The 70,172-nt window shown below is 50.6% G+C and overlaps 2 protein-coding genes across 2 annotated transcripts; one reads left to right on the top strand and one right to left on the bottom strand.

Annotated features, from left to right (window-relative positions):
- The first annotated feature begins 29,915 nt into the window (after positions 1–29,915).
- On the top strand, positions 29,916–36,071 carry Myl2 (myosin light chain 2). The gene is made up of 7 exons (XM_051161563.1): positions 29,916–30,068; positions 31,066–31,155; positions 32,322–32,397; positions 33,503–33,607; positions 34,626–34,704; positions 34,787–34,835; positions 35,851–36,071. Exons 1-7 carry the CDS (start codon positions 30,066–30,068, stop codon positions 35,947–35,949), a joined length of 501 nt encoding a protein of 166 aa, XP_051017520.1. The 5' UTR covers positions 29,916–30,065; the 3' UTR covers positions 35,950–36,071.
- Positions 36,072–37,255: 1,184 nt separating this feature from the next.
- On the bottom strand, positions 37,256–57,395 carry Ccdc63 (coiled-coil domain containing 63). The gene is made up of 10 exons (XM_051162150.1): positions 57,322–57,395; positions 53,778–53,967; positions 51,121–51,240; positions 49,063–49,244; positions 47,633–47,814; positions 46,697–46,917; positions 43,962–44,036; positions 41,265–41,457; positions 38,702–38,905; positions 37,256–37,395 (listed from the first exon to the last, which is right to left on the bottom strand). Exons 1-10 carry the CDS (start codon positions 57,378–57,380, stop codon positions 37,256–37,258), a joined length of 1,566 nt encoding a protein of 521 aa, XP_051018107.1. The 5' UTR covers positions 57,381–57,395.
- Positions 57,396–70,172: the final 12,777 nt, after the last annotated feature.

Here is a 70,172-nt window from a genome sequence, read left to right as displayed (position 1 = left end):
CCCCAGTGCCAGGCCCACAGGAGCGCACCACTTGGGCTCTGAGTTGTAGGTAAGTTTTGTTTTTGTTTTTGTTTTGTTTGTTTTTTGTTTTTTGAGACAGGGCTTCTCTGTTATCTTGGCTTACCTAGACTAGGCTGGCCTCGAACTCACAGTGATCCACCTGCCTCTGCCTCCCGAAAGTTTTGGTTTTGGTTTTTGGGGTTTTTTGTTTGTTTGTTTGTTTTGGTTTTTGTTTTTTTTGTTTTTTTGGTTTTTCGAGACAGTGTTTCTCTGTGTAGCCTTGGCTGTCCTGGACTCGCTCTGTAGACCAGGCTGGCCTCGAACTCACAGGGATCCACCTGCCTCTGCCTCCCAAGTGCTGGGATTAAAGGCGTGCGCCACCATCACCCGGCTGTAGATAAGTGTTATGACAGGTGGTGATCCTTGCTCAACCCTCAGCTCCTTCTATAGCTGATTCATAAGCTACACACTGTCAGGAATATGTGCATACGATTGGGGCCATCACCATTTTGGGTCTACTAGGGGATCCTGGACGCTGTGCCCTGCAGATAGGAATCACAGTTCTATCTATCTATCTATCTATCTATCTATCTATCTACTCACCGATCTATCTATGCTTCAACTTCCTCCCCCACAGACCCCTAGGCTTTTCCACTCCACTCCTATCTTCACCTGGTTTTACTACAGTGTCATTCAAGCCCCTCATTCAAGGGTCACTCCCGCCTCAGGATCCTTCCCTGACTGTAAGACAGGCTCAGAGGCCCTCTCCTGTGTAACCGCAGTCCCTAAGGCTAACAAAACAGCTAGACCCAACCGTCTGCTTCTACAGGTGCTTGCTCGAAGAATCAACAGTAGCGATCTTGTCCAGCTACCTCAATGGCCCCCAATCCCAGGATACCCGCTCACACGGCACTTCTCAGGGCCTCAGACTCCCTCCCGCAAATGGACCAAAGAAGGTTCTAGGCCTTGGTTATCTCAAGTGTGGCCCGGTTTCTGGTTCCAGCTGCCTGGCAGCCTGCCTTCCCTTTTGTCGGATCCAGCCCACAGCCTGAAGTAGGGAGTCCTGAGGCAATGCACTTTGTCTGCCCAGACGTTCTCGCTTCTGCCCTCAACCACTGGATGGACACATCGGCTCTGCGGGCTAAAAATACCCCTGACATTTGTGAAGCTCTGTGAGGGCCAACCTGGCTCCTTGTGAAGGAGTTTCTCTATGACAGTCATAGGCACACGCTCACCTCTGGCTCCCCACCACAGCTGTACAGACCCTCCTTCCTGAAGGCCTAGAGGTGGTGTCCTGAGTCATGTTCCCCAAGTGCTATGCAGCACCCCATGTGACTGACTGCATACCAGTCCCTTAAGGACGGAATTAAGGTTACAAAAAGAGACAGGGCAGGCAGCATTAGAAGACCCAGGCCTCCTCTTTCTGTACATGCACCCAGCGGCCACGTCCTTCAGAAGGGAGGTCAGATCACAGCACAACAGCAGGCCCTGCCTTGACCTTGCAGCCAGCAGAACTGGAAGAAAATACATTCTACTCCTCCCCACTCAGACAGAGGCAGGTGACCATGGCAACCCATTACTGTTACCGCCATAGTTCAAGGTGCTGTCCACATCCCCACACAACTTGGTACCTAACAGGTGCTCAATAAATGCTGCAGAATGCTGCCTGACTCTTAGGAACAGGGATTCTGCAGACAGACAGATGAGATGGGATTCTAGGTTGGTCCCTGCCTGGGGGGAACCTCCTGTGCCTCCATTTTTCTATCCGTGAAATGTGGCGGCCACGGGCGGAGGGGGGCAGTCTTCTGGAGCAGGCTTTGACCATGGAACGTACAGCCCATGGGTCAGCCATTGTTAGACGGTGGCTGTCTTGTTCCTCATCAGGAATCCACCTTTCCTCATCAAGTAGACTCTCCCTCACGGTGGCAATATGGCTGCCAGGATCTCAGGTTTCTATCTCAGCCCTCACCCTGGCTATGAGTCCTGACTTCTCTTTACCCATCTGAGGTCAATTGCTGATCTCAGAACCAATCGTGGTAGCCAGAACGATGGCGAGCTCTGATTGGCTGGGCCTGAGACACGTGAGTATGGAGAACCAATCCTTGTGTGGAAAAGGGATAAAATGTTCTGAAGATGCTCTGATTGGCTGGGCCTGAGTCTCATGGCGCCAAGGGTCATGACATTGTCACCCAAGGTCTTAGGCTGTAGAGATGCAGGGTGGAGGGTGCTGTTCCCTGACCTGGGGATATGGGGAGGGCAGGTGTCCCCGGAGCAAACTGCTCAAGTTTTTCCCTTACTGTGGCTTTTACTGGGCATCTCACTGTGTGTATGTGTGTGTGTGTGTGGGGGGGGGTGTGTGTGTGTGTTGTGTGTCTGTCTGGTGTTGTGTGTGGTGTGTATGTGTGTCTGTGTCTGGTGTGTTGTGTGTAGTGTGTGTGTGTTTGTGCCCCTACACATCGTTTAAGAACATGTGAGTCTCTGGTCCCCACAGGCTGCCCTGTCTCAAGGCCACACCTCTCAGCCCAGCCTCACAACCTGAGCCACAGCGCCTCCAACTCCCCTCCCCACTGGAGTCCTCTTCCGGCTGACCTTTCCACCCCCACCCAGGAAAGCCACCCTCGTGGCGGAGTTCACTGCTCACTGCGGCTTTGTCCCCAGCAGAAAACATCAGATCGCCTTCAACTGAGAAGAGGGTACCAAACTGGAAACTCAAGAAAAAACAAACTGAGACCAGAGCCTGTCTTCTGCAACTAGGATTGACGTCTCAAAGCTCACCCCCCACAGGCACCAAATGCAACCTCAGACTGGCCGGGGCTGGAGGGGGAGGCTCCCCTAGGCCCCTCATAAATACATACTCAGATGATGCCTAGAATTAATGGGACTCACATCCTAATAAATATCATCGGTTAGTGAGGTGTCCCGGGACTGCTGGTGGGAGATATATTTTGGTAAAATACAGCTTTTGTATAGATGGAAGCCTGGGGTGGGGGTGGATGGCACATAAATCTGCCCTGAGAAGTATCTTTTATGATTCTTCAATTCTTACGAAGCACTAAAAGCCTAGATAGATTCGTATTTACCATTCCTGGAAGCACCCGGGTTTATGTTGGGTCTTTGCCTGTGGAGCTCACATTCTAGAATGTTCTATGGACTGAGTTAGTGTCAGGGGCACTGAAGCCTGCAGGGCAAGAAACAGCCCTGGTGAGGAGGGTCAGGAATAGGAGGGTTCCAGTTGGATCCTGTGCACAAGGAATGTGAGTCTAGCCTGGGACCGGAAGGAAAGAGTGGGGCTCTGGCCAGAAGTGGACTGAGAGCCTGAGCCCAGGGATCATAATTTGGGTGGGGTAGAGATAGGCTGTGAACCCAATATTTTCCTGTTAAGGGCAATTTTGCAGAGATTGGGGGAATCGGGTGCTGTGTGGAGTAAACACACCAGCTCTCCAGCTACAACACAGCTGACGCCCCAGAACATTCTTTGATAGTGTCAGCAGGACGAATTAAAACACAAGACGCTGGCAAGTGAAAATCTGAGCCTGCAGGGTTTGTTTGGGGTTTTTTGGGTTTTCTTTTTCTTTTCTTTTTATTTCCTAGTTGCTGAGACTAATAACATCTCATTATGTTAACCAGAAAAGATCATTTTTAAAAAATCACTGTAGTATTTGTACTAACCGTTTCTTTCTGTGACTTTCACTTGCCCTTAAGGCAAAGTAGAGACTGTTCAAGGGCAAGTTGAAAGTCCTCAAGTGACTACCAAAGCCCTTGTAACTGCGGGTCCTGCCCAGGGACCCCCTGCCGCCCTCCCAGGAGAAGCCACGCCTACTTTGCCTCTGAGGCTTTCCGCCTTGTTGTTGCTCCCTCTGCCCGGAACACTTTTCCCACCGCTGAGAGCTGGCACAGTTCACAGACAGAACAGTAGGAAAGCTGGCTCCACACGCATCCTCAGCACTCTGAATGTTCACTTTCCTCTAGCAACCTCTTGAACGTGAAGAGAACGCTCAGTGAGCCTCGCCTCTTCTCCTTAGTCACTTCTGCGGTGCTAGTAAGGTTCCGGGAAGCCTCCTCTGCACTGGGTCTAAGGCCAGTGTAACTCCGGAAGCAGTGGGAGCGAGAAGGAGAGAAGGGAGGGGAGAACCTCTGGTGGGAGTGGGGCAGAGTTTCGAGACAGGGTTTCTCTGTGTAGCCCTGGCTGTTCTGAATCCTCTTTGTAGACCAGGCTGGCCTCGAACTCGTAGCGACCCGCCTGCCTCAGCCTCCCTAAGTGCTGGGATTAAAGGTGTGTGCCACTACGCCCCAGCTCAGGTTCTGCAGTTTTTGATGCAGCAGACATCGTTGTTCAACAGCTCATACAAGAAAGGAAGCCAGGGGTGTTTTACCATACCACAGACTCGAGGAGAAATTTGAGCCAGCCTCCGAGATTGCACCCAGTCTCTCCCCGGCCCCTCCAGGCACAGCAAGGACACCAAACACCTTCAGTGTGAAGTCTTTGTGTGCGGGCACCCAGAGGGCTCACACGGGTCTTCACAATGCGTGGCAGGCAAAGCAGCTTCAGGCTGGTCACCAGTCCGCACCCAGAACATGACGGCAGGCTGCTGCCTGGCTCTGACGCCACTCTCCTGGGTCAGTCTCAGCTTCACTTTCTCCAGATTCCTCACACAGAGACCAGGTGACTGTGGTTGCCTAAGCTTGAGGAACTAGGTCCTTGGAGCCTTGAGCGCCTGGGTCTGACCATGGCCACCAGGCAGGGCTAGTGAGCTGATAAGCCTTGCCGGGCCACGTTTCTAGGTCGCTTTTCTATAGTTGTGGTAAACACTGAGACCAAGAGGCAGGAGCTGGAAGTTAAACAATGCTTGCTGCCTTGCTCCCTGGTGTGTTCAGATACCTTCTTTACAGAGCCCAGGCCCACCTGCCTAGGGATGGCTCCACCCACAGTGGGCTAGCCTCCGCTACATCCTTTAATAATTAAGGAAATGCCCCCACATTACCAATCCAATGGAGACACTATCTCAACTAAGGTCCCCTCTTCCCAAGTGTGTCACGTTGACAGCTGAAGCCAATGTGACGTTCCATGCCGTGTCAACTTTGACACGAAACTACATCACTTTAAGCTATACCCCTTCCTTTCTTATTTTTTCCCCAAATCATCTTAATAGTAACACTGCAACACAAAACACAGGACAGCTTTGTTGTTGTTGTTGTTGTTGTTGTTGTTGTTGTTGTTGTTGTTGTTGTTTTGTTTCTGGTTTTTGGTTTTTTGAGGCAGGGTTTCTCTTGGGTAGCCTTGGCTGTCCTGGACTCGCTTTGTAGACCAGGCTGGCCTCGAACTCACAGCGATCGGCCTGCCTCTGCCTCCCTGAGTGCTGGGATTAAAGGCGTGCGCCACCACGCCCAGCTCACGTGGGCGACTCTCAAAAACAATATTTACCAAGTTCAACTACCAGCTTGAAGTGCAGCCTCAGGCCCGCTGGACCATAGCTTCTGTGTGCTGACGCCGATAAAATGCCTCCCAGATCTACCTCAATGATATTGCTGCCTTGTGAACCCCAGCTGATTTTTGACCCAGCATCAGTTGCCCCAATAGAGCGCAGGTTTAAGCTCCACAGACACCTAGCACATGCACAGCCTTATAGAATCGCTGCTTCCCTCTGAAACGTCACGAGCCTCCGTCGTCTGCGTCATCTCCCAAGCTCCTACCGGAACAGCCCAGAACTGTTTGAAGGACACTCAATGGCTTTTCCAGCCCCAAAGCTCCACAATTCTCCCCCCAAAACAACAACAACCCTGTTCTCTGGTGCCCATTCCTGGTCCTACCTTCCTTTTCTGTGGCTGTGACAAGAGACAGACCAAAAGCAACTCGGTGACGAAGAGGTTATCTCATGTTACTCTTCCAAGTCCATCAGCAAAGGCTAAAGCCGGAACTGAGGCAGAGACCATGGAGGAGCGCTGCACGTTGCCTTACTCAGCTGCCTTCCATTATAACCCGAGCCCGCCTGCCCAGGGAAGGGCACTGCCCGTGGTAGGCTGGGCCCTCCTACATCAATTAACAAATTAGCAAATGCCTCATGGACATGGCTGCAGGCCAGTCTGGTGGCGGTAGTTTGAGGTTCATCCAGGTGTGTCAAGTTAACAACTGAAGTTAATCGTGACAGGCCACGTGGGTCTTCAAGATAAAAACGTGGTGAACACCTTTAATCCCAGCAATTATGAGGTCAGAGTCCAAGGCCAGCCTGGTGTACATAGTGAGTTCCAGGATAGCCAGGGCTACACACAGAGACCCTAGGGGAGTGGGACAGGAGTGAAATAAAATAAATAAATAAACAAACAAATAGGAAAACACACCTCTAGTCCCTGAACTTGTGCTCAAGAGTTCAAGGCCAACCTCAGCTACATAGCTATTTGGAGGCCAGCCTGGTCTACATGAGACCTTTAAAAAAAAAAAAAACCAACTAATTGAAGAAACAATAGCCTTCTTCCTGTCCCGTGGTGGGTCTTGGGTCTCACAGTCAGGAGTGTTGGTTGTGATGTTAGAAAACTCAGTTAAAACTGCCCTTGTTGGGGGCTGGAGAGACAGCTCAGAGATTAAGAGCATAGACTGCTGTTCCAGAGGTCCTGAGTTCAATTCCCAGTGACTACATGGTGGCGGCTCATAACCATCTATAATGAAATCTGGTGCCCTCTTCTGGTGTGCAGGCACACATGCAGGCAGAGCACTATATACATAATAAATCTTTTTTTTTTTTTTTTTTTTTTTGAGACAGGGTTTCTTTGTGTAGCCTTGGCCATCCTGGACTCACTTTGTAGACTAGGCTGGCCTTGAACTCACAGCGATCCGCCTGCCTCTGCCTCTCGAGTGCTGGGATTAAAGGTGTGCACCACCACGCCCAGCCTCACATAATAAATCTTTTAAAAAAACAAAAAACAAAAACAAAAAACTGCCCTTATCCTAGAGGACAAGGCACAGAATCCAAACTGGCCTGGCTGGTGGGAGTCCTTGGTCCCTTTCATCCCCTCATGGTGTCATCACACGCACCTCACCTTCATAGCCAGGACCCCAGGGCTCAAGTGCATCCGGCTACTGTCTGGATCCATCACAAGCAAGGGACTGTGCCACGAGGCCAGCGCTAGGTAGGAGAGGGATGACTCCCACAAAGCTCCAAGAGGACTTGTGCCAGCGGGAGGAATGGAGGGCAGGCAGACAGGCTGAGTGTGGCAAGGGAAACACACATGGCGAGAATTCCTAGGGGACACCGCCAGGGAGGCTCAGCCCAGGGACAATGAGGTTGTGCCTTTGCATAATCTCTCCAGTAATGTCATAGTGAGACAGAGTGCATGTGGCACAACAGTCAGATGTGAGGCCACTCAGTGTGTGCAGGCCACTCAGTGTGTCTCAGGGCTGGGGATAAAGGCCTGGGGGACATGCTCCACGTAATCAGAGCATTTCAGCCTTGGTTTATTTCTCTCTCTCTCTCTCTTTTTTTTTTTTTTTTTTTTTTTTTCAGTAGAAGGTTAGGGGGTCACAAGAACCTTTCAGATCTGTTCTTAGACTGTGACACTTGTGTGTGTGTGTGTGTGTGTGTGTGTGTGTGTGTGTGTGTGTGTGTGTTTCAAGACAGGGTTTCTCTGTGTAGCCCTGGCTGTCCTGAACTCACTTTGTAGACCAGGCTGGCCTCGAAATCACAGAGATCCTCCTGCTTCTGCCTCCCAAGCGCCGGGACTAAAGGCGTGCGCCATCATCACCAGATGATCTATGACAATTTTAATCCCAGCATTTAGGAGGCAGAGGAAGGCAGATCTCTGTGAGTTCCAGGTCAGAGCTACACAGTGAGACACCATCTAATAAAAACAAAGACAAACAAACAAACAAACCAAAAAACAAACCCATAAGCCAATTTGTTCTTAATTCCTCCCCAATGGCTAATAGGTGTTGTGAGCTCTTTAAAAAGAAACAACTCCCTGGTAGACCTTTCTGGAAAGATGGAGAGGCCCCCAGCCACAGCCCTGCTCCTGACGCTTGTGAATGTGGCTAATGATACAGAAAGGCCGTATTTTCCTTTCGTTCATTTATATTAAAATAGCCACAGTGGGGGCTGGAGAGACACCAGTAGCAGACATGAGTACTTGCTTTGCCTGTGTGAAGATATGAGTTCAAATGCCAGGCGACAAACCAAGGCAGAGACACACCTGTCACCCCAGTGCTGTGAGAGGCAAAGACAGGAAGATGGCTGACCACCAGCCCAGCTCTGGGTCCAAGGAGAGACCCTGTCTCAGGGGAATAAAGTGAGGAGTGACGGAGCAGGGCCTCCTCCTCTGGGGCACACACATTGTAGTGGTAGTTTTATGTCAACTTGACGCCAGTTAGAGTCATCAGAGAGGAAGGAGCCTCAGTTGAGAAAATGTCTCTCTGAGATCCAGCTGTAGGCAAGTCTGTAGGGAATTCTCTTAATTAATGACTGATGGAGGAGGGCCTAGCCCATTATGGGTGGGGCCACCCCTGGGCTGGTGGTCCTGGGTTCTATAAGAAAGCAGGCTGAGCAAGCCATGGGGAGCAAGCCTGTAAACATCACCCCTCCATGGCCTCTGCACCAGCTCCTGCCTCCAGGTTCCTGCCCTGTTTGAATTCCTATCCTGACATCCTTCAGTGATTTATTACAGTGTGGACGTGTAAGCCAAATAAAACCTTTCCTCAAGCCAGGCATAGTAGCACATGCCTATAATCCCAGCACTCAGGAGGTAGAGGCAGGTGGATTGCTGTGAGTTCGGGGCCAGTCTGGTCTACAAAGCAAGTCCAGGACATCCAGGGCTACACACAGAAACCCTGTCTCGAAAAACCAAAACAAACAACCCTCACTGCCACACACCCCCCAAAAAAAAAAACCCCTTTCCTCCCCAACTTTTTGGTCATGGTGTTTTATCACAGCAATAGTGACCCTAACAAAGACACACATGCACATTAAAAATATAAACTAGGAGCTGAAAAGCTGGCTCCATGGATAGGAGTACTGGTTGCTCGCCTAGACTCTCTAGGTTCGATTCTCAGAACCCACAGGGTGGTTTACAACCATCAGCAGCTCCAGTTTCAGGAGATCTGGGCGCCCTCTTCTGGTCCCTGCAGGCATTGCACACACCCGGAGCACAGATAATACACGCATATTAAAATCATACATATAAAAATCACAAACTATTTACAAAAATAAGAGTCCTCATTCACAGTGACTCTGTAGGACACCCCAGAATGAAAGCTTGTGTGGCTGTCACATCCTGCAGACACTCCCGTAGAAGATGCGTTCTGGTCCTTGTCTGGCAGCGGGGACGGTTCCTGAGAGCAGGGGGTAGTATCGGGAGCATTGGCGGCTCTTGTAACATCGCCCAGGAACTTCAGAGTCAGGGGTCTTCCCCGCTTATCTCCGAAGTGCTTGTGTTTAACATGAAAAAGCGTTTCTAATTAGTAGGTCGGCCCCTCTTGAGTTTGATAAAAGCGGAGGAGAAAAGGATTTGATTAACCCAAGATCTTTTCAATTTGGCGGGTTCCACATGACTGAGGCCTGCCGCAGCCACCTAGCTGAGCCGCTGCATCTCGGAACAGTCGTTGCTTTGTGTCCCAGTGGGTGCTGCTGAGGCTGGGGGGGTGGGAGGACTAGGGCTCAGAGGCACCCCAGACAGCCACCACAGTAATCTAGATGCTTGACACACCCGGTCCTCCCAGGAAGGGAAAATGACAGAGGCTCCCACCGTCTTTAAATAAAATCTTGTCTTCAGCTTGAGGTGGAGGCAGAAGGTTCTGGCTGAGCAGGGAGAGAGTTATAGGGGACAGGCTATCATCTTCATTGTTTAATATGTGTGACGGCCTCGTGTCTGCTGGCTGCCTGGGCTCTACATGTGTGTGAGGGTGTGTGTGCATGCATGTAGAGGCCAGAGCTCAATCTTGGGCAGTGCTTCTCAAAAACCACCAAGCATGTATTTTTTTGGTTGGTTGGTTTCGTTTTCTTCTTTTATTTATTTATTTGGTTTGTTTGTTTGTTTGTTTGTTTGTTTTTGGAGACAGGGTTTCTCTGTGCAATCCTGGCTGTCCTGGACTCACTTTGTAGACCAGGCTGGCCTTGAACTCACAGAGATCTGCCTGCCTCTGTCTCCCAAGTGCTGGGATTAAAGGCATGCACCACCACCGCCCAGCCTGGTTTGTTTTTTCGAGACAGGGTTTCTCTATGTAACCCTGGCTGTCCTGGAACTCACTTTGTAGACCAGGGCTGGCCTCAAACTCACAGCAATCTGTCTGCTTCTGCCTCCCAAGTAGTAGCATTAAAGGTGTGCGCCAGCTCCGCTCAGGCTGCATCTGGCTTTTATGTGGGCTCCAGGGCGCTGAACTCAGCTCTTCTTCCTTTAGGAGGCGCTGTGTTGGAACACTGTCCAAGACCAGAGTCACGTGAGGGGAATTCTACACTCCAAGAAAACAAGAGCCTTGTGACTCCAGTGCCTTGGACACACACACCTGCTCTTGGATTATTTATTTATTTGTTCATTTATTTATTTTTGTTCCCCACCCCCATGGTAGTGGACAGGAGTGAGTGTGTTTCAGATTACTCATTATTGCTTGCTGATGTTGATTAAATGCTTAAGCTATCCTTTAAATGCCTCTATGGGAAAACATGTTTTTGCCACATGTGGCTTGTCCTTGTGATTGTGCACGGCCTGAAGCCATGAGAACTCTACTCAGGTGACGGCTCTTCACACTCAGGGTGTAAACTGCCTGAGGTGCCGCAGGGGGCTTTAGTCGGCTCCGCTCTCCCAGGTCCCACCTCAAGCTGTAATGGCGCTGAAGCGCACTGCATAAAGCTTTCAATGCCCTGCACTGAAGCTTTGTAAATGTCTCAACAAGGTGACTAAAGCCCCTGTCACATAGAGATCAAAGGCCAGCCCTTGGGAGCTGGGGACATGGCCTGTGGGGTAGAGTCCTCCTTGACCCTGCCCTATACCCTGGGTTCCATTCCTAGAAGCGTGTAAACTGGACATGGCGGGGCACGCCAGTAATCCCAGAGCTCAGGAGGTAGAGGCAGGAGGATCAGAAGTTCAAGGTCGTCCTTGACTAGGCAGCAACTTGATGATTCGCCACTCCCGTGTCCACACCAGCTCCTGCCTGATTGTCCACACTGTGTCACCTCACCTAGAAGCCGGGCTTCTTCATCCTCTAAGATGTCTGATTCATTTGTCTCCTAAAAAGAAATTAGGCAGGGCAGTGGTGGCACACATCTTTAATCCCAGCACTTGGGAGGCAGAGAAAGGCGGATCTCCGTGAGTTTGAGGCCAGCCTGGACTACAGAGGGAGTTCCAGGGCAGCCAGGGCTGTTACACAGAAAAAAACCCTGTCTCGAAAAAAAAAACAAAAAAACAAAAACAAGAAAGAAAGAAAGTTTACCACCTGCTCACAGGATGAGGAAGTAAGAATCAAAAACGAATAGTGGTCCCACACCAAGTGGCCCTGGGCCCAGAGTCAGACAGGGCCCAGCTCTGATGGCAAGAAAAGCATAACATGAACATGCCTCGAAAATGGATGGAAAATGTCTGAGCCCCCAAATCATGATTTTGAGCAGTGACAGCAAGAACAGAAAAACGCTCGAGAAGGGAAGGGCCCGAGACACGGCATGAAGAGCCCTTGATTATTTGGCATAATTGTTTACTCGTGGCTTTATTTTTTAGTGATTTTATTTTCACGTGTGTGTTTGCCGGCATGTATATCTGTGTACCATGTGTATGCAGTTCCCACCTCGGCCAGAAGAGAACACTGGATCCCTGAAACTGGCGTTACAGACAGTTAGGAACTGCCATGTGGGTGCTAAAAACCAAACCCAGGTCCCCTAGAAGAGCACTGAGTGCTCTCCCATCTCTCCAGGGCCCGATGACTTGCTTTCCTTCTTTTTTTTTTTTTTTTTTAAGCCCAGGCTGGCCTCAGCCGGGCATGGTCATGGGGGCACACGTCTTTAATCCCAGCACTTGGGAGGCAGAGGCAGGTGGATCGCTGTGAGTTCGAGGTCAGCCTGGTCTACAAAGTGAGTCCAGGACAGCCCTGTCTCAAAAAAACAAAAGAAAAAAGAAAAAAAGAAAAGAAAAGAAAACAGGCTGGCCTCAAATTCATAGCGATCTGCCAGCCTCTGGCTCCCGAGTGCTGGGATTAAAGGTGTGCGCCACCACCAACCGGCCCCGATGGCTTTGTTTTCGCTTTACTGAGACTGGAACTCCAGGCCTTCTACACATTGGGCAAGTGCTCCGCCCCTGAGCTTCACACAGCCTCAGCCCACTGGTCACTCTTTTGCTTTAAGAGAGGCGCTAAGTTGCTGAGGTCGAAAGGTCACTGGTGCCTGGGCCTGTCTCACAGCAAGGCACACCGGCTGCACCCAGGTCCCCAGCCTGGCAGAGAATGCCACGTCTCAGCAGGGGCCAGCCATGCCATCAATCCCTTACCTAGTACACAGGGGCCAAAGAACACTCTAGAAGGAAGAGCTGGAAAAATCTCACTTCTTTTTGTTATCTGTGCAGGTGCACATGGGAGAGAGGAGCCGTGCGTGTGCAGAGGGGAGGGGTCAACGTCAGGAGCCATTGCCTGGTTTTTGAGACAGGGCCTCTCATTGCAGCCTAAGGCTCGCCCACTGCCCACTAGATGACATCTATGGGCATCCGCTTGTCTCTACCTCCCCAACACTGGAATTACAAATGTGTGCCACAATGCCCAGCTTTTGTTTTCTTTTCATAAAACTCTTCAGCTTTCTAAAATCTCTCTCTCTCTCTCTCTCTCTCTCTCTCTCTCTCTCTCTCTCTCTCAGGTGTAGGAGGGTGTGCAAGTGAGTGCAGCGCCTGTGGAGGCCAGAAAAGAGCGGGAGTTACAGATGGTTGTGAATGGTCTGAACTGGGAATCGAACTCAGGTCCTCTGCAAGAGCTACAAACCCCCCTTCACCACTGAGGCTTCTCTCCAGCTTATGCCCATCTTTTTCACATTGGTGTTGTGAGAGGACTCAGGTGTCCATACCTACGTGACAAACACTTTTCCAGCTAAGCCGTTTGCAGCCTCAATTCTTACCTCTCTAGCCACAGTGCAGGCGAGTGCAGCATTCCCTCCTGCTGCGGGTGACTCCTGGTGCAAGCGACAGTGACTATGGGCTCAGCACAAGGCTCATCAGGGGAATCCTCAGATGCCCAAGAAGAGCTTAGAGTAGAGATCCAAACACTGACCTTCCAGAAGCTTCTGAAGGAGCTGGTTTGGCCTGGACTCTTGTGGTGGGATCCCTGGTTCTCCAGGATCCCCTGTGGTCTCCCAGGCAGCAGCGTGAGCTCGGAGGCCGGGACTGTCAGTCTGTAAGCTGAAGGCTGAGCAGCGAGGCAGACACGGCATCACAGACGCGTGAATTATACATGGCCATCTGGGGAGGGTGGCTGGGAGCCAGCCCAGCCCATGGACATATGGAGTCATATGTTCTTAGTAGCAGAGCCCAATGCTGGCACCTGTGCTAGGCAACTCCCATCCCTGTGAGGGTGGCTGGAGCTTGGAGCTGGGATGCTTGGCTCTGTGGCTCGGGCATCTTGGGGGTCAGTGTCTGGGTTGTTTTTCCAAGTTTTTATGTCCATCAATAACCCCTTTCCCTAACCTGGGTGTGGTAACTCAACACCTGTGGTCTTGGCACTCGGGAAGCTGAGGTAGAAGGATGGCCATGAGTAACTAGGTTACACAGCTGCTATGTAGCTATCCTGGGCTGCATAGCAAGACTGCCCTTAAGAAGAATAAAAGTCAATAAAAGTCTCTTTTCTACCCTTCAGAGGGCCTCCCTCACACCTAGCAGAATTTAAATCGAGAAGGAGGAAACTTCAGGTAGGGACGGACTTAAAGAACTCTCTCAGGCCAGGCCAGAGCACTGCTCGAGCTCCTTTCCCTGTCACAGCCTAGCTCGTGTGTGTGTGTGTGTGTGTGTGTGTGTGTGTGTGTGTGTGTGTGTGCGCGTGCGTGCGCGTGCGTGCATTTCCCCACAGGCAGGATGTGGGGATCTGAGGGGGAGGGGACAGTATGGGTTCAGTCATCTGCAGCCTCAGGGTGTTGGGGAATCCTTCCAGGCAGACAGAGACCCACGGCTCACCTCTTTTTTTTTTTCCTTTTCTTTTTTTCTCCCCAAGCTAGGGTTTCTCTGTGTTATCTTGGCTGTCCTGGACTCACTTTGTAGGCCAGGCTGGCCTCGAACTCACATCAAATTTGCCTGCCTCTGCCTCCCGAGTGCTAGGATTAAAGGTGTGCACCACCAGCGCCCAGCTCACAGCTCTCTTCTTAATCGCTGTACTTTTGCCTGGCAGATGACTGTCTGTTTTTGGCTAGATTACCATGTACAGCAGTGATCTCAAACTCCTTCTCAAAGTCAATGTGTGACAATAGAGAAGCCGTCTTAGTGACAAATAAGGAGGTGAATAGCAATGAAGCCTGGTGACACACGTGGGTGCAAATATCAGTGTGAGGTCTCAGCAGGTGGCAGAAGCTTGCCACCAAGCCTGATGACCTGAGCTTGGTCCCCAGAATCCACATGACTCCAAGAAGCTGGCTTCTGACTTCTACACATGCCCAGGCTGCACACACAAAGCAAGTTCAAAGTCATCCTTTACCACCTAGCAGGTTGCAGGCTGGAATGGGATGCATGAGACCGTGTCTCACTGAGTAAGAAATGTGCATATGAAAATGCTTTAAATAACTGGGCGGTGATGGCGCACGCCTTTAATCCCAGCACTCCAGAAGCAGAGGCAGGCAGATCTCTGTGACTTCAAGGCCAGCCTGGTTTATAAAGAGAGTTCAGACCAACCAAGGCTACACAGAGAAACCCTGTCTTGGAAAGCAAGCAAACAAAACAAAACGAAACAATAGGTAGAAGCCGGGCGTGGTGGCACACGCCTTTAATCCCAGCACTCGGGAGGCAGAGGCAGGCGGATCGCTGTGAGTTCGAGGCCAGCCTGGTCTACAAAGTGAGTCCAGGACGGCCAAGGCTACACAGAGAAACCCTGTCTCGAAAAAAAAAAAAAAAACAATAGGTGGATATTGGCGCATGGTTACCAACTGCATCCCACAGTTGGCCAGATTTCCTTAGTTTCCCCTAATTTTCCTTTTCTGTTTCAGGATCCAATCCCAGAAATATGCCTGGCAGTTTACTCTCCCCTCCGCTTACCTGTGGGTTTCTACAGCTTTGTTTTGGGTAACCTTGGAGGTTCTTTGTTGCTTTGTGTTTTGAGACCAAGTCTCCCTCTGTGTTCAAGGCTGGTCTCAAACTAGCAATCCTCCTGCCTCTACCTCCTGAACGCTAGGCTTACAGGCATGTGCCACCAGGTCCGGCCTAAATTATAACTTTAAACAGGCTAATGTTTGGCAGTGGCCCAGGGACTGTCTGGCTTATATAGGGGTCCCCACTAATGCTGCCTGCGGTTGGGTTTTCCATATAGGCCTCATGGCATTCCAACACTGAGTGCTTTGACATCTGTAAACTAAGAAACATGTACAGCTGTGTGAAGTGACTCACTGGGGACAGACACAGCAATGGTGACAACAGAACTGGAGCTGAGAACCTGTTGCTGCTGGGGCCCTTCATCTGGTCACAGGGTCACAGAAGCCTCAGAAAGCCTTGCTGGTATTCCCTCGTGCCCAGCAAGACACAGCTGCTAAGAATCCTCCTGTCGCTGGTGCAGCCCTCCTATATGTACCCTTGAACCCTTCCTATTTTACCCCACACAATGATGCCCCTGCCATGCGTGAGTCAGGAGAGATGATTTCAGGTGAGTGCTATTGGGTGGTGTTTCCACCGCACATCTGTAGTCGGCTCTCAGTTCACGAGTCAACTTGAGACAAAGGTCATAAGCAAGAAGTAAAGGGTTTAGTAGTCACAGCAGAGATGGCTTGGTTGGCAAAGTGCCTGCCGGGCAAGCTTGAGGATCTGAGTCTGGCTCTCCAGTAGCCATGTAGAAAACCAGGTATGGCACTGGCTTTGTAACCTCAGCATTGGAGTGGAGCAGTGGAGACCCAACACACTCAGGAACATGTGCACATGCACAAACAGACACACACACACACACACACACACACACACACACGTGCACACACACATGCACACTAAGCTTTGGTGGGATATGGTGGAGCACTTCTATTTGTTCCATTACAAAGGAGGTTGAGGCAGGAGCATCACAGCCAGCTTTGGCTACATAGTAAAAATTATCTCACAAGGAAAAAGAAAAAAAAAAAAAAAAGAGTTTTGGGCTGGAGAGATGGCTCAGAGGGTAAGAGCACTGTCTGCTTTTCCAAAGGTCCTGAGTTCAATTCCCAGCAACCACATGGTGGCTCACAACCATCTGTAATGAGATCTGGTCCCCTCTTCTGCTATGCAGGCAAAGCACTGTATATGTAATAAATAAATAAATCTTTTTTAAAAAAGAGTTTTGTGCTATTTACTTCCTGTGCTATTTAATCTACTTACACTTGAGATTCTATGATTTAAGGGGCTAGGGAGATGGCTCAGTGGTTGAGCATACTGACTGCTCTTCCAGAGGTCCCAAGTTCAATTCCCAGCTCCTACATGGTAGCTCACAGCTGTCATAATGTAGGATCTGATGCCCTCTTCTGGTGTGCTGACATGCATGGTGACAGAATACTATATACATAAAACACACCAAGAAATACATCTGAGAGAGAGAGCACAAGCCTGTCACAGTGACATACTCCTGTAATCCCAGCACTTGGAAAACAGAGGCAGGTGGATAGCTGTGAGTTTGAGGCCAGCCTGGTCTACAAATCTCGAGTCCAGGGCTACACAGAGAAATTCTGTCTCTAAAAAAAAAAAAAAAAAGAAAGAAAGAAAGCAAAAACAAAACCCAGAGAGAGATTATATGATTTAAAGTAATTGCCCTGTGTGATGTGTTGATGAGAACAGCCCCCATTCACTCGTGTGTTCGGATGACTGGTTCCCAACTGGTGGGTTGTTTAGGAAGGATTAGGAGCCTTGTTGGAAGAGGTGTCAGTGGGCAGTGAGGCCTGCCCCCTCTCTTCCTCTCTCCCTCCCTCCATGCCTCCCTACAATCTCCATATCTGATGTGAGCTCTCAGCTACCTCTCCAGCTCCATGTCTCCTTGCCTACCACCATGACAGTCATGGATCAAAGGAGGCCCCAAGTAAATGTTTTCCTCTCACGAGTTGCCTGCCTAGGTCATGGGTGTCCCTTCATAGCAATAGAATAGCTAAGACACCTTCCTTACCTCCCAGCTTGCAAACCGCCCCCCCCCCCCCCCGCGTGCCCCGAATTTAATAACTAGCTTTCACGAGCCTAGGTGAGCCACCTTTCGTGAATCACCGTTTTTGTTCCCTAAAGCCCCCAGAGAAACTTCTGGAAAGACAAAAGAAGGAAATGCATTCAGTAACGGTGGGACACGAGGGGCTTTCCAAATCACCCCAGGAGGATTCCCCCCACCCCACCCCTCGTACGGGGTCTTTCTCACCCTGTGACATCAAAGTTTCTGAACTCTGCCTGGGTTTAGAGTCGTCTGGGACACATTAGAGGACACATTAGCGGACACATCAGGGTTCATTAAGTGTGACTTAAAGGACGGCGCCTGGGGAACAGTGGGCTGTGTGATACCGCCACCCTGTGGAGAAGCTCTGACTACGTGGACGAGCCCTCGGTCTCCGAGAGAGACGCCTGCGGCCTGCAGCGCCCCCTGCTGGTCCAGTCTGAGACCAGCAGCCCATGGGGCCCCGTGTCGGTCCACCTCCAGGACCGCTGATCACAGGGTGCGGTCGCCAACCCAGGCGTCCTGAGACCTTACCAGGACCTGAAGGCCTTGAGGACAATCATGGACGCTTAAGGACAGCTGTAGTAGGAAGAGAGGGGGCCACCTGCAGGAACATCGGGAAGAGCCAGTGTCCCCCCTTGAGCTCAATGACAAGGAAAGTTGGCCTTTGCTCCACAGACAAGCAAAGGGGAAAAGGTATTCAAAAACAAACTCACACCTGGCCAAGTGACTCGCACCTGTAATAGCACTCAAGAGCCTGAGGCAGGAGAAGTGCTGGGAGTTCAAGGCCAGTCTGAGCTACATAGCAAAATTCTTTCTGAAAAAAAAAAAAAAAAAATTAAAAAACCAGGTGTGGTGGCTCACACCTTTCATCAGTCCCAGAGTCAGGAGACTGTGTGTGCCTTTGAGACCAGCCTAATCTGCAGCATCGGTTCTCAACCTTCCAAACGCCGGAATGCTTTAGTGCACTTCCTCATGTTGTGGTGACCCCCAACCATAAAATTATTTCTGTTGTTATTTCATAACTGTAGCAGCAGCCTCTACGGTTATGAACTGTAATATAAATATCTGATATTATGTTACCCTTGTGAAAGGGTCATGACGGAGACCAGCTCTGCGAACGTCTTGAAACAGGCGGACTACTGCTCCGATGGCAAGTAGCCTTAAACAGGCGGACTACTGCTCTGGTGGCGCGTAGCCTTAAGAAACGGGTGGACTATTGCTCTGGTGGCAAATAGCAACGGTTTATTTCCTAAGCATAACTTTTATACATTTCTAAAGTAGCATATTTCTGGCTTGGCACGTAACATTAGTTCTCATTAATATTACCAACAACAAACTTGGTTCCCATACCTATTAGACTAAACACATTCTGGGAATCAGTCAGGGGAGAAAATTTCACGAACAAGAAAGAAAATAACTATAAGCCTTCCCTCACCTTGAACCAATAACTGCTTAGCTTTATCAAGGAGTTCACAAGGGATTACTGCCAAGACTTCTGGGAGCAGAGCCAGAGCCACCCAACCCTTCCAGGAGGGGCAGCCCCTGAGCTCATCCCCAAAATCCTTAGTTAACCCTTTCAGGCCAATACTAAGTAGCAGTTCTCCTCAGGGTCATTCGATCTCCAGAGGGTCGAGACCCACAGGTTGAGAATTGCTGGTCTACACAGTGAATTTCAGGACAGCCAAAGCTATACAATAGAGAGACCTTGTCTCAACAGAAGCAAAAACGTAAATTTAAAAATACACAAAACCCAGGGGCTGGAGAGATGGCTCAGCAGTTAAGAGCACCAGCTGTTCTTACAGAGGATCTAGGCTCAGTTCCCAGAACCCACATGGCAGACAACAACCATCTATAATTCCAGGAAAGCCAGTACCCTCTGCTAGCCTCCAAGAGGGCACACGTGCATGCAGGCAAAACACTGATGCACACAAAAATAAAAATAAAATCAAACTCTAAAATAAACTAATAAAATTGAGCTGAAGAGATTGTTCAGCGGGTACAGGCTCTTCCCATTAAACCTGGTGATCCGTGGCCAGTCCCTGCACCTCCCAGGGATGAGAAACACATGCACACATAAAGAAATGTAAATTTTATCTTTTTGTTGGGTTCTTGTTTTGTTTTGTTTTTCTTTCTTTTTTAAAAAATATTTTTATTTTATTTATTATTTATACAGTATTCTGCCCCACATGTGTGCCTGCATACCAGAAGAGAGCTCCAGATGTCATTATAGATGGTTGTAAGCCACCATGTGGTTGCTGGGGATTGAACTCAGCACCTTTGGAAGAACAGATGGTCCTCTTAACCTCTGAGCCATCTCTCCAGCCCTTGTTTTGTTTTTCAAGATGAGATTTCTGTGTAGTCCTGGCTGTCCTGGAACTTAATCATAGACTAGGCTGGCCTTGAACTCAGAGATCCACGTGACTCTGACCCCCAAGTGCTGGGATGGAAGGTATGTGCTACCACAAGGCTTACAATTGTTATTAACTTCTCAGCCATTTCTCTAGGCCTTACTACTTGATTCAAGGCTCACCATAGAGCTGTGTGTGTGGGTAGAAGGTGAGGCACACCGGAAAATGAAGACCTCTTCACTCATAGGCAATTGGTGATGGTAGAGAAATAGTTGCCTTCAATACACTGTGCTCAAAGCATTGGGCTTTCCTATGTAAAAAGTAAATAAGAGAACTAAGATTGTTCACGCACACTTGGCTCTCCTTACAAAATCACTGGAAATGGATGAGAGACAAAGGTAGAACCTGAAACAGAGAAACCTCTCAGAAGCAACAGCAGCTCAAGGGTGGTAGATCTGTGGCAGAGAACACAGAATCCCAACCTGAGGCCATGGTGGTAGTACATGGCTGTACTACCAAACTACAAAACAGGAGGAGGAGGAGGAGAAGAAGGAGCAGCTGACCACCCAGGCTAGCCCTGCAGACTCCAAGGGGCCACTCTGAGAACAAGTAACTCGGTATCAAGGATATGTGAGCCCAACATTCAGGGGACTGAGGCAGGAGTGTTGTGAGTCCAAGGCCAGCCTGGGCCATACAGCAAGGTTGTATATCAAAATATATAAGAAAAATAATAAACCCTGTCCTGAAGCCCCAAAGGCCGACTGTAGTAACACCAGGCCCCTCAGACTCCCCGCTAGTGTTTACACCCCGAATCAGGAGATCACAAGAGAGTGTATAACATCTGCTAGGCCTGGGTTCTGTCCTCAGGACCTCCTCATCTCCCCCCCAAAAAATCAAAACTCAAGGAAATCAGGACACTCCCTAACATCTGAGCTTTGTGATGGTGTGACAGCCACTCAGTGGGTTGTCCTCCAGGACCCCAGGACAGGCAGCTCAGCGCTGATTGGCATGCAATGACTGTCTTGTCCAGTCACTCAGGGAAGAAATGGTTACAGGGTGGCACACAGGGGGCCACACTCGGTTTTGTAAAAAGAAGGAGGGAAGACTGCCTCTCGTTTGTGTAAAACAAGTAAGGAGGAAGGAAAGGAAGGAGAGAGGAGGGCTGGAGAGATGACTCAGAGGTTAAGAGCACTGACTGTTCTTCCAAAGGTCCTGAGTTCAGTTCCTACAATCGGGAGATCTGGTACCCTCTTCTGGTGTGCAGGCATACATGCAGGTAGAATACTGTATACATAATAATAAATAAGTAGGGGGAGAAGGAAGAAGGGACGGAGGGGAGGATGGAGGGGAAGATAGATGGGTGGACAGGAGGATGAATGAATGGGAAAGATGGGTGGGTGGGAGGAGGGAGCACGGATGAATAGGAGGATGGATGGAAGGGAGAATGGGAGAACAGACAGCAACAACAAGAGACTGAGATCCATTCTCCAGTCCCTGGTTCCCAGAGGACTCAGCTCCTGATGAGCTAGCTGCCATGGCCAAGGCTGTGGGGACAGAGCGGACAGCGACTGAGCGCCCCGCCCACCCCGCAGCAGCGCAGAGCCTGGTGCAATGCCTCCCCCTGCTGGCCGGCTGCGAAACTGCCTCTCGAGGACAGGGCAGGAACTCCCTAGGCGTGAGGAGGCATAGGAGAGGAGGCAGAGCCTCTCGCCTGCAGTGCCTGGGTCCCCGCAGAGATCCGAGTCCAAGTCAGCTCCCCAGGGAATCTTCCCGGAAGTTCTCTGGTTTCCCACAAGCTCTCTCAGGCTTTACAATTAAGCGTGTTGTTCTAGTTTGCTTCTGCTGCTGTGATAAACCTCATGACCAAAAAGGTAACACAGGGAAGGAAAGGCGTACTGTGGTTTACAGGTTAGTCCGTCACAGCGGGAAGCCTGGCAGGCGCAGAGCCACGAGGAAGCTGCGCACGCAAGGGCTTGCTCGGGGAGCTTGTATAACCCGGGACCACCTGCTCTGCCGTGGCATCGCCCACAGCGGGCTGCCAGCTACCCCACATCAATCAAGAAAACACCCCGCAGATGTGCCCTCAGGCCAACCCAGCTGGGGGCAATTCTTCAAGTCAGGGCCTCTTTCCATCACGGTTAGCCTCCACACAGGTGTACTTCATCTAACCCTCCCCATAAAAACCACAATTTCAAACCCAGTTTTTAACTGCCTTAATAGTGGAAACAAAAATAACAAAAACAAAAAACAAAACAAAACAAAACAAAAAAACCAAAGCTAGCCGGACGGTGGTGGTGCACATCCTTAATCCCAGCACTCAGGAGGCAGAGGCAGGTGGATCACTGCGAGTTTGAGGCCAGGCTGATCTACAAAGCGAGTCAGGACCTCCAAGGCTACACAGAGAAACCCTATTTCGAAAAAACAAAAAACAACACACACACAAAACAAAGCTTTTGGAAGAACCACTTGTCCCCAAACCTGACGTTGGCCTCCCACCTGTTTTTCAGAGCTGGGTCTCCAAGGACATCCATGTTGACAACAGTTTTGGTGCGAGAGGGATGTCCACAGAGTGCCCTATGGGCACGAGGCGATTATAGTAGTGCGCGTCATAAAGGACTTGACCTTTGACCTCTTGGCGATTTCCTTCTTGCCCACTGCTGCTGTCACTTTTCAGGGATGCAGGCTGATTCCAGGCACCAGAACGTGGCCACAAGGACGGTCTGAGGAGCCATCATCAACATTCTCCACGACTCTTTGCATCCTGAGTAGCACCCAGCCAGGACGAGTGCCACTCTCTGGGGCTTTAGGAGCATGCGCATTTGTACAGCAAGCGGCAGGCACCCAACAGAAAGAAAGACACTTCCGCTTTTAATCCAGACTTAAGCAAGCCTGGCCTCAGAGGGTTCCTAGGACCTAGATTTTTCCTGGGTTCTAGGTGGGGGTGAAAACATATAGAACCCTCTGGCCCGACACTCTTGAAGTTCTCGCGGGAGGCGGATGCTCGCAGAAATAAGTCAACGCCCAAACCCAGAACAGTGGTCACTGCTGACAGGAAGAAACGGGGAGTCATGAAGAAGACAGATAGTGGCTGTGTGTCATCCAGGGGACAGAGGAAGGGTGGCTGTGCCCCACAGGGGACCTGGAGGACTTCTAGGAGGTTTATGCATTTCAATGGAGGCGTGGGGCTGATGTTATGGACGCAGTGACGTAGGGCAGAGGGAGGGGGAATCTTGCACTTAAGAGTGAGCACATGGGGCTGGAGAGATGGCTCAGAGGTTAAGAGCACTGTCTGCTCTTCCAGAGGTCCTGAGTTCAACTCCCAGCAGCAACATGGTGGCTCACAACCATCTGTAATGAGATTTGATGCTCTCTTCTGGACTGCAGGTGTATGTGCAGGCAGAGCACTGTATACATAATACTAAGTGTTTTTTTTTTTAAAGAGTGAGCACATGGGGGCGCTGGAGAGCTGGCTCAGAGGTTAAGAGCACTCACTGGCTGCTCTTCCAAAGGTCCTGAGTTCAATTCCCAGCAACTGCAGGGTGGCTCACAACCATCTATAATGAGATCTGGTGCCCTCCTCTGGTCTGAAGATGTACATGCAGGCAGAATACTGTATGCATAATAAATAAATAAATCATTTTTTTCTTTTTCTTTTCTTTTTTCCTTTCTTTTTTTTTGGTTTTTTTTTTTTTTTTTGCTGTTTTTTTTTGTTTGTTTGTTTGTTTTGTTTTTTTGAGGCAGGGTTTCTCTGTATAGCCTTGGCTGTCCTAGACTCACTTTGTAAATCAGACTGGCCTCGAACTCACAGTGATCCACTTGCCTCTGCCTCCTGAGTTCCTGAGTGCTGGGACTAAAGGTGTACACCTTCACACCCAGCCCCAAAAAAATCTTAAAAAAAAAAAAAAAAAAAACCAGTGAGCACAGGGACTCAGCTGTCACCCAACACTGTATATGCAGCCCCAGGGCCAGGTTCGTGACATCAGAGGCATCCCCAAAACATCAGGCTTGCCACCATCCCAACCACTCATTCTCTCTGGGGACGGCTGGCAGCATCTGGGGACACTTCGGTTGTGGCCATGTGGCAAAGCGAAGCTGCTCCTGGAAGTAGGTGTGTGGTGACCACAAAGATGGCTCCTCATCCTCCCATCCTAAGGTGGCTCCCACCAGAGCCAGGTGGTGCTGTCCCTGCCCCTGCGTGTCTGCAGAGCTGAGGCCACCAGCCTGTGTTCCCAAGCTCAGAGGCCCACACAGTGTTGGCTGAAGTCATGTTGAAAGGTCCTTCACCCCATGACCCCAGGTCGCATGACTGAGGAGCTGAGCATGGCCTTTATATAGATCAGAGGGCTGGGAAACCCTCTGGGCTGTCATGGTTCCAAGTTCCTCAGTGAAGGGGCTGTAGACAGGTCAGGCCACAGCTGTCACTGGCATCCTAGTCTCACACAGAGGACAATGCCCTGGAATGCCGGGCACGCCACGACAGCTGCCCGAGGGCACCTGAAGGGCACCGTTAAAAGAAGACCTCCTGAGAGTTTGTCCCCAGCCAGCCAGCCAGCCAGCCCAGGCTCAAAACACGATGGGAGAAAAAGCCACCAAGAGTGTCTGCCTCCCAGTGGTATCTCCGCTCCAGAGGGGGGGACAGTAGGGACACCTGGATCCCAGACCAAAGGGGGAGTGCACCGAGAAAAACCCCAGCAACCTGAGGTGTTGCCCACAGCAGAGGCTCTGGCCGTGGGGCTGACAGGAAGGATCCTTTCTGACCCTCAGTTTTTTCATCTAAGAAATGGACCTTCTATGAACATCTGCCTTATGGTATGGTTTGGAGTGAAATACACAGGGAGGAGTCTGGGCAGTGGCTGGCAAGGCGGGGGAGGCTGGCAAGCCGGTGACAAGCGCTTGGTGTTGCTGGGACAAGTGTCGGAAGATGGCTGCAGAGGATGGAGATTCTGCAGCGTGGAAGCCCCTGCCCACTCCCGAGGACCCAGCATAAACCGTACTGTGTCTTCTCGGGCCTGGGGCATGTCCATTTGAACTCAGCTGGCTCAGAGCATCTATTCTTAGGAGTTGAGTGCCCACAGCTTGGAGTGGGAAGCGGGGCCAGAAAGGATGAAGACAGTAATCTCAGTCTCTCTCTACCCTGATCCGCACAGCGTGTGTCTGTGTGTCTGTATGTCTGTCCTCCCATACCTGGATCTGCACAGGCCACCTGCAGCCACAGCACACAGTGAGTACATGTTAGCTGTTGGCCACCGTGATGTAATAGCACCAGCGTTCTAAGACCTGAACTATTTGCTTTTTCCTGGGGCGAAGACGTCAAGGTTTGGTCTGGTGAAGTCATGTGTCCAGCCTCTCCTCCCCCCCCCACCGGCCCCCACGACCCTCCCAGGAAAGCTGACCTGGAACCTCAGTGTTCAATGACTGTAGCACTCAGTAGATCAAGGCCAATTGCTAAGTGGTCTTAACTATCAGGCTAAGGAGGGGTGAGTGGCCGTCAGAGGGGGACCTAGAGAAAGGAGTTGGAGCAGGAGTAATGCGGAGTGTGGGGCACAGTGGCGAGAGAAGGGAACCCACAATGTAATTGGGAGTTACAGCCACAGACAAGACCTGGGGCAGGGTTAGAGGGAACTGTAGACACAAGGCATCAGAGTGGCAGAAGAGAAAAACATTTTGTCAAGGCCTGAATCGAGACGGCTGGGGCTTTTGGGTCTGAGCATGTGAGGGAGGAGTGGGAGAGTTATAATGAAAAGGAATTGGGAGCTGGCCTGTGACAGCGGCGCACGCCTTTAATCCCAGCACTCGGGAGGCAGAGGCAGGTGGATCTCTGAGTTAGAGGCCAGCATGGTCTATCTACAGAGCGAGTTCCAGGACAGCCAGGGCTACACAGAGAAGCCCTGGAGAGAGAGAGGGAGAATGGAGGGTGTGTGTGTGTGAGTGAGAGAGAGAGAGAGAGAGAGAGAGAGAAGAGAGGAGTTGGGGACAAAGAAGCACAAGAAGGAATTCATACCATGGCACTTCTGTGCCCTTCCAGTGTTGGTTGGGTATAAGAGCTGGCTTGATTCAACACGGCTATACCTGGGAGCATTCTAGAATGTTTAAGGTAGTGCTATGTGCCCATCTTCTATGGGGAAACTGAAGCACGGAGCCACAGTGCCGTCAGAGCAGCACACAGTACCCAGTGTGCTCAGCCAGAAGTTGGTCTACCTCCCCTGATTCCCTCTGGCTAGCTGGAATGGTTGCCAGCCCCAGGGGCAGCTGTTGTCACCAACACCTTCGGCATCTCGACGGGAGGAGATACGTTATCCTTGCTGACAGGAGCCGTCAGCCACACTTTGGGATGGCAGGGCCTTCCTTCTACAGAGACATAGGCTCCATCAACCTCCTTAAAGGGCCCTGCACCCAAGGCAGGTTGGCTGTGGTGAGGCCATCTCCTAAAGAGACCAGCCAGCCATGGTAGGGGCCTCCCCTCACCTGGCTCTGCCTTTCAGAATAGAGCCCACTCTCCTGTTGCTCCCTTGGGGTTCTGGGGCTCTGCTGAGGAGTTTCAAAATGAGTCATGTAAGCAAGGGGCAAGGGGCCACACAGTCATCCTGGCATGGGACAGGCACCTTCAGAGAAGATGAGTTCAGATGCTCCCTAAGCTGGGCATGGTGGCCTGGGCCTGTGATCCCAGGCTGTGGAGAGGCTGAGGCAAAAAGATCACAAGTTCCGGGCCAACTTAGGCTACATCGTGAGAGTCTATCCCAAACAGATGGATAAGAGGCTTAAGACAAGCCAGGCAATAGTAACACACACCTTTAATCCCACACTTGGGAGACAGATGCAGGTTGGTCTTTGAGAGTTTGAGGGCAGCCACAACTACACAGAGGTGGGGGGTGGGGGAGGGTAAAACATCCCTATGCCCTTAGGTCCCCCAGTTGCTCACAATTTATCCCAAATTCTACTTCAACAGAAATCCTATTTCCGCCTTTTTTTTCTTTTTCTTTTTCTTTTTTTAAGATTTATTTTAGTCTTTTAAATTATGTATATGTATGTCTGTATGTGAGTGCACTACCCAGGGAGGCCAGAAGAGGGTGGCAAATCACTGTAGCTACAATTACAGGGAGTTTTGAGCCTGCTTGCCTGGGTGCTGGGAATCAAACTGGAGTAAAAGTTAGCAGGCTCTTCACCCCAGTAGGAGTCCCCAGGGTCAACACTCACAAAATAATCACAAATGCTGCCAGTGCCAGAGCACACATGATACACCCCCTGATTTCTGTCCTCATGACAACCCTTAGCGAGTAACGTCATTATCATGCCCACTTTACAGATTAGAAAACTGAGACTGAAGGGAATAAAACGCCTACCCGATGTCACACAGCTGCTCAGTGCCCAAGCAAGGACGATCACACTGAATATTCCCCCAGCTCCAGTCTAGCAGATGACAAATGCTTGGGCCCGTGGGCCAAAGTCTTCATCTCCCTAGAAGCAACATAGTCTCAAGAGGGCTGAGTCACTTCACCTAGCCATGGCTTCCCTTGTTCTGAGTGAGAATCTCTCTTCAGTGCCAGGGGCTGTTTCCTCTCGGCAGACAGTCCCTGTGTAGCACACGCTGACTCCTCCATGACCAGAACCATCACCTGTCACATCTGTCCATCCTTTTGAACCAAAGAGACATGTTTTTTTTTTTTTCCAGCTCAGTACTGACATTGAAGCTGGCCTGAGTTCGGGGCCAGCCTGGTCTACAAAGCAAGTCCAGGACAGCCAAGGATACACAGGGAAACCCTGTCTCGAAAAGCCAACAAACAAGCAAAAAATCCCAAACAATCAAACTCACAGAGATCCACCTGTCTCTGCCTCCTGAGCCCTAGGATTAAAGGTGTGCACCACCACGCCCAGTTCTTAAACTTGTCAGAGTAAAGTGTGTGTGCACAGGCGCATGCGTGCGCACATGTGTGCGTGTGTGTGCTTTTATATGGGTTTGGATTTGGTAGGGGGTAGAATTCAGAACCTCATACCTCATATAATCTGGCTTTCGTTTCTTTTGGGGGACAGGGTGTGTTTCTGCTTTGTTCTTTGGCGTGTGTTTGCCTGTGCATTGAAACACATTTAAGCTTTATTGTGGCCACCTGTGAGGGACACTGAACAGCTGGAAAGACCAGACACAGGCTGCACTGATGGGGATGCGAGCCCAGGAATGTTGGCAGCTGCCAGGAGCTGGAAGGGGCAAAGGAAAGGATTGTCTGCACATCCACAGCGGGATGCAGCCCTCTGCCTGATTTCTATTTCTGACCAGCCAGCCCTGCCAGGTAATGAGTTTGGCTGCTCCGAGCTACTGGGTTTACCGTTGTATTTTTGTATCAGTGATGGGAAAGTGACACACTTGCTTTGTTCTCGATTGTTCTGGAAGCTCTGGGCTTCCACTCAGGGCTCCTGGTTCTCTGTGTTCAGCGGTACTTGGGGCTGGTTCTTGGAAACTTGTAGGCTGCAGAAATCTCACAAGGAGCAAAAGTTTGGAGTCACAGGAGAGGCGTCAGCCAGGAGCCTGAGGACTGAGCTTTGTCAGCTACTGCTGCCCCCCATGAACTGTGAGATAGGAGCTGAGTCCCGCCCCCAGCTCAGCATGGACCACCTGGGTCTTCCCAGCATTCTCCCTGTACAGAAACCCTGAGTCTCCAGCCCTTTGTGGCTCTGTGCCCTTGCTGGGCCACCATATTCCCAGAATCCTCTGGTCTCCTTCACTGAGTCTATCAGGCCAATTCCTACCAGGTGGAGCAGGGTCCCCCAGAGGCTGTGGAGGTCTCCAAGTGGCTCAGGTTCTCAGGCCTGGGTTCTTTCCCCAAATCACCACAAATCTTTCCCCCACAGCAACATAAACCAGCTCCTCAGATAGCTCAGTAGGTCAGTGGCCCAAGGGAACAGGTCACCTCTGTGGGTGACTCAAACTCATGGTAATCTCTAACCTTAATCTCTACTGTTGTGGGTCACCTCCTTTCTTAGCCACCATGATACTTGGGAAGTCACATGCGCCTCAGTACAATCTCCACAAGCCAGGGGGTGGGGTTTTGCTCAATTGGTGGTTGTTTTGTTTTGTTTCGTTGACAGTCATGTAGCCCAGGCTAGCCTCGAACTCACTATGTAGTCCAGGATGACCATGAACTCCCGATCCTCCTGCCTCAGTCAGTATCCTGGGTGTTGGGGTAACAGGTGTATGTCACCTCCCTTCCCCTCTCCTAACCCCCCTTTATTTATTTTTTTATTTTTTTATTTTTTTGGTTTTTCGAGACAGGGTTTCTCTGTGTAGCCTTGGCCATCCTGGACTCACTTTGTAGACCAGGCTGGCCTCGAACTCACAGCGATCTGCCTGCCTCTGCCTCCCGAGTGCTGGGATTAAAGGCGTGCGCCACCACGCCCGGCTCCCCCCTTTATTTCTAATATCAATACATAGCTACATGTTTGTGCCCCGCAGATCGAGACTATTTTGAACCAAGGAGGAAATGGCTGACAGCCACCTCGCGAAGGTTGCCTGGATCTCATCTTTGTCAGCCCAGCACTCAAGAGGAGGAGGCAGGAGGATCAGAGGTCCAAAGTCAGCCTCAGCTACATACTAAGTTCAAGCCAGCCTGGGCTACATGAGACCCTGTCTCAGAAAGAAAGGAATCCCTGTAGTGACACACTCCAGTCCTCCCAGCACTTCGCCACTGTCCCCCGGCAGCTGGCCTGCCTCTCTGAGCCTCATTTTTTTTTCTCCATATCTATGAGATGGGGACCCAACTGCTACACTGGCCTTGCTCCCACTGGGTGGCTGGAGACTTGAACGTTGGGGGGCTGGGAGCCATTTGCCATTTCTCCAGTTGGTCAACAAGTGCCAAGTGCTAAGAACCCGGTTGTGTTCAACCTACAAGATGGGACAGGGAGAGAGAGGACAAGACCCCACCCTCAAGGGCTGGCTGGCCTAACAGGCTGGGGTGGGGACACAAGGCAGAGAGAGAAGTGAGACTGAGGACAAGGGTGGGTGACATTTGAGCAAAGATGGAAGTGTGCCAGAGGCTGCCCAAGGTGTGCAGCTGCAAAGGCCCTGAGGTTGGAGGGTGCCTGGATCCAGGGCCAAATGCCCACGCCTCCTCTTCTTTCTCCTCCTCCCGGCTTACTCTTCCCATTAGGCAATCAAAGGCGGGCAGGGAGCACACAGCATCCCTCCCAGGCCCCAGCCACTGTCTCTTTAACCTTGAAAGCATTTTTGGGTCTCACGTGTCAACCCAGGCCAGTGAGCAGCTCTTACTTCAGAAGAACGGCATGGGGGGGGGGGGACTTAGGTGGCCTCCACCTCACCTACAACTGCCAAAAGTGGTCATGGGGTTATTTTTAACCCCGGAGAAGAGGTATTTATTGTTCCACAGCAGAGGGGGGCCCAGCAGGCTCGGATTATCCAGAGGCAGCAGCCAGCTCCAGACACCATGGTGAGTAGCCAGTGGACCCCTGAGGGAAGACACAGGGTGGGCAGCAGAGAGACACCTCCCCCAAGCCAAGGACTCTATTTGAGGAGGAGGGAGGCTCTTGAAAGACCCCATAGGCCTAGATGGAGAAGCACCTTGCACCAAGCATGCCGAGGGACCCCAATCAGTCAAACCAGCTCCCAGGGGACTTGCAAAAAGCAAAGAAAAGAGGTTGGGTTTTGTTTGGTGTGAGGGGGTGCCTGCTTCCTGACCTCTCTGGAAATCAATGGTTCCCAGAGCATGCCAAAAGAGACCGAAGGCTTGTAAAGATCAAATTCTAATTCTTATTCTTACTCTTTTCTTCTTCCTTCTTCTTCTTCTTCTTCTTCTTCTTCTTCTTCTTCTTCTTCTTCTTCTTCTTCTTCTTCTTCTTCTTCTTCTTTTTTCCGTTCAGGCAGTCAGAAAGAATTTTTTTTTCTGTTCTATCTTTTGAACTTGAAAATGTAAAAGGTTCCCCCTTGTAGTATTTGTCTCTGCCTCCCAGAACAGGCAGTCTCCACAGCTGCTAGTCAGAGTGAGACAGTTTGATAAGCCAAAACACCAAAAACAAACAAACAAACAAACAAAAAACCAAACCAAAACAAAACAAACAAAAAAACAGACAAAGAGGCAGAGGCAGGCAGATCTCTGAGAGTTCAAGGCCAGCCTGGTCTACAAAGTGAGTTCAGGACAACCAAGGCTACACAGAGAGACCCTGCCTGGAAAAAAGAAAAACATAAAAATAGAGTGAGACAGCGGCTAGAGGCACAGACTGCATGAGTTTGTGTGGCTGTGTGACAGACTCCAGTACCTCTGTCTCCTTGGAACAGAGGAGAGAATTAGATAAGGTTTGAGTGCTTTTGGGGTGTCACTTTATCTCTCGTGTTGTCTGGGAAACAGAGACTGGCTGACCAGGTGACTGGGCCTGGCTCAGATTCCGATCTGATGGCTCCGCGGTGTCTAATGGATTCTTTCCCCCTAGGCACCAAAGAAAGCCAAGAAGAGGCTAGAGGGCGGGAGCTCCAACGTGTTCTCTATGTTTGAGCAGACCCAGATCCAGGAGTTTAAGGAGGTGGGTGTGGCAGGCATGGGGGGGGCAATGACCTGCATGCCCATATGCCCAGGCTCATCCAGACCATATGTGTGAGCCCCCAAACCCCAAAAGAAACCTGGGTCTAAGTAATGTGTGGATTTTTTAATATATATATATAAAAGCGCACACACACACTTGTTGAAATGCAGGGATTTCCCAGGAAAGCACAGCCACCCACTGGCCGTCTCTCCTCAGGGTGGTCCCACCAGCACTGTCCCCCAAGACCCAGGCAAAGAGAGGAGACAGAAGGAAAGGGAAGGAAAATGGGAGGACCAAGTCCAGGCTGTGGTCCTTATGACCTTTCTCACGTCTCCTTTCCTGCCTGGGTTCCTGGTGTGCTGGACTAGGCGGCATGAGGCAGCATGGCCACCCACCGGTGTCCATCACTGTCACATCCATCCCTGTCATGTCTGTATCTTAACTGTGGGGAATTTCCATTCCACCTTCCAATGCAGAAAGGGCAGGGCAGGCCTGGGCTGTGCGAGACCTGTTGTCCTCAACAGCGAGGCTGTGCCTTACGGCAGGCACCTAACCAAAGTGTCAAAGTGAAGCTACTGGCCAGGACCAAGAAGCTCAGAGCCATGTCCTAGCATCGCTATGAGGTCCCCACGCTCACCTAGCCCTCGGTGGCTGCCAGGGGGTGAGGGGAGATAGCTGTGGTCACAGAAACACTTCTAGATAGATTCTAAGATGGTACCTCTGTGCCCGCTAACACAGAAAGCAGAATGCCACCTCCTGCAGGTCCCCAGGTTTTACTCTTGCCGTGTCTTCACCAGTCATCACCGTCAAATCTCAGGACACCTGTCACCCCGAAAAAGGAAACTTGATACCTTTAATAAAGAGGATGTTTTCATGTGCCTGGGGCTAGCTCTCCTGCATCAGAATGTTCTGGACATGGTTTTATGGACATGTTTTCAGTTCTCAGGACTGTGGGCCCAACAGGAAGATCATTGTTTGATCAGTTCAAACTGTTTCCAATCCTTGAGTCATTCTAAATTGTGTTCCCTGGAGTTCCCCATGCCCCCACCCCCACCCTCACACCTGTCCCTGCCCCCACCCCAGCTGAGCCTCTTGGGCCTGTCTGGGCTCTGGCTCCGGCTCCAGCTCCAACTCAAACTCTGGCTGACCTTCAACCCTCCCTACAGGCCTTCACAATCATGGACCAGAACAGAGATGGCTTCATTGACAAGAATGACTTGAGGGACACATTTGCTGCCCTAGGTATGTGGCACTGGCCCTGGAAAGGGGTGGCCTTCCTGCACCAGGGTATAGGGTGGGAGGGTGGGGAGACCAACTCCAGTGGCCTCGGCATGCTTTCTCCTCTCTTTTCCACCCAGGGTGTGTGGGGAGAGGGGGAGGGGAGGAGAGATTTTTGTCATGAATCCCTGGCTCAAACTACTCAGAAAGGAATAAGAAAACAGAATTACCCAGAAGGCTACGCTCCAGTCAGCACTTCAGTCTCAGTCCTTGAGATCCTTCCAGACACCTGCCTTTCAAGTTATTGGGGTCATCCCTCTTGGGACTTAGACTTAGCACCTCAGCAGTGTGGGCCTGCCTCCCAGTACCACCTGCTCCCATCCCAGAACACAGAGCGGCCGTGAACAGTACTGTGGGGTGTGAGCCACAAGGTTTCACCTTTGTGGTGAATGCAACTTTTCATCTTAAAAGCATAGTTTTAAGAAGGGAGCAGCTTTGTCTAGTTTGCACAAAGACGGTGGGTGCACTGTGGCAGGAAAGCGAGCGGGTATGCGCCACTGCACAGCTATGGGCTGCAGCAGACCTGACAAAGAGTTCCCTTGGCGACTGGATAGAAGCCCTCTGCCCCATATGGCTCACAGCACCATCCAAGAAACATTTGCATTAAGGGCTTCAGGCCAGACGATGCTGTTTGTTTCATGAGCTCAGGCCTTGTGCAGCCCAGGCTAGTTAGTCTCAACCTCACTATGTGGCCCAGGATAACCTTAAATTTCTGATCCTCCCCAGTGGATTACAGGCATTCACCCCTACATCTGGTGCTGGGTGGGAGACCCAGTGCATGCTAGACAACCACTTAATACCCTGAGCCATGTCCCCAGCTTTGAGGACACTGTTTTAATGAGCCCACTCCATTACGCTATATCAGCTGCTGGCTAGCTGCTAGAAAACACTGCCAGGAACAACTGCCCTGGGTGTGTGTCTGTCTGTCTGTCTGTCTCTCCTCTCTTGCCTCTCCTCTCTCTCTCTCTCTCCTCTCTCTCTCTCTCTCTCTCTCTCTCTCTCACACACACACACACACACACACTGCTCCCTCCCTCTCCCAGCTCCGAGTCTCTGTGTCTCCCACTAGGACGCGTGAACGTGAAAAATGAAGAGATTGATGAAATGATCAAAGAGGCTCCAGGTCCAATTAACTTCACTGTGTTCCTTACAATGTTTGGGGAGAAACTTAAAGGTGAGCTCATGTGTGCATGTGTGTACGTGTGTGTACGTGTGTGTGCACGTGTTCTGTTCATTTCTGGGCATGAATTAATCAGTAGAAGAGACATGGACAGAAGGTGGGTAGTTCACAAGTTAATAAGGACCTGTTGAATACTAGCATGGGAGAGCTGGAGAGACAGCTCAATCGTTCAGAGCACTGGCTACTCTTCCAAAGGACCCAGGTTCAATTCCCAGCACCATGACATCTGTAACTCCAGTTCCAAGAGCTCCAATGCTCTTTTTGGACACACACATAGTTTTCACAGACATACATGCAGGCAAAAGACCCACACACATAATAGAAAGAAGAAAAATAGCACAAAAGCAGTCAGGGCTGTAGCCTCAGCTAGGGGTGGGGCCATGCCAGAAGGGCACACTCCTCCAGCAGGGGTCACTGCTTCAACAAGGGGTGCTCCTCCAGCAGAAACCCTCCTCTTCTCCAGCAGGGGCCGCTCCTCCAGCAGGGGGCACTCTTGAAGCAGGAGATTTTTTTTCAAGCCCTCTCCCCAGCCTTAGGTTGAACCACTCCAGCTACTGACACATTCCTGAGCAACTGGCTCTCATCTAACCCCCAGGTCATGGTGGGTTGAGAGACAAAAAGCCAGCTAGCTTGAAGCTCCTCCAGCCTTCAAAGTCCCAGAATCACACTGCTCAGGCTTGTTTCTGACGCCTCTCTTGCATTTGACTTCCGGCTGGTTCCTCAGCCCTCTCTGTAAGATTTTGTTTTTATTCATTTGGGCATTCCCGTGCATAGCACATGTGTGCATAGCATGCCCACGAAGGGCAGCAGGAGGTGACGTTACTGGCAGCTGGAGTTATAGTAGGAAGCTGTGAGCTGCCATGTGGGTGCTGGTCCTTTGTAAGAACAGCAAGGCCAATTCTCGGCCTTTGAGGAAAGCGGCCTTGCCCTGGCCGCTCTGGCTCAGGGGGACCTGGGTCTTCTTCCTGCGGCTCCAGTCCTGGCAGATGGGTGAACCTATCTTGTCTTGCAGGGGCAGACCCGGAGGAGACTATTCTCAATGCATTCAAGGTGTTTGACCCGGAAGGCAAGGGATCGTTGAAGGCTGACTAGTAAGTGGGTTCTGAGGGAGAGGGGTTCCCACTGTCCAGCCCCAATGGATGTCACCATCATCTGCTTTCTTCTCCCCTACAGTGTCCGGGAGATGCTGACTACACAAGCAGAGCGGTTCTCCAAAGAGGAGGTACAGGGTCCCCAAGGGTCCTCAGTGCCTCCATCTGTCAAAGTGGGATAAGATCAGAATCCGCCAAGGCTTGCTGGTGTTCACAGTGCACATTGCCACTCCTGATCCAAGGCACAGTGTCTTCTGGCAGCCTTATGACATGGGCCTGGGCATTCCAGCTAGCAGAGAAGCTGAGGCAGGAGGATTGCAAGTTAAGGGCAGCACAGTTCAAGGCCAACCTGGGTAACTCAGTGAGACCTCTCACAAAATAGAAGCTGAGTAAGGAAGGGGCTATGTAGCCCAGAGCTAGAATACTCGCCTGATGTGCATGTGGCCATGGGTTCGATCCCCAACACTACAAGATCTCGAAGGAGGGGAGAGGGAAATCGGGGGTGGGGGATGTGGGCAATAGTAACCATTCAAGACCATTTGGGAGCTGCCTCTTAAGATGGTGTCTCACTGCACCGCCCTTAAACTTGCTACTTAAACCCAGGTGACTTTAACTTCTGGATCCTCCTGCCTCTGCCGTCCCGTGCTGGGATCACACACGCTGCTTCATCTACCACTTTTAAATAGGGAAATTGCGTGTGAAATAACCCACCTCGATTTCTGGGTTCCCTTCAAAACTATGACCTCTCTGGCCAGGTGACCACAACCTGTCACATGCCTACATCCTGTCCCAGTACCCACCAGGCCTGCCCAGCAACTTCCTGTACAGCTGCATCTCCATTTTATGTTGCATGGTGGGGGGGGCGGTGTCTAGGGGACCTTGGATCACTCTTGGGAATAAAGGCAGGATGGTAAAGACATAGGGGCATGTGGACACAGAAGCTGAGCCAGAACAGTGGTCTGGGGTGAACTCTCAGGGAGCTGGGACTTCTGGGCCTTTGGACTGCCCTCCTGCCTTGGCCCTGGTGACAGCTGTTATGAGGAAGGCCCGGCTTGGGCGGGTGGCAGGGGTTCTTTCCAGGATCTCAGGCCCTCTCCGCCCCCTGTCACTCTCAGCTTCTCTGTACCCCACTATTCTCCCTTGCAGATTGACCAGATGTTCGCAGCCTTTCCCCCTGACGTCACCGGCAATCTAGATTACAAGAATTTAGTCCACATCATCACCCACGGAGAAGAGAAGGACTGAGCTTGGAGCCGCAACCTCGGGGGACCCACTGGCTGTCTACCTCCAGCCCCTGCTGCCCCAGCCTGCAGGTGTGCGTCATCCTAAGGCCATGTGTGCAAATAAACAGGAAGTCTTGGATCTAGTCCTGGTGGCCCTTGGCTCATTGGCTCTAAGTAGCCAAAGTCACAAAGTATTTGGGTTCTGTGAAAGCAGCAAGAATATCAGTTTGAGAAAAAAAAAAAATCAAAACTGGTTCAGGTGGTGGCGCACACCTTTAAACCCAGCGCTTGAGAGGCAGAAGCAGGTGGATCTCTGTGAGTTCGAGGCCAGCCTGGTCCACAAAGAGAGTCCAGGACAGCCATGGTTACACAGAGAAACTCTGTCTTGAAAGAAAGAAAGAAAGAAAGAAAGAAAGAAAGAAAGAAAGAAAGAAAGAAAGAAAGAAAAACAAATGGGCTTTGTCTGGTAGTGGTGGCCTGCTTGGTGGTGATGGCACACACCTTTAACAATTCCAGCACTTTGGAGGCAGAGGCAGGTGGATCTCTTTGAGTTTCAGACTTAGCCTGGTTTACATAGTGAGTTTCAGGCCAGCCTGGGCTACATAATTAGATCTTGGCTCAAAAACAAAAAACCTGGCAGCAGTCCCTGGCTCTCCTGACCTGAGCCTTTGCATGACCCTAGAGCTGTGTCCCCATCAATAAACTAAAAACAGGAAACCAACTTCAAGAGAATCACTGAGACCAAGCATGGTGACATCCAAGGCTAGCCTGGGCTACATAGCAAGGCCCTGTTTGAGAAAGTGAAGGAACCCACAGCCTCATACTCAGGGTAGCCCTGCAACCAATGAGGTCCCTATGGGCCCCTTGCAGAAGCCAGGGCTCAAAGGACAGGTCCTGAAGGATCAGAGCACACACACCCCCACTGCCAAAGTCTGGACTACCCACACCCCACCTGTGGTCCTGGGAGTGTCCCCCAGGGATGCCCATTCTTCCAGAGGCACTGAGGCTGGGTCCTAGATACCTGGGCTCTGGAGAGAGGCAGCGAGGCCTTCAGGCTCCAGCTCTGTTCTGTGGAGACACTCATCCCCAAGACACACACACACAGTCACATACTCGGCTTCTGTATTCTCCCTGGTAGGCCTTGTTGATTGTTGAGGGAAATGCTGGCTCCGTTCTCAGGGTCATATGGGGGTGCGGGCACACAGCCCTCAGGCCACTTCTGAGCCCCTCACCATTGCACAGCTGGTTTCCAGCCCCCAGGGCTCCTCTTAGCACATGTAAAGGTCCCGGGGCTTAGCAAGAAAACATTTATTCTCTCTGGGCATGGCTCAGGCTGTCATCTTCTTCTTGGGCCTTAGGTCATCCCCCTTCTCCGACAGGGTTTCCTGTAGGTCCCTGGCACGGTCCTTTTGAAGGTAGTTCTCCAAGACCAGCTGCCGGAGGCTACTGTGGTCCAGGGGGTATTCCACTGCGTCCAGGACAGAGCTCTGTGAGGACCTGGGAGTCGGTGCCCAGCTCACTTCCTTTCCAGGGGAAGTGTCCCTCCACCACGCTAGGCTGGCCATGGGGCAGAAAGCCCTTTAGAGCTCCAAGCAGAGATGCACCCTCAGGGAATTCCCAAGCAAGGATGGGAGACACAATTGGTTTAATAGCTACAGACTAAGACGCAAGGCACAGCATCTGTTTGATTGCCAAGCCATTGCAACCAGGGGGACATCCATTTTAGTGGCTGCGTAGTATTCCATTATGTGTTTGGGTAAGTTCTGTGAGTGAATGGTGTGTGTGTATGCACGTGTATGTATAAGTGTGTGTGTGTGTGTGTGTGTGTGTGTGTGTGTGTGTGTGTGTATGAAGAGCATGGTGGCGCACGCCTGTAATCCCAGCACTCTGCAAGGCAGAGGCAGGTGGATCTCTGTGAGTTCGAGGCCAGCCTGGTCCACAAAGGGAGTCCAGGACAGCCAAGGCTACACAGAGTGTGTATGAGTGTGTGAGTGTGTTTATGAATGTGTGTATAAAAATGTGTGAGAATGTGTGCTTATGAGTGTGTGCTTATGAGTGTGTGTTTTTATGAGCGCGAGTGTTTATGAGTTTCTCCGAGTGTTTTTTATATGAATATCTGTGGGAGTGTGTGTGTGTTTGAGTATATGTGTATGAGTGCTTGTGTGTGTGTGCATGAGTGTGAGAGTACGTGAGTGTGTGTATGAGTGTGACGGCATAAGTTGTGTATGTGTGTATGAGTGTGTGCATGAGTATGTGTATAAGTGTGTGTATGTAGAAGAGTGTGTGTGTGAGTGTGTGTGTGAGTGTGTCTGTGTGTGTGTGAGTGTGTGTGTGAGTGTGTGTGAGTGAGTGTGTGTGTGTGAGTGTGTGTGTCTGTGTGTGTGAGTGTGTCTGTGTGTGTGGGTATGAGTGTGTGTGTGGGTGGGTATGAGTGTGTGTGTGTGTGTGAGTGTGTGTGTGTGAGTGTGTGTGTGTGTGTGTGGGTATGAGTGTGTGTGTCTGTGTGTGTGTGTGTGTATGAGTGTGTGTGTGTGTGTGTGTGTGTGTGTGTATAGAATCCTTTGCTCATTTCTGGTTTTGGGCTACACATGTGCCTACTTCCTCCCTGACCCCTTCCATAAGAATCTGTTCCCATCTGTGTTTTCAAACAAATAGCCTCAGTGTGGTGGTTACTCAGGGAAGGTAGGAGGACAAAGGGGCGTGGCCCACAGACTCAGGCTCCTTAAGGGACTCTGCCCACTGGCCTGCCTAAGTGGCAGCCAGCGAGAACTCACCCTCTTCAAGTTTGTCGCTGAAGGATTCCGACCCAAACACAGGGAGCACAACCCGTAGAGGCTCTGGAGCCTTGAGGAGGGCAGAGCCACCCCAGAAGGGGTTGATAAAGGGCTGTGGGACGTCGACATCAGGGGCCTCTGAGTCCTGCAGGCGCCGGAAGGACTCCAGAAGCAGCAGGTCATTGGTCTTCTTTTCTATGATAGCTGGAAGACAATGGGGTCAGGGGCCAAGGTCATGGCTACAGGCCTGGGTGGCCTCTGTTGTAACAGAGGAAAGGATGGTAGCTGGTGCTCCACAGGTGGTGGCTTTGTCTTGGCCACTGGCTGTGAGAAATTCTGACCTCACGACTCTTTTGTTTGTTTGGTTTGGTTTTTTTTTGTTGTTGGTTAGTTGGTTGGTTTTTTCGAGACAGGGTTTCTCTGTGTGTCCTTGGCTATCCTGAACTCACTTTGTAGACCAGGCTGGCCTCGAACTCACAGAGATCTGCCTGCCTCTGCCTCCATGAGTGCTGAAATTACAGGCGTGTGACCTCACGACTTTTTAATGCACGTAGGCAGAGCTGCTCATGGTACCACATAGGAGGTGTAAGACATCCAAAGCACCCTGAGTGGCAGGTTCCTGGGAAGCACAGTGCAAAGAAAGGTTCCCTCCATGTTGACAACGAGAAGCCACAAATCAGTGTCCCACTATAAAGCAAAATCCAGGGCTAGCCTGACTTTCAGGCCTTTGTTTATGCCGTTCCTTCTGCCTGGGATGCCTGATGTGGGTTCTGGGATCCAAACCCCGGTCCTCTGCAAGCACAGTACACACTCTTAACCACTGAGCATCTCTCCAGCCCCTGTCAGTTAAATTTTAAAAATAGTAGGCCAGGCATGGTGGCGCACGCCTTTAATCCCAACTCTTGGGAGGCAGAGGCAGTTGGATAGCTGAGAGTTCGAGGCTAACCTGGTTCAGGACAGCCATGGCTACACAGAGAAACCCTGTCTCAAAAGAGAGAGAGAGAGAGAGAGAGAGAGAATAGTGGGCACCATTCATGCCAGGCTGCCATGATTGGGGGGCCTAAAGTTGAAACCAAACCCAGGAATGCAAAAGGCAGTTTAACAAGCCTTTTCAACACAGTGGGACCCACCATGCACTTCATGTCCTCCTTCCAAACAGAATCTTTATTCCTTCTTCTTGCCTTATTGTCTTGGCAAGGCTTACTATATATACAGCGCTAAACAAACCCAATTGGAGTGATCTTTGCCTTCTTTCTACTCTTAGAGAAAAAATGTGGGGCTCAAATATGGTGTGTGTGTGTGTGTGTGTGTGTGTGTGTGTGTGTGTGTGTGTGTGTGCAGGCATGCATGTGCACACAGGTATGTCTGTGTGTGAATGTATAAGCTTGCTTATTTGCTAAATCACATAAAAAAAAAAAAAAAAAAAGAAAGCCTCAGTTATTTTAGGGGGCTGGAGAGATGGCTCAGAGGTTAAGAGCACTGTCTGTTCTTTCAGAGGTCCTGAGTTCAATTCCTAACAACCACATGGTGGCTCACAACAATCTATACTGGAAATCTGATGCCCTCCTCTGGCATGCAGTTGCACATGCAGATAGAGCTCTCATTCATAAAATAAATAAATCACATTAAAAAAAAGAAAGCGTGCGTATTTGCATGAGTGTCCATACATGTGTGAGCATGTGTGTTCGAATATGTCTTTGTGCACCTGTGTGCATGTGTGAAGTGTCTGTGTATGTCTGTGTGCATGTGTGCCTGTGTGAACATATGTGTGTACATGTGTGTGCACATTCATGTACACATATGTGAGCATATATATGTATTGAGTTTGTGTATGTGTGTAAGAAAGTTCCTTCGGGCTGGAGAGATGGCTCAGTGGTTAAGAGCACTGTCTGCTCTTCCAGAGGTCCTGAGTTCAATTCCCAGCAACCACATGGTGGCTCACTACCATCTATAATGAGATCTGATGCCCTCTTCTGGCCTGCAAGGGTACAAGTAGGCAGAGCAGTGTAAACATAATAAATAAATAAATCTTAAAAAATAAATAAATAAATAAAGCTCCTTCTAGCCAGGCGGTGGTGGCGCATGCCTTTAATCCCAGCACTAGGGAGGCAGAGGCAGGCGGATTGCTGTGAGTTCAAGGCCAGGCTGGTCTACAAAGCGAGTTCAGGACAGTCAAGGCTACACAGAGAAACACTGCCTTGAGGGGGAAAAAAAAAGCTTTCTAGTTTAAGTTTTCCTCATTAAGGGAATTGAAATTCACCAACTCCCTCTCCTGTGTCAACTGAGATCATCATCAATTATCCCATTTTTTAATCCTCCCAATAACCCAATGAGGAAGCTCCTGAGTTTACCCTCATTTTGGAGGTAAAAGGACCTGAGCACAGAGAGGGCTAGAAACGTGGCCAAAGTCACACAGCCAGTAAGTGAAGAATCAGGATTCAAACCCAGGCAGGCTGCACCAGGGCCATGCTCACTACCAAGCAAAGAAAGAACTCTTGTACCTGGTCCTAGAACATGCTAGGGAAAAGTCCCTAAGAGCGGAGTGGGCCCCAGCTCGGCTCACCAAAGTACTGCTGAAGGTTGATGTCCGTGATCTTCCCCGTCTCGCCCAGCTTCCCCAGGATCTCGGTGGCGTCACAGCTGATCTTCTTGAACAGCTTCTCCACAGAGCTCTTGAGATACTCCAGGGTCTTACTCATCTCCTTGTACCTGTTCTCAAAAATGTCCGCCTCCTCCGTGGTCTTCCTCAGTTTCTCCTGAGGGCAGACAGACACCAAGCCCGGCCTGAGGCTGAGGACTCTCTGTGCAGGTGACTGGGGGACCCCAGACAGATCTGCAAACCCCAGAGGGAAATGTCATCAATGAAATGAGCGTCCTGTATGCGTCAAACAAAATTAAGAAAAAAACCAGACAGCTAAGGATGTGGCTCCTCGGGTAGAGTGCTTGCAGAAACCCAGTGTGGTGTGCACGCCTATAATTCTTGCGCTCTGGGGGGGGTGGGGGCAGGAAGGGCAGGAGTCCAAGGTCATCTTTGTCTACATAGTGAGCTTGAGCTAGCCTGGGGTACATGAGACCCTGTCCTAAAAGTAAGTGATTGCTCTGAGTGCCTAACCAGGCCTCCTGGGGAGAGAAGAGAGGGTTCAGAGGGGACAGGTGGAGGCACCCTTCAGCATGGTGGGAGCCCGTGGCTCCTGGGATAGCTTCTCTTGCTTAGGGTATTTGCATTTGGGACCAGAGACCCACGCCCCCCCCATACTGCCCTGGAAGTACCACCACCCCATGAAGACAGAAAACAGTAAGTACAGAGCCAGGCAAAAGGGACGCTGATGAAGGTACTGCTAGTCCCAATCCTAGGCAAGAGTCTGGGGTTCTAGGTGGCCCCAAGCAGAGGGTGCAGGCCTAGGCTGGGGACGAGCGGAGACTAGCCTGAATCACAACAGCCCCTCCTCCCGAATGTCCCCTGCCGCCTCCCCGCCCCGCCTACCACCCTCGGCCGCCCGACCTCCGGGCCATAGCTCTGAGCGCCATCAGCTCGTTAGTCTGGGTTTTTCTGCCCCCTAGTGGCAGAGCCGAGAATGGCACCACTAGCCCAGTCAAGATGCAGGGCAGAAATGAACCCCAAGGAACAAATAGAAGATGTTCAGGGCCAGAAACTGTCAGTTTCAAGAGGAGTATCCCAGGCTAGTCTTGAACTCTGGATCCTCCTGCTTCAGCCTCCTAATCATGGAGACCACAGGCATGCTGTGATCGCCGCACGTCCAGCCAGTCAGGCAGGACTTACATCTTGCCCTATTTGCTCTTCATTCTCCCAATACTATCATGAGAGAACCTGTTTGCTCCGGGGGTGGCAGTGTCACCAGCTACAAGTCCTATAAACAGTCATTGTCCAAGTGTCCTGAAAGTAACTGGGGCTTCCTGGGTCAGCCAGTGTAGCCGTCTCAACACTCCCCCACTGTCTTCTTGCTTGAAGCGTATGTGTGATGGTTGGGTCTGTGGCTGCTATAATGCTACCACCAGGCATCCTTGGGATGGAAAGCAAACTCCAAGGAGAGCATAGATGGAAAGTGACATCACAAGGATGGCCATCCTCCCATCCTGGAAGTGCCAATTTTCATCTTACATAACAAAAAAATGAGCCTGTAGCTTGCTCAGGCTGCCAGGGTATCAGCGGGGAAAGGGGACTGGTACACACCTTCAATCCCAGTACTGGGGAGGCAGAGGCAGGAGGATCTCTATGAGTCTGAGGCCAGCCTTGTCTATATAGTGAATTCCAGACCACTGGGGCTGGCACATACCTTTAATCCCAGCACTCAGAAGGCAGAAGCAGGCAAATCTCTGTGAGTTCAAGGCCAGCCTGGTCTACAAAGCAAGTCCAGGACAGCCAAGGTTACACAGAGAGACCCTGTCTCAAAAAACAAAAACAAACAAACAAACAGACTACTAGGGCTTTAAAGGGAGACTCTGTGCAAAACAAAACAAAAAAACCACAACTCAGCCAGGCGGTGTGATACAGGCCTTTAATCCCAGTACTTGGGAGGTAGAAGCAGGCTGATCATTGTGAGTTCGAGGCCAGCCTGGTCTACAAAGTGAGTCCAGGATAGCCAAGGCTACACATCGAAACCCTGTCTCTAAAAACCAAAACCAACCAACCAACCAAACAAACAAACAAACCAAAAAAACAACAACAACAACAACAACAACCCACAACTCAGCTTCCTAGAGTTGACCAAGCTATTTTTTTTACCTCTACCAGCCTCTGTTTCCTCCCCTGAAAAATGGAAAGAGCATGGCACCTTCTTCCAAAGACAGAGAGAGGGCCAGAAGAGCCCACAAAGCCTGGCATCTCCTGACTAGCGCCTAGCCCAGGAAGCGCTTGCATGCAGGGTGTGGGTTGTGGCTCAGAGGTGGGGTGCAGAACTAACATGCTGGAGGCCCATGGGGTCGATTCTTAGCACAAAGAAAAAGGGAGAGGGGAGGAGAATGGGAAGAAGGTAGGAGGTTGCTTTGTGGTTGTTATTACAGGTAAGAAGCAGTGGAGTCGGGCCAAGGGGAGACAAAAGGAGAAACTGAGGCAGAGATGTGTCAGGATGAATTGCAGCCCCGGGGCTTGGGTTTGAACCCCACCCACCCAAAAAGGGACTCATTTTTACAATACACAGACCTTAGGGACAGGGTTCTACAGTGGGGTCAGGACAAGCCACCTGACAGACGACAGGCAGGTACAGGAGGCTCCCTGTCCCTTCCTCTGCAGCCAGCTCACCTCCATCTGTTTGAGGGTGCTCCGGGTGCCCTCGTGTGAGGACTGTTGCTGTGACCGCAGGTTGATGATGTCATCCTGGTCAGGACAGAAAGGAGCCAGTGAGGAAAAAAATGGAAGGTGCCCTCTCCTGGTGCATCTGACCCTACTCCAGAGTTGGGTAATCTGCTCCCTATCCCCTCCTACTCCTTGGGAGTTTTTGATTTTGGGCTGGGGGGTGGTTTATTGTTGTTGTTGTTTGTTTGTTTGTTTGTTTGTTTTTTTAGACAGGGTTTCTCTGTGTAGCCTTGGCTGTGTGGAACCCACTCTGCAGACCAGGCTGACCTCAAACTCACAGAAATCCACCTGACTCTGCTTCCCAAGTGCTGGGATTAAAGGCGTGCGCCACCATGCCCGGCTGGGAGTTTCTTTCTTCAGCCTCTCTGAGAATCATCTAGAACTATCTTGAGCAGTGGTTCTCAGTCATCCTGATGCTGGGACTCTTTAGTACAGTTCCTCGTATTGCGGTGGCCTCCTCCCCCACCATAAAACTTTTTTTTTTGTGTTTTGTTTTTTTTGATACAGGGTTTCTCTGTGTAGCCTTGGCTGTCCTGGACTCATTTTGTAGACCAGGCTGGCCTTGAACTCACAGCGATCTGCCTGCCTCTGCCTCCCGAGTGCTGGGATTAAAGGCCTGCGCCACCACGCCTGGCAAAACTTTTTTCCTTGCTACTTTATAACTACAATTTAGCTACTGTTGTGAATTGTAATGTGTAATGTAAATATCTGTGTTTTCAGATAGTGATAGGCGACCCTTGGGAAGGGGTCATGACCATGGTTTAGAACCATCTAGAACAGAGCAGTCAGCATCATCCTTCACACTCTATTTGCACTAATTCTGTAGTCGGCAACCACACGTGGGCACTGAGGACTTGAAACATGGCCGCAGCCACTGGGCAGCTGTGGTTTCAGTTGTACTGCAGTGTAAGGAATTTAAACAGCCAGCTGTGGCTGGTGCTTGCTGCGCTGGGCCCAGCAACTCAGCCCAGGATTCTCACAGGAGTATGACTTACTCTCCCGGATGGCCAGGCTCACTCCATGTTCCAGGTCTGGGGAAGGGCTCGAGACCCAGCCTTTTTGGCCTGTTTCCAGTGCAGTGTGTCCAAGCCCTTTCACACAGGAGCCCCCATCCTTAGACGTCAAGTAGAAATAATATATGATTCCAGCACAGGTGGTCACTCCACTGAGGAGACAACCTTGCTGAGGGGTGGCAAGTCAACCATTGAGAGTGAATTCGAAGGGGGGAAAGGGTGGCACACAGACCAGTGGCTAAATGCCAATTCCCAGGCCATCTGCAGAGACGTCGGTATGGAGCGGGGCCTGTATAGCTGCAATTTAGGGTGCAGAATTTCCCCAGTAGATGCTTGGGCTCCAAGCTCTAATGTTCTAGAACAAACGAAACCAAGAGCAGGAGGCTACTGTTCTGGTTCCAACAGCACAGCACAAATTGGGAAACTGAGGCCAACAGAGGGCCATTCCACCTTACCCCAAGCTCTCAAAGGTCAAGTGTGTTGTGGATATTTCCAATCTAGTCAGAGACTGCACAGAGCTCCTCACATCTGCATCCCAAAGGGACTAAGGGAATGCTCCCTCTGAACAGCCTGGACTAAAAAGGCCTTCCTGCCATAATGAAGACAACCACTAGAGGGCAGTAGCACTGCACTCAAGGTCCACAGTGGTTTACACAAACCTGTCAGACTGCATGTCCTCAAAGAAACAGAAAAATTTGGACGTTTGAGTAGAATGCTGTGCTTTTTAGAGGTTGACAGTTGCTGAGCAAACTTTAACGGAATACCGAGAGGATGGGGGTGACCCCCATCCCCAGGTAGGAGTGAAACTGGTGTGCAATAGGGAAAAAAAACTTTTAGTATCAGGCTGTGGTGGTGCATGCCTTTAATCCCAGCACTAGGGAGGCAGAGGCAAGTGGTTCTCTGTGAGTTCAAGGCCAGTCTGGTCTACAGAGCAAGTTCCAGGACAGTCAAAGCTACACAGAGAAACCCTGACTAGAAAAACAAACAAACAAACAAACATTGCCATGATGGCACACACTTGTAACACCGGTATGTCTCCCCAAGAGGAGACAGGAAGGTCCCTGGGGCTCACAGTCTATCTAGATGGCATAACCCATAGACAGAGGACAAGATGGAGGAACAGGGGAGATGGCTGAGAGGTTAAGAGCACTGGCTGCTCTTAAAGATAACCTGGGTTTGACATCCATAGGGCAGCTCACAACCATCTGTGACTCCAGTTCCAGGGGATCTGCTGCCCTCTTCTGGCGTCTTTGGGTACTGCACACACATGAAGCACAGGGACACATGCAGGCACACATCCATACATGTAAATAAAACTATCTTTAAAAAAAAAAAAATGCTTTCCAGTGGGCGTGGTAGCACACACCTTTGGCGGATCGCTGTGAGTTTGAGGCCAGCCTGGTCTACAAAGCAAGTCCAGGACAGCCAGGGCTACACAGAGAAACCCTGTCTTGAAAAAAACCAAAAATAAACAAGAGTGCTTTCCCAGGTCGTAGCCCAGAGCTTGACGGTACCTGCCGCAGCAGTCACTGCTATGTTTGGTGTGTGGACGTGAACTCACTTGTCAGTCTCAGGACACATGGCCCCTGTCTGCAGAACAGGTAGGCGTATCAGGGGACCATCCTGGGGAAGGATGTTTGGGCCAGCCAGGCCCTGCAAGCCGTGCACCTGGATCCGCTGGGTCCTCTTGTGCATGGTCTCCATGTCATTGTTGAGTTCAGTGACGTAGGTGAAGCGGGCAAAGTTCTTTTCCTCCTTGGCCAGGAAGTCCTTGGTGAGCTGGCTCAGGTCCCCGTTCTCCGTCAGCTTCAGCAGCCGCAGGTGTGCCACCTCGTAGCTCTCGAAACTCTCACCCTTGCTCTTCTTCCCGTGTTTCCTGACCTTGACAACTGGAGTGGGCAGGAGACGGAAAGGCCACAGGAGGTGTGGAAAGGGACGTGGGCTCCCCATTCTCCTCCCGGCCTGGGAGGTAGAGACGCACAGATGCCTGGGGCTCAGCTGCCAGCCAGTGGGGCTGAAGCAGTGTTCTCCAGGTTCAGTGAGAGACGACGCTGACTCAAAAAAGCAAGGCGTGACTGGAGCGATGGCTCCAGAGTCATGAGCATCTCCTACCCTGAAGGACCAGGTTTGGGGCTCAGCCTATCTGGTGGCTCATAACTTCTTATAACGCCAATCCCAGGGGCTCTGACGACCTCTTCTGGCCTCAGCCAGCACCCACACACTACTGTTATGAACTGTAATGTAACTATGTGTTCTCTGATGGTGGCCTCTGTCTATCCCGGTGAAAGGGGCATTTGACCTCCAAAGAGGTTGAGACCAACAGATTGAGAACCTCTGTTTTAGATTAAAAGATCCAAGCCTCAGATCTGGTTGTGGTGGCGCATGCTTGTGATCCTAGGACTCGGCGGCAGAGGCAGGCAGATCTCTATGAGTTCGAGGCCAGCCTGGTCTACAAAGTGAGTCCAGGACATCCAGGGCTGTTACTCAAAAAAAAAAAAAAAATTGTGTTCATTGTTAGCCTGAGATTTAAATTTAAACCAGATGTGCTGTATTTTTATTGGCTATGAGAGGAAGGAGGGGGCGTTGAGAGGCTGTGGTTTGTACCTTCCTCTTTCTTGACCTGCTCTTCAAATTCAGAGCGGTCGTTGAGCTTGACAAGCAGGAAGGACTTGAGTTTGGTCTCATGAGCATACAGTCGCTCCAGCTCGCGGATCTCCAGGTTGTACTGAGAGATGTCCTTCTGCTGGCGGTCTTTCATGGCGGCCATCCGAGCCGTGGCTTCCACCCTGTGGGGAGATGGAAGGTGAGCCTTAGTGTCCAAAGCTCTCCCCTCCTCCCCTCATTTTAATCTCTCTCTTTCTCTCTCTCTCTCTCTCTCTCTCTCTCTCTCTCTCCCTGCCAGGCCAGAGGACTGCATGCCTGCCCAGTGGCTACCAGGGTTCATTTGTAGTTCTTTGCAGTCCCCCTCTTTTTTTTTTTTTTTTTTCTGATGGTGGGAACCAAATTCAGAACCCTACCAGAACTGAGAGTCTAGACCAGACTGAGGAAGTGCGTTTCCTGTCACCCTCGTTATTGTCAGCAGCAGCGGCAGTCCCATCATCACCACCAACACCACCATCATCATCATCATCATCACATCACCATTCCACCAACATCCACATCAGCCTCACCACCATCACCATCACCACCATCACCACCACCATCATCACCACCACCACCATCACCATCACCATCATCACCACCATCACCATCACCACCATCACCATCACCACCATCACCACCATCACCACCACCATCATCACCACCACCATCATCACCACCACCACCATCACCACCATCACCATCACCACCATCACCACCATCACCATCACCACCATCACCACCATCACCATCACCACCATCACCACCACCACCATCACCACCATCACCATCACCACCATCACCATCACCACCATCACCACCATCACCACCACCACCATCACCACCATCACCACCACCATCACCACCATCACCACCATCACCACCATCACCATCACCACCATCACCACCACCATCATCACCACCACCACCATTGGTACCATTGTCACCATCATCCTCATCACCCCCTTTCCCTTGCATGCATGGATTAGTCTCTGCTCTCTACCACCTACATGGATGCTACAACAATGCAGAAGTGATGCAGGGAGAAGTCAGCCCCAGACATGTCTGACTCTAAGGCCTGTTCTCTCCCTCACCTCATTTTGTGCCAGAAAAGACTTTGATGGAAAAAAGATCAGGACCGAGGACCATGTAGGAGACAGAGAGCCAAAATCCCAGCTGCCCCAGCTGCCCTGTCCTGCATGGGCACCCTGTTTTTCTCTGAGCAAAGGGGAGACATTAATCCTCCAGCTGAGGGGAGGAGGATGGAAGTACCACAGTGCCCCGCACGCTGCTGGCTACATGGTTAGTGTCCAACATTGCGCTACACAGGGTCCTGCCATTCAAGAGGAGCGAGTGGGTGCTAAGCTACGAGGGAGCTGAGCCTCCCCTAGCACCTCTGCTCGTAGGCCTGGGCAGACTGCTCGATGGCTATGTTCATGGTCTTCTTGTGTATCTGCATACGCCGCTGAAGCTGCTGGTAGACGTGGTCATAGGCGGCCTTCTCATAGAGAAGATCCTCAATCTCCTTCCGGAGTTGGGCGTTGGAGGTCAGCATCTTGTCAAAGTGGACAGTGACCTGTGGGGAGGCTATGGTTCAAGCAGCCCCAGATGCTGGGGCTCTGAACTGGTGGATTGATGTGAGTTCGAGGCCAGCCTGGTCTACAAAGTGAGTCCAGGACAGCCAAGGCTACACAGGGAAACCTTGTCTTGAAAAACCAAAAAAAAAAAAAAAAGAGCCGGGCGTGGTGGCACACGCCTTTAATCCCAGCACTCAGGAGGCGGAGGCAGGCGGATCGCTGTGAGTTCGAGGCCAGCCTGGTCTACAAAGTGAGTCCAGGATGGCCAAGGCTACACAGAGAAACCCTGTCTTGAAAAACCAAAAACCAAAACCAAAACAAAAACAAAACAAACAAACAAACAAAAAACAAAACAAAACAAAAAAAAAGGTAAAAATCCAAAGCTCCAGGAGTCTTGATAAAATTAATCTTTAAAAAATATTTGGGGTCTGTCCAGAAAAATACCAAAACCAATACAGATCAAGTTTTGAGGAAATTCCAAAATATTCATTTTGTAAGATGTAATGCTGATGGTGTGTGGTTATGAAGGAAAATGTTTAATTTTAAGAACTGGCTAGGCACGGTGGTGCACGCCTTTAATTCCAGCACTCGGGAGGCAGAGGCAGGCAGATCACTGTGAGTTCCCCGCCAGCCTGGTCTACAGAGCGAGTCCAGGACAGCCAAGGCTAACACAGAGAGACTCTGTCTCAAAAAACAAAAAAACAAAACAAAACAAACAAACAAAAAAACTGAAACGGAGGATTTGGGGGTAAAATGTCTGGATGCCTTCCTTTAATTACCTTAATTATGGTAAGTCATTTATCTTAAAGTACTTTGGGGTAGGAATGACGTATAGCCAGAACCTCACGGACAATCTTTCAGTCCCCATTTCCTTCTGCATCTGAACAATGGATCTTAGGGTTTTGGGGTTTTTTAAAAAATATTTATTTATTATTATGCATACAGTGTTGAAAAGGGCATCAGATCACATTATAGATGGTTGTGAACCACCATGTGGTTGCTGGGAATTGAACTCATGACCTCTGGAAGAGCAATCAGTGCTCTTAACCGCTGAGCCACCTCTCCAGCCCGGGTTTTTTTTTTTTTTAAAGACTTATTTATTTTGTGTATATGAGGGCTCTCTCTGCATGTATACCTGCAGGCCAGAAGAGAGCATCAGATCTCAGTATAGATGGTTGTGAGCCACCATGTGGTTTCTGGGAATTGAACTCAGGACCTCTGGAAGAGCAGACAGTGCTCTTTAACTGCTGAGCCATCTGTCCAGTCCCTGGGATTTAGCTTTTAAAAGCTCTTTCTTTTGCTTTTTTTTTTTTTTTTTTTTTTTTTTTTTTTTTGAGACAGGGTTTTTCTGTGTAGCTTCAGCTGTCCTAGACTCGCTTTGTAGACCAGGCTGGTCTCGAACCTACAGCGATCCACCTGCCTCTGCCTCCCTGCCTAGTGCTGGGATTAAAGGCATGCGCCACCACGCCCAGCTTTCAAAAGTTTTTAAAAGGCGATATTGGTTACACTGTTCATGGGAGTGTAGACGACAGTGCTTACAGGCCTGAGCCACCTGCCAGGGGAGGGGTTGGGTCTAGATCTGCCTGGTGGCCTTAGGGACATGGTAGGGGATGGAGTGAGTGGTGAGGTGTACCCTCAGTCCACCCTCTCCCAAGCACCTAGCAAGCGGGTTTTCTGCTGATAGCTCAGGGGTTAAGCTTAAAATCTAGGAGCACAGAGGAGTAAGATGGGAGTAGGGGTGAGGGAATGGGAGGGGGGAGGAGGAGAGGAGTGGCGGTGGGGATGGGGGTGGGTGGGGATAAGGGTGGAGTGGGATGGAGGTCGGTTGGGGGTGGGCTGGGGTGTCGAGGCATCAGAGACCAGCCCCTCACCTACCAGGTTCAGTCGGGTCTCCAGAATGTGAATCTGTTTCTGCAGCTTCCGGGGGTTGTTGGCCTCTTGTGTCTTCAAGGAGATCTGCTTCTGGTTCGAGATCTTTCTCTCTAGCTGAAGAATCTGAAAGAGAGATGGGGCAGGGGATCGTCCAGCTGCACCAATATCTGCTGGGCACAGATTGACCATTTGCATGGGGTGGGGGATAGGGTGGGGGGTGGGGTGGGGGAACAGGGTTGAAGCAAAAGCCAGATTGAGACTCATCCTACAAATGGTTCTGACTTGGCTCCTAATTCCTGCTCCATCAATTTATCCTCACCCCAACCAGGATTACAAATAAAATTGACTCTGAGGGTGAAGTTGTGAAGTTTCCCACCAGAGAACAGAAATTGCCTATCTCTCCAGCCCCCACAGCCGTGGTGTCTACAGGAAACAGCACTGGCCCCTGTGGTGGTGAAAGTTGGCTGTCAACCCGATCAGACTAAAGCAGCTAGAACGGGGGGAGCAGAACAGCCACAGCTGCTTCGGTGACAACGGCTCTAACTTCCCAGTGTCCACCTGGGCACTCCTGACATGTGCAGTTTCTCTGTTTAGGCCTAGGACTAGGGACTCTTACTGAAGTGACCAGCAGGGGCATCACTCACTGTACACATCATGGGAAGACTGCCCTTTGATGTATCGGGAACTTTCCTAGGAGTCGGTCCCCACCTTGGAAATCAGATCATTGGCACCTGACAAGTGAGGTTTTTTCTGTTGCACATACAAGAAGCTCGAATTGGCCGGCTGCACCTGGTGAAAGCTGTGACGGCTCTCCACGTGAGTGCCGTCTCTGACCACATCAGTCACACCGAGGGCTGAAGACATAGCCCCTTTGGAAATTGGCCCACAGCCTATTGTTTTTGTTTTTTGAGACAAGGGTTTTCCTGTGTAGCTTTGACTGTCCTGGATTTGCTTTGTAGACCAGGCTGGCCTCGAACTCACAGTGATCCGCTTGCCTCTGCCTCCCGAGTGCTGGGATTAAAGGTGGTGGGCCACCATACCCGGTAGCTTATTGTTACAAACAAAGGATTATTGGAAAAGCCAAGCCAATCATTTCTGTACTGCCTGTAGCCACTGCCTTGGTGTTACACAGCTGAAGTTTAGTTTCCATAGATATCACTGTGGCTTAGAAAACACAAATATGACTGTGGGGGGTTTTTTGTTTTTTTTGGCTTTTTTTGCAAAAAGATTTCACAGGGCCATTTTAGATACAATGGTCCAGAATCTTTTTTTTTCCAAGACAGGGTTGAGAGTCTTTATTTTTATTTATTTATTTATTTATTTATTTATTTATTTATTTATGGAGGTTTTTCAAGACAGAGTTTCTCTGTGTAGCCTTGGCTGTCCTGGACTTGCTTTGTAGACCAGGCTGGCCTGGAACTCACAGCGATCCGCCTGCCTCTGCCTCCCTAGTGCTGGGATTAAAGGCATGCGCCACCACACCAGGTGAGAGTCTTTAAATATCAAAATGCACTTGAATTTAGCATCATTTGTTACTTTAGAGTCTTACTTGGGCACCATATTGGTTTAAAATGAACAAACGAAGGAGTGGACATATAGTTCAGTGATAGAGGGCTTGCCGGGCATGCGCGAGGTCCTAGCTTTGGTCTTCGGTGGCCTTGCAGAGGAGACCAGCACCCATCTCAGTTGTCTCAACAATCCAGTTCCAGGAGATACAATATCCTCTTCTGGGCCCTATGGGCACTACTTTCCCACGCACATACTCACACACAAAGGTATATGCACTTACGTAAAGATAAGTGGGCCAGGTGTGGTGGCGGACGCCTTTAATCCCAGCACTCAGGGAGGCAGAGGCAGGTGGATCTCTGTGAATTTGAGGACACCTTGTTCTACAAAATGAGTCCAGGACAGCTAAGGCTAACACAGAGAAACCCTGTCTTTAAAAAAAAAAAAAAAGATAAGATAAAATCTTACAAAACAAAACAAAAATGCAAAAGTAAGGGTGGATGGGCATAATGCCTCACACCTTTAATCCCAGCACTTGAGAGGCCAAGACAAGTAGATCTCAGTGACTTCAAAGCCAGCCTGGTCTACAGAGTAAATTCCAGGATAGCCAGGGCTACAGATATGTGCCTTAAAATAAATAAATACAAATACATTTAAAAGTTACATACTTCCAACACACAATAGCTTCGGGTAGGCTTCCCTTTCTTAAGGGGAAGGGCAGGGACACAAGACCTGGCCAACACCATCATCCAGAAAGGCTACACTAGTGATGGATGGTGTTGAGTGACTGGTTTTGTTTTTTTGTTTTTTGTTTTTGTTTTTGTTTTTCAGTTTTTCCAGACAGGGTTTCTCTGTGTAGCCTTGGCTGTCCTGGACTCCCTTTGTAGACCAGGCTGGCCTCGAACTCACAGCGATCCACCTGCCTCTGCCTCCCGAGTGCTGGGACTAAAGGTGTGCGCCAGTTGAGTGACTGTTTTAAGCCAGTGCATCATGCTTAGAATCACATGTGCATCCCATGGCCGACTCAAGACGATGGCAGGGACGTGCGTGCAGGGTTGATGGAGCTGAGCCCCCACACTGTGTCCCACTCTGCCTAGGGCATCGTGGCGTGCTGTCCCTGTCCTCTTTCGCTCCATCTTTCACGGAAGCCTCACCTTGTCATCCAGCTCTCCCAGCAGCACCTTCATGGATGTGATAAGTGCCTCGTAGTCCCCCTTGGTCTGCAGCAGGAAGTGCAACTCCATGAAGTTTTTCTGGTTGAGGTCTAGGTTCCTCGGAGACTTCACAAGGCTCAGAAGCAGGGTGGTCTCTGCCTGCTCAGCTTTCAGATTCTCGATTTCCTTGCTGAGGGGAGGCAGCTCTGGCTTGGCCCTGTAGCCCCTAAACTGCCTTCACAGAACCCACAGGGTGCCCTACCCTCCTTCCTCCAAAAGGGAGCCTGGGCCCCAGTGAAAGAAGGAGAGCTTCAGAGCTGGGAGCTCAGGGGGGGTCAGGTCCAGACCTGGAGCCCAATATCCCATTTCCATTCTCTGGCTCCACCTTCCCCCGAGGGCTGTATGCTTCTCAGGAGACCGACACCCTGGTGCAGGGCAAAACTGTTCCTGACCGGCCTGGGGAGATGGCTTAGTTGGTGTAACTGTTGCCTGGGTAAGCATGAAGTCCTGAGGTCCATCCTAGCACCCGTGCGAAATGTCAGGCAGGAGGGTCCCTAAGCTAACTGTCCAGCCAGCGTGGCCTACTCAGGGAGCACCAGACACTCTGTCAAGCATGGTGGCACACGCCTTTAATCCCAGCTCTTGGGAGGCAGAAGCAGGCGGATCACTGTGAGTTCGAGGCCAGCCTGGTCTAAAAAGCAAGTCCAGGACAGCCAAAGCTACACAGAGAAACCCTGTCTCGAAAACAAAACAAAACAAAACAAAATAAATAAATAAATAAGCAGCCAGTGGGGGCCATGGTTCAGGGGTGAAACTGTCCAATAACCAAGATCCCCTGTCACTGCAGGGTCTGGAGCACCCACTTAGTCTCATGAGGTTAGTGAACACGTCAGACACTCCTGCTGTGCTCCAAGAATCACACAGTTTATTTTATTTAACTCACTACCATCTTGAATGCCCTGTGTAGCTAATGAAGCCAGCAGCTGGTCTGCCCCAAGGCTGCTGGGACTTTTCACGCTCCTCAGCTCCTACCTGGAAGGAGACTTTGTTAAGGTGGAAGGCAAACAGCACCAGCTGAGCAGGGTGCGAAGGAGAGTGGTTACAGGGAAAGCATGTTGGCTGGCAGCCAGGGCTGAGTAAAGGGAGCCGATGCCCTGAAGTGTGAGGAGGCATGTCTGTGCTTTCCTTTTAAAACTTATCTTGAAGGGCTGGAGAGATGGCTCAGTGGTTAAGAGTGCTGCCTGCTCTTCCAGGGGTCCTGAGTTCAATTCCCAGCAACCACATGGTGGCTCACAACCATCTATAATGTGATGATGCCCTCTTCTGCAGATAAAGCATTCATATACAATAAATATATAAAAAATTTTAAAACTTTATCTTGAGACAGAGGCTCACTATGTAGCCCTGGCTGGCCCAAAACTCTGGGTAGATCAGGCTGCCTTCAAAATCATGGAGACCCACCTGCGTCTGCCTCCCGACAAAGTGTTGGGGTGACCTTTCTGTGCACTATGTAAAGATTGTCCTTGTAGGGCTGGAGAGATGGCTCAGAGGTTAAGGGCACCGACTGCTCTTCTGGCCTCTAACACAGAGATCCTGAGTTCAATTCTCAGCAACTACATGGTGGCTCACAACCATCTATAATGTGATCTTCTGGCATGCAGGTGTACATGCAGGCAAAGCACTGTACACATCATAAATAAATACATTAAAAAAAAAGATTGTCCCCAGCACACGGGAGGCAGAGGCAGATGGATCACTGTGAGTTCGAGTCCAGCCTGGTCTACAAAGTGAGTCTTGGATAGCCAAAGCTACACAGAGAAACCCTGTCTCAAAAAAAAAAAAAAAAGATTGTCCTTGTATTATTCAAATGCAGATTTCTGCATGGGCAGAGAAATGATTACAGACTGACCTTTGGATTGCTATTCTTTGGCTGTATCATATTTTGCGAACACGCCCTCCAACACCTTCTGAGTGGTTTAATAAAGAACTTAAAGTCTGGGCTGAAGAGTTGGCTCAGAGGTTAAGAGCACTGACTGCTCTTCCAGAGGTCCTGAGTTCAATTCCCAGCAACCACACGGTGGCGCACAACCATTTAGGATGAGATCTGGTGCTTTCTCTTCTGGAGTACAGCTGTGCATGCAGGCAGAATACTATATAAATAAATAATAAATAAATAAAAAATAAAAAAGAGCAAAACGTCCAATAGCAAAGTCAGGAAAGGGAGGCAGGTCTCCCAGAGATAGGAACTCTGGGAAAGATCTCAGGCAAGAAGACACCAGACACGGAGGAAGAAACAAATGCCAAGACTATAAGGCTCACAAGTAATAAGCCATGAGGCAGAACACAGGTTCCTATAAGTGGGATAACATAAGAGCTAGTGGGGAAACAAGCTGAAGCTATGTCCAACCATTAATGACTAATAAATCTCTGTGTCATTACTTGGGAGCTGGCAGTCCCGAAGAAAATGTGACTTTATTAAAAGGTGCATGCCACCATGCACAGCCATTTATTTATTGTTACTTTGTTTATATGGAGATAGGCGTGGAGGGGTGCCTGTAGGGGCCAGAAGAGAGTGACAGAGCCTTTGGGGTTGCAGTTACAGGTGGCTGTGAGACAGAAGTGGGTGCTCGGAACCCAACTCGGATCCTCCTCAAGAACAGCTGAGCCATCTCTCCAGCCTCCACTTTTTCTTTCTTTTTTTTTTTCAAGATGTATTCTATCTGTACATGGGTGTATGAACATGTGTGTGTGTGTGTTAGCATGCTACACTGTGCATCTGCAGGTCAGGAAACAACATAGATGTCAGTTCTTTCCCTCTGGGATTGAACTCAGCTCATCAGACTGGGAGTCAAGCTGAGCCATCGCAGCAGCCTGTCTTGCTCTACGTACACTTTGTCTTCTTCTACAAAATGAACGCGTTTCCAATAGATGGCGGTAAAGTGCTCTTAAAAAATTTTTTTTGACAAGGATGTCCCCCTAGGGACCAGCCTTGCCCCCATGTAAATGGATCCATGGGAAATTAAAATCCCCACCTCTCCCTTCTCTGAACCCCAAGCATCCCGGCAGCGAGATTCTCTTTGGTGGAGGCCGGTTTTCTGCCTTTGCAGAAAGGGGCTCACAGACAGGCTCCCCCCATTTGCAAAAGGTTAGACCCTGCAGAGACAACATGAGAACAGCCCTGACAACACCTGCAAGAGGAGGATGGCCACGCCCACGAGGCATCCTCTGGCCCCGCCCCGTCACTGCCACAGACACTTAAACCAATCAGGTTCGGCCTGGCCTGAGGCTGGGATTGATTGGTGAGGGTGTGTCTGCGAGGCTGCAGAGGGACAGGGCCATCTGCTAGGGAAAAAACAAAAACAAAACCAAAAACGGGATCTGGATGAGGAACGCCTACCTCCTGGGAGTCCTAAGACCCCTAGGCACTCACTGGGTGTCCTCCCATGAAACTCTAGAGCATAGCGTAGGATAACAGGTCCCGCTCCCCGGGTGGACTCAGGGTGCCCTAGCTGTGCCCGGAGCCACCCAAGCACATCCCTCTTACTGTTGGTTGGCGATCACGCGCTGGTTGCGGAAGTTGGAGGACTTTCTACTGTCCACCATCTTGCGGAACTGCTGCCTCAGTTTCCGCAGCTCCGCCTCGGCCAGCTGCTCTTTGGCCTTCTCAGAAAGTTCCGGAAGGCTTAAAGAAGCCTTCCTCCTGTGTTTCTTTACCTGGGCAACATGGAGAAAAAGGAGGCCTGGGTGATCAGAGAAGCCTGGGGTGGCTCCTAGGACACGGGGAAGGCCAGCCCGAAGTGATGTCATCTGCTTGTCTGTCATAGGGGAGACCCACCCTGGGCTGCCAGGTGACAGTCGAACTTGCTTTTGAGGTTTTGCTGAATTGGGAGGGCCTTCTTTACGGTCCTGAGTTCAAATCCTACCGCACTGCGTGACTTTGAGAAAGTCACCGCCTGTGAGCCTCCCTTCTATGAAGTTGGTACCCAGAGATGAGGTATTGGGATAGGATGAGATGATAGATGAAGAGACAACAAATAACCAGCTGTTGTCACCTACCAGTGGCATTGAGACGGATCTGAGCTTCCCCTCTGCTCAGACACTGGGTCCTGGAGGTCAAAGGCAGCAAGCCCGCTCACCACTCTCGCCTTTCTGTCTGTCTCTCTGCAACGTCCTGACCACAGGAATAAAGGAAGTGGGGTACTCTGCCGGCAGTGAAGACCCATGGACCTCTCCTCCTTATTACAATCTACTCCTCCTCCCACAGCTTGGCATACAAAGGGGACATGGCAGATGGTGCTGGGTATGACAAGAGCCCCTCCCCCAGAGCCAAGTGTGCCTGGAACTTCTTCCTCTCCCAGTTTATTATTAGGAGGCGGGCAGATGGCCTCAGCCTGTCACTTACTCATCTCCTCTCGTCTCTAGAGGAAAGGGGTACAAAGGCCTCAAACAGTGAGCACCCTGGAGGAGTGGTTTTGATTTCTGATTTTGTGACAGGGTTTCCTGTTAGCCCAGGCTGGCCTCAAACTCAGTATGTAGCCAAGAATGACCTTGAACTCCTGATGCACCTGCCTCTGCCTCCAAAGCACTGGGAATAGAGACCTGTGCCACCACACTCAGTACCTCATGCATGCTGGGCAAGCACTACCCACTGTCACACACCTGTGCACACACATGCACGCACACACAATGGAGTTAAAATAAATATTCCCAGCCTCAGCTGTGAAGCCCTCTCAGGTCAGGAACCAGCACCAACCCAGAGAGGCATTTTATTATATCAGGACTTGAATGCCACCTGCTGGAGGCACTTAGGCGAGGGGACATGAGCCCAAAGGGCTGTGAGGCCCACTGAATCCAGAAACTGGGAGGTCCCATGCGGATTCCCGGGCTCTGATGTACCTCACGGACGTCCATGCAGCTCTCTGAACCCTGGGTTTTCACTCGGGAAAGCCGGGCAGGTACAAGACAATCAGTGCTGGGGGATGGGGGGGGGGGGGCAAAGGGGGCAGGGGGCAGGGGCGCCACCTAATCTGCATAATCCCGCCCACTAGCGTGGGCCGGTGATCTCGGTTGTGCACTGGCAAGAGTTCCGCAACTCAGGCTGAATTCTAACCTGGGCGTCTGTGGTCAAGCTTGCCGACAGCCTTCCCCACGGGGCCCCAAGAATCCAGCTAGCATGAGGAATGAACCATAAACACCAAAGCCTCGAGGCTTAGCCAGACCTGAAGATGCCTCTGGGTCACGTCCAATCACACCAAAAAGGACCTTTTCATGAAAACAATCTGAAGTGAGTTTTCTGGGGCTTGTAAACCACAAGAGTTCTGGCAGTGCTAATCGATTTGGCGTGCAAACAGCGCCTACTGTGCGCTTAATGTCGTGGGGACTGAGCGGCGAATCACCCTCAAGATGCTACGAATGCCACCCAGGATGAAAGTGTAGGAAAGGCTTCAACAGGATGTGGCGGTTGCGTTTTGAAGGATGAATAGGAACTCACCAAACGGAGCCAAATAAGAGAGGGGGAATGCTGGGAAGAGAACACGCCTGGCTGAGGGTTGAGAAGCAAATAAAATGTAGCCCCATCCCTCTCCTAGCTTGTGAGAGCTGATGTTCCGCAAATGTCATGGGGACTGAGGAGATGGCTGAGTGGCTGAGGCTTGGTAAATCACACTGAAAGGGCAATAATACTAGAAGTTGTTTGTGTGTGTGTGTGTGTGTGTGTGTGTGTGTGTGTGTGTGTGTGTGTGTTTTGAGACAAAGTTTCTCTATGTAACCTTGGCTGTTCTGGACTCACTCTGTAGACCGGGCTGGCTGAAACTCACAGAGATCTGCCTGCCTCTGCTTCCTGAGTGCTGGGATTAAGCTAGCTTCTTACAGTGAGTGGGAGGTCATGACCATGGACTATGTCTTGACGTTTTCTGGAGCCTTCTAGGTGGGGAGAAGTCAGCTTTCCCAAAAACAGCTTAAATGGATGGCCTTCCCCACGCCTCCTTGACTTTCCATTTCATTAAGCCCCTGCGGTCTTTTATTTGTTTTGTTTCGTTTTGTTTTGTTTTCGAGACAAGGTCTCTCTTTGTACCCTTGGCTGTCCAGGACTCGCTTTGTAGACCAGGCTGGCCTCGAACTCATAGTGATCCATCTGCCTCTGCCTCCGGAGTGCTGGGATTAAAGGCGTGTGCCACCACACCTGGCACCCCTGCGGTCTTTACTTCTGTTGTTGTTTTTGTTTTTGGAGACAGGGTTTCTCTGTGTAGCCTTAGCCATCCTGGACTAACTTTGTAGACCAGGCAGGTCCCAGTGGTCTTTACAATCTCCCATTTAACAGCGAATCAGGGAGCCCACACTTTCTTCCTGCTTTTAAGTGACAAAGTGGGCTCTTCCGGGATCCTGAGTGAGTGACTTTTTTTTTTTTTTTTTTTTTTTTTTTTTTTTTGGTTTTTCGAGACAGGGTTTCTCTGTGTAGCCTTGGCCATCCTGGACTCACTTTGTAGACCAGGCTGGCCTTGAACTCACAGCGATCCGCCTGCCTCTGCCTCCCGAGTGCTGGGATTAAAGGCGTGCGCCACCATGCCCGGCTCTCGGTTTGTTTTAAAACAAAAATCAACTACCATCGCAGCACCTGGGAACTGGACATAGGAAATCAGGAGGAAAAGATTATCTTGGGCTGCAGCGCAAGTTCAAGGCCAGCCTGTGATATATGAGACTCTGTCTCAATCAAATAAGTCAATGGATAAATGGTAAATAAGTGCGAGGACGCTTGAGAGGAAATATAGCTCTTTGGAGTTGGGGAGCATTTGTGGTGGCAGTGGTTGGTTCCCGGCTTGCAGCAGCCCTCAGCCTCCGCTCTTCTCCAGCAGGGGGCGCTGTGTGCACCCGGACTTACCTCTCGCGGCTCCCAGTAGACAGCCGCGTGAGCCTTTGGGTTGCGGCCAGCTCCGCACCCCGCGTTCTCCACCATGGAACACAGTCCTTTGTGACAGCGGCGACCCACGTTCTCTATAGACAGCCGAGACCGCAGGACCCATGGGGAATCCGCAGCTTCCCAGAGGGCACAGGGCAACGCACTCCTGGGCTACCCTCAAGCTACCCCGTGTCAAACTAGCCATGCCAAGGAGCTGCCCTGGCCTCAGAGCCAACTCCCATGCCCTCCCTGGACTGCTCTCTCTTGTTCCCTCCCTTCTCCATTAAAAGCCTCCTTTCCGAAACACAATGAGCTAAGAAGACTTGTTTTTCAGAGTTTATTTATTTGTCTGGAGATTAAACCAAGGGCTTCATGGATAGTAGGCATTGACACTACCTTTCAGCCCTTCCCAGCCCTCTCAGCCCTCCCCAGCCCTCCCTTCACTATCTGGAAGCTTCCCCTGGCGTGACTTCTGTTTAGGCAGCTTGACTCACAGCTCTGCACTGTCTGCCGCTGGGCAGGCAGTGGTTAGAAACATACCTCTTTGGAGGTTTACTCCCGCGGTCTTCCTGGGTGCGGAGTTCAGCCCTTTGACCAAAAGGATGAACCCTACCGACGCCCACCCAACTCCCTGTGCCGCCCAGTGTAGCCTGGAGCAGAACAAAGCTGCCAAGATGGAGTGAGCTGGGGAAATGCTGGGGTGTCAGGAACAAGTGCCACCCCCTGCAACCCCACAGCTTCACTTCACCCCTCTAACCAGTCAGCTTCTACGTCCAGGAAGGCCCTCATACACACATCAGGACAGTGTCTATCGCTGTCAGACTGCCAAGTCAGCCCACCCTTGCCAATGCTTGGACCGACCAGGAGCATAAGAGGCTAACTGGTGCCAGGCAGTGGGTCCACGCCTTTAATCTCAGCACTCAGGAGGCAGAGACAGAGTTCAAGGCCAGCCTAGTATACAGAGTGAGTTCTAGGACAGGCAGGGCACATAGAGAAACCCTGTTTTGAGCCCCCCTCCTCTACCCCCCCACAAGAAAAAGGAGTCCAACTCGCTCATTAGTATTCCTGGATTCTGCCTTAGGACGGGCATTTAATTACTGACAGTGGCCTCCTCAGAAGCAAAGAAGACGGCTTGCAGCCCAAGGTTAGAGAAGAGGAAGAGATATTCTCTCTCTCTCTCTCTCTCTGCCCCTCTTGCTGGCATGAGGGTAGTCAACAGTGTTGGGGAGCTCCACAGATATCCAGTGAGGCTGCAGGTTACACATATGTCCCCCACCCAGATCGCCAGCCCCTTGTAAACCCTGGACCTGCAACTTCGTCGGGACTTTTATTAAAGGCCAAAAGAACAGGCTCTGAGTCACAGTTCTGGCCCTAGGTGGAGACAGGCCTCAGAACTGCCATGAGTCATCCATAGCCGGACGTTGTGGAGCTCGCCTGTGATCCCAGCACTCCGGAGGCAGTGTCTGTGAATCCCGGATTACGTTGTGCCTGAAACCCTTGTCAGCACTCTAATCCTTGCCATGTGAATTACTGCTGTTTGCCTTTTGACTGACTCAGCTAAAGAGGCCACGGCTGCCCAGGCCCCGCCCCCTGCCGCCTAGGCCCCTCCCCCTGTCATCCGTGGCAGTGTAGGTGTGTTATTCCTATTAAGGAGGCAGCCTAGAGTACATTATTTTCATATTTTCTCTCTCTCGCTCTCCCTCCCTCCCTCCCTCCCCCCCGCCCCCCCCCCCCCCCTCCCCTCGCCCCCCTCCCCCCCCCCCCCCCCCCCCCCCCCCCTTCTCTCTCTCTCTTTGGGATTTTGAGACAGAGATTCACTACATAGCCCCGGATGTCCTAGAGTTCACTCAGTAGACCAGGCTGACCTCACTCACAGAGATCCACCTGCCTCTGCCTCCCGAGTGCTGGGATTAAAGGCGCGCGCCACCACGCTGTGCCTCATGCCTTCTTTTTATCGTTCCCTTTCTTTAGGTCAGACTCCTGCTTGACTCGTCCATGTGTTGTTGATTCCTCAAGACATAGTCCACCTGGCTGAGCTCAGGGCTTGGGAATCTGAAGATGCAAAAATGAGAGTGAGGAGGCATCTAAAGGTCAGCTCCCACAATGCCCTACTCCAGACTGCCCCGCCCCCATCCTACCCCAAATAGAGACCTGAAGGTGTCTGGCCATTGCCTTAAACCTGCAGCCGCTTCAGATCCCAAGAACAGCAGAGCTCACAGATGTGTCAGTCACTAGCCCAAACCATCCTCTAAGGCACCCTAAAGCTTCCATTAGGAGATAAACCTGGGGTCACCCTTTACTCTTCTTCCCAGGGTGGCCTCCCTGACTGACACAAAGACACTGTCTATGTTTTTGCTCATCCCCTTTCCAATTGGCATGTTGGGACAGGTAGCCAAACTAGAGTAACCCTAATTCACCACAGCTTTATTCGAAATGTCAGCTTCCAACCATCGCACTATCAGAGCCTTCCCTGAGACAAACAGGTGACCTTCTTGTGTCCTGAGCTGCAGTGACTTTGTCCACAGGGCAGGGATGGTGACCAGCCTGGGAGGAAAGCCAGCATTCAATTCAGTTTGGCATCATGCTGTCATCTATGACCCTGCAAGACACTGGGGGCACCTGGCCACCGTCTGGAGGTGGCAGGAGGGACAACACGCCCTAGGCTGCTCCAAGAAAAAGCTGGCCCTCCTCAGCAAGGGAACTGAGCCATTGTCCCTCCCTTCTTTTTCCTTCTCTTTCTCCTTCTCCTTCTCCTTCTCTCTCCTTCTCTCTCTTCTCTTCTTCTTCTTCTCTTCTTCTTCTCTTCTTCTTCTTCTTCTTCTTCTTCTCTCTTCTCTCCTTCTTTTCTTCTCTCCTCCTCCTCCTCCTCCTTCTTCTTCTTCTTCCTTGAGACAGGGTTTGTCTGTGTAGCCCTGGCTGTCCTAGACTCACTTTGTAGACCAGACCGGCCTCAAACTCACAAATTCTGTGGGGGCCTCGGGCCTTGTGTTTGACCCAGGTCTCTGGAGTAGGTGACTAAGATTGGCTTATGCACATTGTCTGTGTCGATGTGACCAACTCTCGATAAACCCCATAGATGCCAAGGCTTGGGGGCATCTTCCTCCTGTCAGCAACTTGTGTCACATGCCGATGCTTTGTGAACTCAGTTCTGAAATACTTCCTTGGGAGCCCAGGCCCATTGTCTCCTGGACTTTAACCCTTGTCTTTAATCTCGCTGAGTTTAGTCTGTGTCTTGTCACCATGTTAAGTGCCATGACCCATGGCTACAGCTTCCCTGGGTTCCTTCAGTCTTTCAGAGGCCTTGCTGAGCACAGCTGCTCTCAGCTACCATCTTTAGAAATGCTGTGCAATAGAAGAAGTGATGGCAGGAGAGTCTAGTCTTCTTGGGGTGCTCCTCCTGCCAGTGCACCTCCTGGCTTCTCTTTAAGCCCCCTTGCCTGAAAGTTTGCTCAGCCTTGGTATCATATGCTGGGCATGGCTAGATGGTCACAGCAATATACTCCCCAGGACTAGGCATCCCCAACAGGAGCTGGTGAGGAAGATAAGCAAGATGTGCAAAGGGGATACAATGGGAGAGCTAACTTGTTCACCCCCAGTTCCCAGAGGAGGAAACTGAGGCCAAGAGATGTCAAGGACTCTGTTCAAAGTCTCACAGCTAATGGCTTAATCTTCTTGGCTCGACAGATTCTGCAAAGGAGCCTGGGAGCTGAAGTTTTTAAAGTTGTAGTTTTTTGGTTTGTTTGTTTGTTTTTTTAAGATTTAGTTATTAATTACATATACAGTGTCCTGCCTGCTTGTACACCTGCAGGCCAGAAGAGGGCACCAGATTCCATTGTAGGTGGTTGTGAGCCATCATGTGGTTGCTGGGAATTGAACTCAGGACCTTGGAAGAGATCTTAACCTTAACCTCTGAGCCATCTCTCCAACCCAAAGTTATAGTTTTTAAAGTTTGGGTTTTTGTTTATTTGTTTGGTTTGGTTTGATTTGGTTTTTCTTTTCCTCTTTTTGTTTTTGTTTTGTTTCGTTTTGTTTTTCGAGATAGAGTCTCTCTGTGTTAGCTTTGGCTGTCCTGGACTCGATTTACAGACCAGGCTGGCCTCAAACTCGCAGTGACCTGCCTGCCTCTGCCTCCCAAGTGCTGGGATTAAACCAGGCCAACTTGACAAATGGCCCCAGCCAAGACCATGAAACAGAATAAATTGTCTGGCTAAACTCATATCAACACAAAGAATAAAACTCTAATAATTCGCCTGGTGTGGTGGCACACACTTTAATCCCAGCACTCAGGAGGCAGAGGCAGGCAGATCTCACTGTGAGTTCGAGGCCAGCCTGGTCTACAAAGTGAGTCTAGGACAGCCAGGACTACACAGAGAAACCCTGTCTCGAAAAAACAAATAAACAAACAAAAAAAAACAAAATCTAATAACTCGGGGCTGGAGAGATGGTTCACTGGTTAGGAACACTGGCTGCTCTTCCAGAGAGCCTGTGTTCAATTCCCAGCACCCACAAAAGCAGCTCACAACTGTCAGTAACTCCAGTTTCAAGGGATCTGACACCCTCACACAGACATATATCCAGGAAAAACACCAATGCATGTAAAAAATAAAATTTTAAAAATCTAGTAACTTGTGGTTATTTACAGCTGATTCCATGGACACCAGTAACTGAAAAGCTCTTCCTGGTGTCCCCGCTTGCCTGGTGGAGTATAGCTTGCTAGCCTATAAAGAGCCACTTCCCAGTTCTGAACCTTGGTTTCACTTCTGAAAATACGGCGACAACGACCCACCTCAGAATGTAGCCAAGAACTTGGAACGGCCAGGTTAAGGGCCAAGTTGACTTGACGGTGCTGTGAGGAAGAGGAAGAGGACGTATTTCCTCTTCCTTTCCAAGATCTCACTAGTACTGGTCGTGTGTACCCCCCGGTTCCTCACGAAAGTCTTGAGTGGTCACGTGATCGCTTTGACTGACAGCTTATGGATGGAATCAAGGAATACTCCAGGAAAGATCTGGGGCCTCCCGACTGTTCCCACCACCCAGTGACCACTTTGTGGGCAGTGCCGGAGGCCGGGGAAACCTCTGGTTCTGCTTGCAGACAGGAGCATCAGCTACGGTCTTCATATGGAAACAAGAGTCAGGCAGCCATGCTGACCATTGATGTCACAGGACCAAGGGGGACAAGAAAGCAGGGGCACCAAGAACAGCAGAGCTGGGCTGGAGAGATGGCTCAGCGGTTAAGAGCACTGGCTGCTCTTCCAGAGGTCCTGAGTTCAATTCCCAGCAGCCTATAACGTAATCTAGTTCCGTCTTCTGGTGTGCAGGTGTACATGAAGGTAGAACACTGTATACATAATAATAAAAAATCTTTAAAAACAAAAACAAACAAACAAAAAAGAACAGCAGAGGCAAGCCCGGAGTGCAGGCTGAGGTGGGTGAGCAATGTTGACCAACTTTATAGGTGAAGAGATGGGTCTAGGGTTGGGCAAAGCCATGCTCCCCAACCCAGACTGCACCCAGGCTTCATTCAATGACAGCTGGCATGGGTTGGAAGAAGGCAGAAGGCATCAAGTCCCCAGTTCACCCCCTCCCACACCCCACTTCCCTGCTTGCTCCTCCAGGCTCTTTGAGATCTGGGTTTCCCACCCTCTAGTGTAGGGGCTGGGGATGGATTTTCACAAGGCCTGTGAGCTGTGAATGCGGGCAGGGGGTTCCCAAGTTCGGCGTTCACATCCTGGCTCCCAGGCTGCCTTGAGAAGATGCCTTCTGTGACAGATTTAGATTAATCCCCTTATCCAAGAGCTCAGGTCACCTGCTTCAGCCTGGCCAGATCCGATTACCTGCTGTGACCTCAAAATTCACTCATGCACACCCGCCAATAATCAGTCCCAGCGGGGATGGTAGGGATGGTGGGGTTGGGGACATCTTTGCTTTCGTGCAGAGTGAGGCAGAGTTATCACCTCATGCCATCCCCTGCCCTGCCCTAAATCTGGGTCATCTTAAACTGATTTTAATGTCCCAGAAAAATAAACACGGAGACCAAGTCAGAGGTCATTAAAGAATGAGAGTCGCTGGCAAGCACCAAGGCCACTGTGGCGCCAGCCGTAGGCCCTTTTGAGAGCCAGTGTCCTTGCTTTGCCATCTTTTTGTCATTTTATCTTTGGGTGCTGGGAATAGAGCCCATGGCTGCCCACATGCTAGGCAATTACTGTACACTCCTAGCCACTGAACATTTTTCTTTCTTTCTTTCTTTCTTCCTTTCTTTCTTTCTCTTCCTGGTTTTACAAGATAGGGTTTCTCTGTGTAGCCTTGGTTGTCCTGGACTCGCTTTGTAGATCAGGCTGGCCTCAAACTCACAGTGATCCACCTGCCTCTGCCTCCCGAGTGCTGGGATTAAAGGTGTGCCGCCCACCTAATCTCTTGGCCCCAGCATCCACTGGGGTGTCACTGCTTCAGCTTGTGTCATTCAGGGACCCTCTTCTCACATTCTCAGACTGAGCTTCTGAACTGGGGATAGCCTCACACCCAGGTTGGCTCTCAGCACTCACTGTTGAGGTTCTGCTGCGCCCCAGCCATGGTGAAGGCTGGCAGGCTAGCTCATGAAATCCATTCTGGGAATTCAGCCATGGGCGCTGTCACAGTGAGCAGTGGGACATGTTGGTAACAGGCTTGGGTAGACCCAAACTCAAGTCCCACTTCAGCTGTGTGACTTGGGCAAGTGACCTAACATCTCCGGGCCTTGGCCTGACGCAAGCCTGTGTGTTATACAACTCTGGCAGGGACAAAGACCGGTGCCGCAGGAAACTGCCTGGATCCTGCGAGGGGAGGGCCTCTGTTAGGGGTCTCTGGAGCAACAGTTCTCAACCTGTGGGTGGAGACCCCTTGGGGGTCATATGTCAGCTATTATCCTGAATATCAGATATTTGTGTCATGATTCATAACAATAGCAAAAGTACAGGTGTGAAATAGGAACAAAAATGACTTTACGAGCCGGGGGCAGGGCGGGGGGGGGGCACCCTCTTTAATCCCAGCACTCAGGAGGCAGAGGCAGGCGGATCGATGTGAGTTCGAGGCCAGTGTGGTGTACAAAGCGAGTCCGGGACAGCCATCTCAAAAAACAAACGAACAAGCCGGGCGTGGTGGCGCACGCCTTTAATCTCAGCACTCGGGAGGCAGAGGCAGGTGGATTGCTGTGAGTTCGAGGCCAGCCTGGTCTACAAAGTGAGTCCAGGATGGTCAAGGTTACACAGAGAAACCCTGTCTCGAAAAACCAAACAAACAAACAAAAGACAAAAAACAAACAAACAAAACAAACAAAACCCCAATATATGTAAGCCTTTTTTTTTTTTTTTTTAAGTATGTAAGTCTTAGCTTGGTCTGGGGTCTGTTCCAGCTTCTATATTCCCTACTGTCAACAGACCTGCCTCGATCCAACCTCAGTAGCTATGCACCTGCTGCTCGCCTACCTGGGGTCCTCTCCTGCAGCCACCTATTGTAAAGCCGGCTTCTCCTTGCCTATCCCCACTTCATGGTGGGCCTGCCCAGGCTTCCACCCACCACCTACCTCTTCCTGTCGGATTTTCCTCCCTGTAGCCCAACACTATCTCATTCTCTTAATTTAAAAGAAAACAAAATCACATTTGCTTATTCCTTTATTTTGTGCGTGCACACACACAAGCCACAGTGCACGTGAAGAAGTCAGAGGACACGCTGCAGAAGTTGGTCCCCTCCCCTTCCATGGCTGGGGTTCTAGGAATGGAGCTCAGATCATCAGGTTTGGCCGCAAGCACTTTTCCCTGCTGGCGAATCTTGTTCATCCATTGTTTTATTTTTCTCTCCTTGGTTGTCATCCATGCAGAGTACTGTCCCCTTTGAAACTTTCGCTCCAACCGCACTCTGCTTTGTGAGGAACTTGGGTGCAACAGGCAGGACTCACCTGGGAAATCTCTCCCCGCACTCCCCCCCCACCCCCCGCCTCTCATACATCTGCTCACTGACTCAGCATTTACTTATGAGGCTCTGTGGCTCAGGACTCAGGGAGCCCCAACGTCGAAGAGCAGCACCAAGACATCCGGCCTCAACCTAGCATTGCCCTCCTCTATCTGAGCCTGTTTCTTAGCCTGAAGGCAGAAGCAATGACACCCACATGGCAGACACTATGAGACTTAAATAGGCCACCAGACAGCCTGGTCTGTAGCAACTCAAGTACTCCTTGGCAAAGGGTGACTGACTACCCAACAGTCATCTGGGCAGCATGGGCACAGGCTTGGGTGGGGGCTGGGGTGGGGAGACAGCACACAGCTTCAGAACAGCTGGACATCTGTGTGAACGGAAAATAGAGAACAGAAGTGAAGATGGGGCCAGCCAGAAGTGAGGCCAGCTGGTGACCCATTTGGAGACAGGAACAAGAGAAAAAAGTATTAACAAGCCAGAGAAGCTTCTAGAAATAGTAAGGGGAAAGCCTCTAGGGCAGGTATTGCTACCTCCCAAGCCAGTCAGAGCATGCCTCCTTCCTGTCTCCTCTGTGCCACAGAGACGTCTGGCAGGTACAAAAGACTCCAGGCCCTTCCATTCTGCGGATAGGAAGAAAGGAGCCAGGCGTGGTATCACGCACCTTTAATTCCAGCACTCGGGAGGCAGAGGCAGGCAGATCGCTGTGAGCTCCAGGCCAGCCTGGTCTACAAAAGCAAGCCAGGATTGTTACACAGAGAAACCCTGTCTTGAAAAATCTAAAAAAAAAAAAAAAAAAAAAAGAAAAGAAAAAAGTGGTAGGGGGAGGGGCACAGAGAGAGCTTGAGAGTTAAGAGCACCAGCTTCTCTTGCAGAAGACTCAGGTTTGGTTCTCAGCATGAATAGAGAGGATGGTAACTGTCAGGAACTTGAGCAGCTGATGCCCTCTTCTGGTCTCTGGCAGTTCTGCACACACGCACACGCACACGCGCACACACATTCACACAAAACAAGACAGTTCCCAGCCCCACTGTGGTAGTGCTCACTTTTAATCCCAGCACTTGAGAGGCAGAGGCAGGCAGATTTCTGAGTTTGAGGCCAGCCTGATCTACACAGTGAATTCCAGAACAGCCAGGGCTACACAGAGAAACCCTACTCAAAAAAAAAAAAAAAAAAAAAAAAAAAAAAAAAACCACACACACACAACAAAATACTAACAACACAACAATAAATAAAAACAGTTTTAAAACTTCTTTGAGTCCCACAGTCCTTAGAATAACATCCACCCACGGTGGCCTTAACCAAAACATTCAGGGGCTGGAGAGATGGCTCAGAGGTTAAGAGCACTGGCTGCTCTTCCAGAGGTCCTGAGTTCAATTCCCGGCAACCGCATGGTGGCTCCCAACCATCTATAATGAGATCTGATGCCCTGTTCTGCATGCAGGCGTATATTCAGGCAGACCACTGTATACATAATACATATAAACAAACAGACATCCAACTGCCTCATCCATAAAGTGTTACGGCCCCAGCAGCCCCTGAGTGTTGCTGAGCCA

The sequence above is a fragment of the Acomys russatus genome, chromosome 19 (assembly GCF_903995435.1).
Source record: "Acomys russatus chromosome 19, mAcoRus1.1, whole genome shotgun sequence".
Classification (NCBI taxonomy): Eukaryota; Metazoa; Chordata; class Mammalia; order Rodentia; family Muridae; genus Acomys; species Acomys russatus.
The sequence above is the reverse complement of the archived record's forward strand: the minus strand, read 5'-3'. Positions and strand labels throughout refer to the sequence as shown.

Bases quoted from the DNA above. Each gene is read 5' to 3' on its own strand.
- Myl2 (XM_051161563.1), top strand. The intron at 32,398-33,502 runs GTATGTGGCACT...GTCTCCCACTAG, and splicing joins GGACACATTTGCTGCCCTAG to GACGCGTGAACGTGAAAAAT. The intron at 34,705-34,786 runs GTAAGTGGGTTC...TCTCCCCTACAG, and splicing joins GGATCGTTGAAGGCTGACTA to TGTCCGGGAGATGCTGACTA.
- Ccdc63 (XM_051162150.1), bottom strand. From the start codon at position 57,380: ATGGTGGACAGTAGAAAGTCCTCCAACTTCCGCAACCAGCGCGTGATC. The intron at 53,968-57,321 runs GTAAGAGGGATG...GCCTCCCCTCAG, and splicing joins CGCGTGATCGCCAACCAACA to CAAGGAAATCGAGAATCTGA. The intron at 41,458-43,961 runs GTGAGCTGGCTG...GTCTGCCCTCAG, and splicing joins GCACCCTCAAACAGATGGAG to GAGAAACTGAGGAAGACCAC.